Here is a 72,089-nt window from a genome sequence, read left to right on the forward strand (position 1 = left end):
AGGATCTCTAATACATGTATCTGCATCATAAAATGATGCAGGCCAAATGGCGTCAGTACATGAAATGTACGAGTATATAAAATAGCAGGAAAGAAATGCGATCAACAGACTAAACATCAATCAACGCATCTCAAGGGACTCAACTCCACGATCAACTCAACTTAATAAGGAAAGAAAGTTTATAATAAACAATGTTTTTAAAGAGAATTGGACTTAGTAATATGCAACTCAACTAATCAAACCATTCGTTTTAGACCTTTGGGAGTTTCTCTTATCCGACAACCACCACCTATGAGTTGGTAATGTACAGCAATTCGACGTTGTTTCCATGTCCGTACGATACTTTTCTAAGGTAATGGATGAATCAATAATCTTGGATCCACAATCAATCAAATCAAGTCCTTTTTTGGGACAAAAGGGAAACATTTGATTTTACTGTTCAATCTTCTCCTATGTTGGCTATATACTGGCTAAGTAATTTATTGAGTTCGAGTTATTGCTTACTCTCACTTAGTTCTGTACTCGATACTCCTCCTAAGACTCAATGCGCTCATAAGGTTCAAATCTAATCAAAATATGCAAATCATCTCACCTAGTCACATTGGACTCGAATCAAATCAATCCTATCTCAATCATCAATCCCATCATTTAAGGTTCGTGGGAATGAAGGCATGAACATGTATCTTAATTACTTAACTCATCATCATCATCAAGGCATAATCAAATATACATATGCAAGGACTCATTAGGATCATAAATATATCAAGAAACGCAAATCATATAAACATTCGGACTCACATCAAAGACCAATTCGACTCAAAGAAGATGTAGAGAATGTGGATGAACATATTCCAACATCTGAATAGCCTTACATACTTGGAACTCGAAGAACAATCGAAACTTGAAAGATGGAAGTGAACGCTTGAACCTTAGTCTTTTTCTCCTTTCGAATCCTTGCTCTAAAATAATTCTAAGTATTAATGAGAGTATAGGCATTCAGGGTACTGATAAGGGACTTAAAATAGTCCCACAATGTCAGTGTTTTAGTATGGGAAAGGACTGAAAGAATACCCCTCATTAAAACTAACTTTTGACCATCTATAGTTCCTTCTACGACACAGAAACTTCTAGATTAGAACAAATTGATAGGACCCCTTTTCCTATCCAGACTAGGGCCTAGCTGTGACACCAAAATAGAGAACTCGAAGGATCCCAACCAAGCCTCTTAGCATACATTGTGTCATAAGGTCTAGTAAACAACAATAGGATGTAATGTGATGGGTATGTCTCAAAATAAAATCTAAAGATAAAGGTGAAGCTTAGGCCCGATTAAATGGACTTACATATTTTCTTTATCTAAATATGCCTCTACTATACTAACATAGGTGGGGGTAGAGAATAAACCACTAGGTCACCCAAACACGAAAATAAATGTTCTCAAAATAACAACATAGTCTAGAGGTAGCAAGAAAATTTAAGCTCCATAGGTAGTCCCTGAAGCATGAGGACTTACAAAATCAAGTGAACAAGTCTTCTATCTAGCCACGAGAGTGTGAAAGGTGATCGCCAAGACCTATATTATAATACAATGTAGGCAAAAAAAGAAGTATGCATTAGTACTTTGAATGTACTAGGTATGTGAGATATGCATGAACAATAAGTATAGGACGTAATCAATATGAATCATGGGATGCAAGACCAATATCTTAAAAGTATGGATAAAGTCATGAAAGAACATTTAAACTCATTTATCAATGAATCAAAATATCATCATCAATATAAGAACTTTGTACCTTCACGTAAACCTTTTTGTGAGAGATACCGTTATAGTAAGAAATACCTTAAACATTGTGAGAGAGACATTTTACCTTTGTAAGAACAACCATTAACCAACATAAACCATGTGAGCTATAACATGAAGTCCCGATGTTTACCCATACACCGGAGGAACGGGGGAGACTACTTGCCAAGGTAGACTCCTCTGTGTCTAAGTGAATCCACTAAGCTATATGAATGATCGAGCCTCAACTATGGGTGACCCTTAGGGAATCGAGCCTCTACTATGGGTGATCCTTTATTCTATAGTGGTATGTAGTTATGGGATAATAGGATCTTACTAAGCTCTCTTTCCTTAACTATGAGAGAGAGTGCCTATTCCAAGGTCCACTCAGTGCTATGTAAACTCTCAAGGAATAGTTTAACCTATAAAATAATAAGTCAACATCATGTGGGAGGGCCATATCTACTACCCGTCCACTATTTATAAAAGCATTGTCATAGAATAGCTCCTCAATGTTGGCTCAAATAGCCTCATAAAGAATACTCAATCTTATCATGAAACTTGCTTGATTATCTTGTAAAATCATGATCATGGCTTGTAATGAAAAATTAGGGTAAGAGCATGGGTTCACATATAGTTGACTTGAAATCATGTAATTAAATGGAAATCATGCTTAATAATATTGGACAATATCAATTAAATCATAGTCGAGAGGACCCATTAAGAAATTTATGAACCCTTCAATAAACTGGCCGAAGGACCCTACAGATCAAACCCTACGAATAGTAATAATCCGTATGAGTCGTCAAAACCATATGCACCAACCAGTAGCTACTAAAATTGTACTTGGCTCCTATGAGTTGGTTCTATGACTTATAACATTTCTTATGGGTCGTAGGAATGACTCATAGACCATTCTATCACTTGGTGAAAATTCCAAAATTCAAGACCTTTTCCTCGAGTCCATTCTAAAAGTCGTCATATCCTCTACGACTCGTCTTGTTGAATAAAAAAAATATTGAGGCTTGTAGATTTCCAAAATCTGAGATTGACCCAACGACTCCTTCTAAGGTTCGTAGAACTCCTTACGAGTCATAAGTCAAATCGTAGAACCTCTTCAACACTTAGCCAAAAGAATCCATCCCTCAGTGCCACTCCTACGATTCGTGGGACTTTCTATGAGTCGTAGTTCGACTCGTTGGACAGGCACAGTAAAATAAATTTGCAAATTTTTCCCTATTTCAAATTTTCGACTTTTGGGTCTTACAACCCCTTTTTTTACGTTCCCATATTTCCCCCGTGTGGTGACATGTGGGAGAATAAAGAAAAGAGAGGGATAGGTTTAATACATTTATTAATCCATTTAACACAATCGGATTTTAGACCAGACAAAAAATAATAGAATGACGTAAAAATTTTCTACACTGCCCGAATATATATATATATATATATATATATATCAGATCATTTTATCATTTTGTATGGTATGCGTAATTATCAAAGAAAATGCTTTTGTAATAATAATTTTTTATAAATACATTTATTTTTGTGATTTGATACTTTGATTTTGATAACTCAATTCTTAGGACTCAGCTCTAAAGCACGATCTGAATGATAAAAAATGGTGACCATTCCTTAATATCCTATAGAATTTTGATTATAAGTGTGGTGCATAATACATTCATAAGCAAAATTCTACTAGAAATGACTTTCAGACTCCCTAGGATACAATGTTGCTCTGATACCGAGTTTGTCATACCCAAAACTCAAAGGGCGCAACTGAAACCAGATGCCAAAGTTTGTCCTGAGCCAACCCTACCAAGCCATTTGCCGATGATGCATAGCAGCCACACATAATCAAGAAAATAAACAAGTATATCTCAGCTTTAAAAATAAGCTCTCAGCTGGCAAGACCTTGTTAACAGCTTTACAACAAAACCAGCTACTACCTATAAGTTATATAAATCAATAAACAAGTAGCATGTAAGTATTTTTTGGACCGTCGAGGCCACCATGATCTCTATACAAGAATTTAAAATATGTAAACACAATATGAGCTAAACCACCAACACGAGTTGTGATGCAGTGGTGGGACTGCTTCACCCTTAGCCAGATATCTCGGGTTCTAGCACTAGGTATGGAAAACATTATGTTGGGAGCGCACCCCCGAATGATCCCTTTAGCGCGAGATCTGAATTTAGTCGGGGCTCCAAGATTTCCAAACATCGAGTAGAAAACCAAAAAAATATGAGCTAAGCCAACATGCTGTTGAACTATCAACGACAACAACAAGGCCCAATTGGTCAACATCATGCTATACAACCCAACAGACTAACTAGACTTCAAGCCTCTATGAGTATAATACTTGGCATGACAAGGACCTAGCCCACTCAAAAACTATAAATAGTAAAACAGGCAAACCTCTGAGACTTTGGCGACCCCTGGAATAAAAAGAGATAATCGATCCGCTGAAGACTCGACTGTGTTACTCAATAGATCTGTCCGATCATTGCTTGGACCTGCAGGCATGAATGCACCACTTGGGATATCAGTACGAAATAATGTACCGAGTATGTAAGACATCAAAAAAAAATAAAACTGAAGCTAATGCCATAAATATTGTAAGTAATCTCATAGGAGGATCTGAGATGTTCTGATCATACTTATTCTCTCCTAAATCTGTAAATAATGAGGCTGCTAATATAATTATTATAAATACTCAAGTTTAAAATCATATGTTATCTAGAATACACTTACCTGTTCTCAACTTAGTCTTACAAACCATAACGAACTAAGTAGGTTGCATGCTTCAATCAAGCTAATTAATGTCATCAAATAATAAAGTACTCGGAAAGGAAGATCAATAACTGTCATAATACAACCTAATTATTCCTAATATAGATCATACAATAATATTCAAACAATTACCTAAACGGCCCCCATAAGCACAACAAGTACAAACATCAAACAAGACTACCTAACCGGGCCCATATGAGGCCAGAAGGTGTCAATTTAGTCTATATACCATTGTCGGTAGTTCCCTTACCCCGTAAATAGTCACATAGCCTCTTAGGAAACAATATAGCCCTATAAGTAGGACAAAACCCTCTTAGGCAACAATGTAATCCTATAGGAAGAACACAATCCTTTAGGCAACAACATAACCCCATGAGTAGAACATAGTTCTTTTAGGGAACAATATTGCCATGTAGGCAACAAATAGATATCTTAGCATCAACATAGACTTTAGGTAATACATAGACCTCTTAGGCATCAACATATATCTTTCTTAGACAATTGAGTGGCCCATACGTGAACAAGCCTTAATATAACCCCGTAACCATAATGGCCCATTGGCTTTATATTAGCCACAAAGGCAATTTGAATAACCCATAGGATTCGACTCATATCAATATCCCCTTAGGTAATCTATACATAACCGTGTAGGCAAATATCACATTTCTATAGCTAACCACAATAGCCCTGAGGGAAACAACAAACAATCAAATAGAATGAAGGCAAGTAATGTGGCTATAAGTAACTTATACAAGCATTCATTATGCCTTACTTAAATATGGGGCTGCTAATAATACAATATAGATCCTAATGAAGAATGTCTATATAAACTACGAGAAATAACACAATCAAATAGGGTTACGAGCAATTTGGCTACGATGACTAGCCATATCTTTCCTTTGATTTGTGGTATCTTGACTAGAAAATGCCTCCATATTTTTACTTTTGGGCTTCTGTAGCTGTGTCTAATCCTTCTGGGCTCCTATAATTGTATCTGAGCCTTTTAGGCATCTATAACTACAACTCAACCATACAAGGTTCTAGTGAGGGTCAGTAATGTCGCCTTAGGCAAAAAAAAGTCTATAAGTGAGTAGACTTCAATATGATCTTTCTAGATATTTTATAGTTGTTATAAGCAAAGTATAGCCCCACAGAAAAGGTAAACTTGTCAATAGCCATTCTAGGAAACAAATAAATGGACATCTATATGTATATGTTCCAAAGGCTTAGTCCCAAATACTAAAAGCTAATGAAATAGCCATTGTAGGCATCAAACAATCTTCTAATATATCAACAAATAATGTGTCTTTTTAAGAACTCTACACAACAATTTATATGTCGTATCAAAGTATAAGATCTATAGAAAATATATGATACACCAGCATCTCACCATTATAACTCAAAAGGAAGCCACCACGATATTTACCTAAAGGTAAAAGTAAGATTCTAATTCTTTATCTCTATAGTCGTACATCAAGATATACCAAAAGCCCATAGGAGAGCTATGTAGTTTATAGGCGTTGCAATTACATAATTTCTATGCTAAGCTAATTGTTATGCTGTCAATATCAACATGAAATTCTATGCAGCTGATTATATAGCCCGTAAGGCATCAACAAGGCAATAAGATATCAATAATCAACTAAGAAATGACAATTTATAGGGGATAATTCTTTTGACACTTTTAACATGAGGCAACAACTAAACAGACTAATACAGACAAGGAAACTCACCTGTATACACATATGTAACTCCATCAGCCAAATTAATCGACAACTAATATAGTTATGGGTACTATAGTGATAAAGAACAAGTCGTATTACTATACGACGAAGAAACTTGCCAAAAGACATTTAGCATTAACATTCCTTTCTATTGATTTCAATCAACTTATACAACCTCCTCTCATACATCCTTACTAATTACAACAAGCTAAACTTTTATACCTTCTTACTTCAAGTTGCCCAAATAACTCAACTCATCATAGTTAATTCTTAAGGATAATTGCTAACTATTTAGCTTCTACCATCTTTAGCACTTACATAGACATTATCATACATCTAACCCTCAATATTTCCTAAATCAAAATTCTTCTCACTACAAGGTCTCAGAGGTCTAACAATCGCGATCTCTATCACATGATTTTGATAACTTAATTCTTAGGACTCAGCTCTAAAGAACGATTTGGATGATAAAAAAATATTGACCATTCAATAATTCCCTATAGCCTCTTGATTATAAATGTGATGCACAATACACCCATAAGGAAGATTCTACTAGACCCAACTTGAAGACTCTCTAGGATATGACGTTGATCTGATATCAAGTTTATCACGTCCAAAACTCGAAAGACGCAACTGGAACCTGATGCAAAAACTTTGGTATGAGCCGACCCTACTGAACTATTTGCAAATGGTGCATAGAAGCCACACATAATCAAGAAAATAATCAAGTATATCTCAACTTTAAAAATAAGCTCTCGATCGGCAAAGTCCCTATCAACAACTCTATAGTAAAACCAGCTACTCCATATCAGTTATGTAAACCAATAAACAAGTAGCATGTAAGTCTTGTTTGAGTCTTCAAAGCCATCATGATCTCTGTACAAAAATTTAAAACCGGTAAACACAATATGAGCTAAACCAATAAGCTATTGAACTAGAAACGACAACAATCTAATCTTTGGGAAGCTATAAAACATTTTAGGAAGTCGTTCCACTTCTTTTCCTCCTTTAGTGAGGTTTGTCGCTTATGGTACGGATTGGGTGCAATTGATATCTCCGAATTATAATTGGTATCTCAACAATTTCTGAGTGGAAGTGGGAAATAATAGGTATATACTTCGGGTCTAGGTGGATTACAACCTACGGTAGTTAGCCTGGATTTATGTCAAGGAAATAGTAAGGTTGCACGGGGTGCCCCTTTTTATCATTCTAGATGGATGGCCCATTTGAGGTTCTTGATAATGTGGGTCTAGTTACTTATATATCAGCTTTACCGCCTAGCTTATTTTATGTCCATATAATTTTCTATGTATCTATGTTGAAGAGGTACCATGGGGATGGAATTACATTATCAAGTGGGACTCGATACTATTGAATAAAGATCTTTAGTACGAGAGTAGCTGATTGCAATTTTTTTTATCAAAATGTCTAGAAGTCGAGGACTAAGAAAATAAGGTTAGTGAGGGTTCAATAGAAGCATATTCCAATTGAATAAGTCACTTGGGAAAATCGGGAAGCCCATGCGGGACAAGTACCTTCAGTTGGTTGAGGATTCATGTACTACCATCTTTTTGAATTAGCCCATCTTTTTTCTTATTTTATTGATCAAGGATGATCTATGGATAAATTAGTATCTATTGTAACAACTCATTCAGTCATTATGGGTAAGCCAATGGTAAAAGGAATTGGGATAGAAAAGTTCTTTGGTAGTAAGTTAAAATTTTAGGCTAGGCTAAGTTCAGAAAAATTCTTGGTAGGCTGAAGTCTAGGAAAATACAAATAAAGATTGGGGTTAGTTTTAGATTTTCTAGTAGCTAAAATATTAAGTAGTCCGTAGGACTTTTTGGAATTGAAATGGGGTGAGTAGAACTTTTGATATCGAACTTGGCGTAAATGGGTTATTTAAGAATGTCAAGGTTCGAGGGTGTGTTGTAAAATATAGACTTCTGAGTTCCTATCACATGCAAGACATTGCAGCTGGTGGCAAGATGCTATAGCAGGGTATGTCGGGTTTTAGTATAGAAAAATCCTCAAAATTAATCATTATTTGGATATCTCATTTTGGGGAACTGCAAAGGCAACCTAGGGTATTTTTCATTGGTTTTCCATCATTCGTTTTGATAAAGGTAAGTTAATTACTCTACTTACTTGTAATTCGATTCATAAGCCTTGGAAATCTATGGTGGTAATCTTAGGGGAGGGTTTCAACTTGAGTTAATGGTGGAAAACCCTAGTTTGGGTGGTTGATCATGAAACTGTCTTGGTTTTAGGATTAAGATATGTTCTCGGTACATTTAGGCCATTTTTCATTGATAATGTTGTCTTATTATTATTTTAGATCGAGAATAAGCTAAAGCTTTGCCAGGGAATCAAAGTTTGTGATCAGACTTCTGTAATAGCCGCTTGGCACCCATATAGGTTAGGTTTAATTAAGTAGTTTGGAATTATTTCCAATTGCATGATATTTTGTAGATTGATGAGTGATTTTATGCCTAGGCCTTCGGATATGGAGTTTGGATGGTTAAAGGTTGTTGTTTATTTATGTTAAGGTGGGAAAAGATAATGACTAGAAGGTGGTTATCTAGCTCTTGATTGTTAACCTTGAGTTATCTTGTTGAGGTGGTTTGGTGATAATCTTAAGGTTAAGTGTTAGGAAATTGCTAGATTATAACCATTTCTAGCACTTGTGGTAATCAAAGGGGAACAAAATGAATAGGAAGAATATTAATTCATTGGATTAGGGAGGTTGTTCTTGGGAGCGAATGTGTACTCATAAGAGAGTCCAAAATTAGGCTACTGAATATATATATATACACACACACACACACATACATACATATATATATATATATATATATATATATATATATATATATATATATATATATATTTGTGTGTGTGTGTTGACTATACCATGTGAAATACTCGTGTAATTATGTTCAAGAAATAAAGGGTAAAAGTGAAAGGATTTTACGTTGTCAATTGCATGCAATGAATGTGCTTACTTTGGTATACAAGTGTGATTGATATTCATTATTATTTTGACTGTGATATGTGTTTGAGTGTTGGATTGGGTACCATGCTGATACATACTAATGGTTGGATTGAGTACCACACTGGTATATACTAATGGTTAGATGGAGTACCACGTCGGTATATACTAACAGTTGGAGTGGGTACCATGCTGGTACATACTAATGGTTGGATCGGATACCATGCCATTACATAATAATGGTTGGATCGAGTACCATGTCAGTATACACTAATGGTTGGATCGGATACCACACCGGTATATACTAAGGTTGGATTAGATACCACACCGATATACTAACTAATGGTTGGCTCGGGTACCACACCGGTACACTAACATTTGTGTGTAGGTTCCAAGAGTGAACTGAGTTTATTTTTTTATGTTGTGATTGTTATGTGTTGGTCCATGAATGGTCGATATTTGTGTTTATATATTGGGATAGTTCTTATGTAGATCAGAATTTCATGTTAATCATTGTAGATGTTGTCTTAAGGACCCTTGGTGGTTCGGGTTACTTGAAGGTATGATGAATAAGTTATGACTTGTTGTAGTGTTGTGGATTATGTGATTTGTGAATGTTAAGCCCAGGTTATATTTTTTAATGTGGTTATAATTTTTTGTTATCTATTTTACTGAGTCGTGGTTATCATATTTCATATAACTAAAGTGTTGTTAAGTGAGGATGTTGACTGGGAGGTTTTCTTATTCACTAGCTTGCACTGTATTATTAGTCTAAGTAGTATGGGACATATCTAATAAGGGGGATTTGAGTCGAGGTGTTTTAGAAAGAGTCTTGAAGGTAGTTTACTAAATTTTTCAAGGGCCAAGGTGTTGGCATGATAACTTGAGGGAGTGTATAGACCGGTTAACAGAGTTAGTTGTGGACTTGTATTTAGGAATGAAATCTATAGAAAAATTCTGTTGTTGGTAAAGTTAGTTGTTTGGGAAATCTCTACGTGATAGAAGTGTTAGGTTATGATAGGATATGAGGGTGGAATGTCATAAATAATAGAGTTGGCAGCGAAAGAAAATAAGAAGCTTGAATCAAGGTCTACTTGTTATGGGTAGTGTATCCGGTATAGTAGGGGCATGGTGACCAGGTTTTGAGTGCATAATTATCATATTGCATGTCTTTTTTGACCATTTACATGATATTATGTGGTTGATTCAAATTTCTGATGATGCCCACCAGTATTGTTGTTTGTACTGATACTACTCTTGCTATGCCATTTGGCATAGTCCGGTTGCAGGGTCAATGATGTTTCTTAGGTGAATACGCCAATGATCTCCAACATCTTTTACTTCTCTGTGCCTATGGTGAAAATTGTGTCTGCTTTATTTTTATTTATTTGAAAGCTGTGTCTACTTTATTTATATTTATTTCTTACTCTTAGAAGCTTTTGCACCTGTTTAAACTAGTTCCTAGGGAGGGTTGTTTTGGTATTTAAAGAGGATTTTATTGTATTTTTGAAGATTGAAATAAAAGTTAAAGCTAAAAATCTTTGTTTATTGTTGATAAAGTTTAATCATGGTATTTTTACTTATTTCGCATTACCCGTTTTAAATTGGGTCTCATATCTAGATATTAGAGTAGGTGCCCACATGGCCCGATGGGTTCGATCATGACAAATTCGAGTCAAGATCTTAGACTCTATTATGAATTTTATAAGCTTATATGGATGTTTGAGTTAAGTGAAGTCACTAGTAGATTTTAAGCATGAAAGAAAAAAATTTGGCTAAGCTCCTATTGTGATATACTATATGCATTCAGAGTGCATATCATGACATTTTATATGCATCTACTCCCAAGCTATAATCGGAAGCGAATGGGGCCTATTTTCTGACATATATACATATAGTACAGATAGCCACAAGACTAGAGAGATGATACCAGTTAGATATTAGACATGCCACCATTGCTAGCAGTTGGTCGGATGAGCATTCATGCATATGCGTATGCAAGTATATGTATATGTATTCATGTACAATTTCATACTAGCAATTTATATAGAGTGGAGTGTTTGAATTCAATTTTTTGCTCGGTGTGTGTCACGACCCAAGCTAGATCCTAGGTGTGATACGACAAGTAGAATACCGATGCACCCCAAGAAAGCCTCTTAGCATATCATTCGTGAGCATACATAATATAATTAAGATCAATACGACTAAATCATAAGTGCAGAAACAAGGTCTAAACATAAATGTCTTGATAAATGAGAATCAAACTCAAATCCAAAGGGAATGACAACATAAACTCCATGAATATCCAACATGCCTCTACTACTATGGATGAGGCTTAGGAAAAGTTCCTAGCTCACCACAAGAGAATAAATGTCATAAGAAATATAAAGAAAAAATAAATGTCACTTGCTAGAAATATGATGACTCACCAACAATAGAAAGTAAGCTCATTCTATAGCCACGAGTAGAGTTTGCGTGATGATTGTCCGACCCTACATTATGATACAATGTAGGCAAAAAGTATGCGTTAGTACATAGAATGCACTAAGTATGTGAGAAATATGCATGAACAATGATAATCAAACATAGTCAATATGAACATGTGATGCATGCCTAATATCTCAAAAACATGCGTAAAAGAACTTGAAAGCATCTGAAAATCATAATCTTGTGGTCAATGCATCATAAAATGTCATCATAAGTTTATAAACATAACATATACATATGTGGGATATTAAACTTAGCCTACATTTAAGATCATGTGAGCTATAATATGGAATCCGATGTAATTCTCACACCGAAAAGAGAGAGTCTAGTTGCCAAGGTAGACTCTGTATCATAAACATAACATAACATGAGCTATATGTGGCTTCACTAGCTAAGCTATAAAGGCATCCTATGGTGGCACGTAGTTTTGGAACAAATGGTTGCTTTTACGGTTCCCTCATGGATCCCCACCATGAAGTTCACATGGTGCTAATTTAATCCCAACGGAATACATATAACATAATCATTAGGAAACGTAAATCAACCAATCCAATATCATGAAAACATAGCATAATAATAGTTCCTTGAAGACCATAATCATAACTTGAACTTGTGGATACTTACCTTTCTAAGCATCCGAATCATCATAATTTGCATATTGTGAGAAAACCTTTCACAATTCATAATTTTATACTTGAAAACATACTTGAATCATAATACATAACTTTCATAAATTATACATAAATCCTTGATCATAAATTCATATCTTGAAACATGAAATTCATGGCATAATGCATGGGTCACTGAAAAATATATTGAAAACATGAAATTCAATTGAAATCACGCATGAATGAGCCATTGTAATTGAAATAAATCATAATTAAGTTGACCCATAAGTAATTGATCAAAATCCTAGAATTTGTAGAATTAAAACTGATAGAAAAGAGAGGAAAACTTTGGGTCTCCATGGATGAAAAAAATCAATGGATGAATTCCCACATACTTTTATAAATATTGTTACGACCTGATTCCTCGAGCCATGATGACACCTACTATAACCCATTAGTAGGTAAGCCAACCCGTAATCTAAAAAAAACTAGTAATGAGTATATGGTCTTAAACTAAATAATAGAAAGAAAGAAATACAAAAATAATACAAGGCAAGCCAAAAATATATACATAAGCAAAATAAATTCCTCCCAAAACCTGGAAGTCACTAGTACAAAGCCATTAACAGAGTACAGGTCCCAAAAGTGGATCAAAAATGTATGCAACCACAATGAACTATCTCAAATACAAAAGTCAAGTCACAAAATAATAGAAGGAGACGATAATGATCCAGAACGTTGTGTGCTCACCCTCGCCTCTAAATCCTGGCTACTACTGGCTCGAATGACATTGGTGATAACTGATGCTCGGTCCTGCATCATGAAAATAGATGCAAAGAGTAGTATAAGGCACAAATAGAAAGGTACTCGTAGGAATCATAGGCCGACTGAGTAACAACTATAACCCAAGAACTAAAACCAACTGAGCCCCATAAGAGGAACAATTAAGATACCTCTGGCTCAAAATATAAGGCCTTGTGATCAGTGTAAATCTCGTATCGTACTCCATACACGCAGTGCCTCCAAATCTTAAGTGAAAATACTATCACCGCCAACTCTATGTCATGAGTGGGGCAGTTGTGCTCATGCAGCTTAAGCTACCTCGACACATAAGAAATAACCCAGCCCTGCTGCATTAGTACACAACCCAAACCAATGCTGGATGCATCACAATAAATGGTGAATCCCACCCCCTAAACTAGAAGGGTTAATATAGTAGCGATGGTAAGTAACTCCTTCAGCCTCAGAAATTTCCTCTCACACTCTTTCTCTCACACAAACAGAACATCCTGGAGAGCCAACCAAATCAAAGGTGCCGATATAGTAGAGAACCCCTTAACAAAGAGCCTGTTGTACCATGTTAATACGATGAAACTATAAATCTCAGTCATAAAGGTGGGTCTGGACCAATCACAAATAGCCTCAATCTTTGCCAGATCTACCATAATGCAATTCTTGGACACCACGTGCCCCAATAATACTACGGACTCAAGCTAAAACTCGTACTTTGAGAACTTGGCATAAAGACACTGATCTCTCAAAGTTTGGAGCACTACTCTCAATTTTTTCTCATGCTTATCTCAGTTCCATGAGTATACCACAATGTCATCGATGAAGAAATGACAAGTGAGTCCAAGTACGACCTAAATATTTGAGTTATTAAGTCCGTGAATGCGGCAGGGGTATTAGTCAACCCAAAAGACATAACTAAGAACTCATAGTAGCCGTAACAAGTCCTAAATGCGGTCTTAGGGATATTCACTACCCTAATCTTCAACTGGTGGTAGCTGGATTTCAAGTCAATTTTAAAAATACCACGGCACCTTGAAGCTGGCCAAATAGGTAATCAATCTTAGGCATGGGGTAACGATTCTTCACCGTCACCTTGTTCAACTGCCTGTAATTAATATATATTTGCATAGTATCATTTTTCTTTCTAATGAATAGGACTGGGGAGCCAAATAAATATCTTATCCAAGAGATCCTAAAGCTTAAAAATGAGCTTCTTGAGCTCTGCGAGGGCATACGGTATGGTGGGATGTAAATTGGATGAGTAACCGGCTCTACATCAATGGTAAAGTCAATGTCATGATCAGGAGGAAGGCCAGGTAGATCGCAGGAAACACATATGCAAACTCTCATACTATAGGTACTGAATCATTCATAGGGCCGTCCCTACTCACATCTCTAACCCTGCCCCCTACCCTACCTCCTCAGGGACCTCTTCGTGCACCCTGATGACCACCCTTTCTCAAAGTTGTAGGTTGGCCACCTCGACTGGAAGAACCCATCTATGAACCACCTCAACCCTGACTCAAACTGGCACTAAAGCCACCCTATTGGTGTTGGTCATCTTCTGAAGTATGAAGGGAGGCTTAGAAGGGGAGGCTGAACTTGCCCGACGGAAATATCTGGCTAGATCTATCATAGGACACCCTATGTCTAAAGCGGTGCCCATCCTGGCTATCATCCTACCTAGCTCTCTTGCCGCTTCCCCCTAGGGCCTCGCGACAGAGCTGCTTAAGCAAGAGGGCATGGTTTACCACATCCAAATATGAGCATCCCACTAAGACTAGAGACTGAGTCTCAATCCGTAACTGGAGCTTCAGTCCTCTGATGAAGCACCAAACTCTCTCCTTATCTTTAGGTAAGATCATGGCGGCATGCCTAGAGAGCTCGTGGAAATGGTCCTCATACTCCAATATTGTCATGGAGCCCTACTTTAATCATGAAAACTAATCTTGTAGTTAATCTCAAACCCTCTTGGGAATAAATCAGGCCAAGAAAGCCTCTAAAAAGTAAGTCTACAACATCGGTGGAGACCCAACTGGTCTGGTCTCTAAATATGAACACCACCTCTATTGGGCAGGACCGTCTAGCTGGTAAGCAGTGAAGTCAGATCCTCTCGACTCTATTAGACCCAAAGTCTGCAGCCGCTCACGATAAGTATAATTTGAAACTCATAGGCATCCTCACCCACAACCTTAGAAAATCTCAGTGGTGATAGTCTTAGGAACACACCGAGTATCTTCTGTTCCTAAAATGGCATAACACCCTCAAAATTGGCAGACTAAATTGCTGGTTGCTGTTGAACAAGTGGTGCCTCTAGCACAGGCTGGTCCTATGGAACTGGAGCTGGTGCCTACTGCATGCACTCTATAGCAACAAAAATCTAGGTAAGCATTGCTTGTATGTCTGGATCTACGACTGGCCCAGGCGGTGAATAGGCTGGTCCTAGGCCCACCGGCTCCTGATGTACTGGAGCTATTGGCGGCTCCACCTCCAGCTCTGATGTCTTCTTTCTGTCCTGCGCTGGAGTTGTAGCCCTGGCATGACCTCGAGGTCGGCCTCTACCTCTAGCACGCGTGCAAATTTTTCTGTAAAAGAGTAGAACAAGTGAGATTTCTAAAATCCAATAAGACATATCATGTACGAAAGCGATGCAAAAGAGACATATTCTTAAAGACATCCTGTGGCCTCGCAAAGTAAGTTACAGATGTCTCCACACCTATTCGTCGAACTCTACTAGATGTTAGCTCTATACAAGTGAGACCGGTGAACCTGGGGCTCTGATACCATCTTGTTACGACCTAATTTCTCAGCTCTTGATAGCGCCTACTATAACCCACCAGTAGGCAAGTCGACCCATACCTCAAAACTGTAAGGAATGGGATGTAAGGTTAGAAGACCAGCCACACAACTAAATAGAATAATGAAATAATAAGAACATAACTAAAGGCGGAACCTAAACAAAATATATACAAAATAAAAGAACCCTCCCAGAACCTGGAAGTCAGATGTGCAGAGCAGCTACAAAAATAGTATAAGTCTCAAAAGTGAACCACAGAAATAGGGCTGTCTCAAAAAGCAAAAGATAGGCAAACTATATGTACAGAGGGAGATAGTAAATCCAGAATGCTATGTGCTCACACTCGCCTCCGACCAGGACAACTGCTATCTCGAATCAACGCTGATAGCTTGTACTCGGGCCTGCATCACAAAAATAGATGTAGTGGATATAGTATGAGTACTAAAACTATAGGAACCAGTAGGCATCATATGTCGACTAAGCAAGATATGAAAACGTAAACTAAAATGCAAGAAAGTAATCACAACCAAAGATATGAAAAGAAAGTAAATATAGGTATGTACACGAGCATACTCAATACACAAAGAGAAAGAACTAGCTAAATCTGCTGGGCTCCCATAAAACAGATGGGTACACTCGTGCATAAGTCTAAGGTAACAACCTAAACGGACTCCTATAAGCCCAACATGATCAAGGATAGTTAAGGTAAAATGAACAGATTCGATAAAGTTTAAAAAGTGCCACCAATTTCCCGAACTTGAACCGAACCATCCCGAAAGCCTGAAACCTTAACCCAAAACCCGAGAGTAGATAAGGACTTAAACCAAAGATTCATTAGAGGATCAGGGACCCAAACTGAGATTTGAAAGAAACTAAGGACTTGAACCAAGGTGAGATGATAATTGTGGATTTGAATCATATGTAAAAAAGACCACAAACTTTGTTACACCCCGTACTTTGGTACCTTGGAATGCTTCTTAAGTTTCTGGGCTCTTAAGTTTCTTAGAAGTAGTCATGTGAGTTGGGTAATCTATAACGCTATCAAATAATCCTAAGGAAAGAAGAAGGAGATACTCCATAAGAGAGAAAATTGGAAATAGAGTTATAAGAATCCGGAAGAAGTTGGAAGTTAAGTAGTGAGTTGTAGGACTCGACTTACTTGTGAAAGCTATTACTTGGGACATTTTACATACTAAGATACTCGAGTACACGTCAAGCTTAAATAGCAAGGAATACATAGGATCTTGAAGTTAGACGAGATTACGAGCTCACGAAAGAGAAATAAGGAAATGACACGCCTAATCGAAGCAAGTAGGTAATGCACCTAATTGGAAAAGTAGGTGATGCACCTACTTAGGGTCAAGTAGGTGACACACCTACTTGAGGTGGATCCCACTGCCATGTGGCATCATATGAGAGGTTGCATGGCGTGAGATGGCACCCTAGGGGGCTTCCACGTGTCACCCCTAGGTGGCTGCCATATGTCACCTCCAAAAGTGGGATATATATGCTGAAATTATGACTAAGGAAATCATTTTTCAGCATCTACACTTAAGGAAAATTGGAGAAATCTTGAGGGAGAGAAGAGAGAGTCATGGCAGCCACAATAACAAGGTAGGCCCTCCATTTTTGATCCATAAATTAATTATTTAAGGTATACTATGGTTATATAGCGGTGTTTAATACCGTAAAATTTCATTTTGGGGCAGCAAGGAAGACATACGAACAGTCCGCTAATTTTCAGCATGTTAAGAGAGCTTTCGAGACAAACTTTAGCAAGGTATGGCTTGGTTCTCTCCTCCTACATTTTGGTAAGGTTTTTTACATGATATGAAGGTGTTAATAATTTAAATTTATAGTTTTTATCAGCACAAAATGTATAGCAAACAGCCACACATTTCAGCCGCAATTAAGGAACTTTCGAGGCGAATTTTGGTAAGCTTTGGCCGATTTCGGGTAAGGTAAGACCTTTAACTTCAATTTGGGGTTTATGGTGTTGTTATGAAGTGTGTTACATGTTGTTTAAGTGGCTGGAAATAATAAAATCCCATAAATATGCTTGACTTTCGAAACAAACTATATTGGAATCAGTATAGTTAAATTGTAGTCGAAGCAAGGTGTTGTGCTTGTGGTGTGCTGCTTCAGGTGTGTGGTGGTGTGTTGAAGGGCCTAAAATTATCCTAAATGAGGTGTGGAGGATGCTGTTTTCATCCACACGACCCCTCATTTCATACAATTAAAGGTTTTGTGAAATAAAGACTAGAAACCCTATTTTGATATCGTAATTTTCAGCAAGTTGTTTGGAGCTTATGTTGTGTAATGTTTCCATATTTTAGTTGTATATGATATACAGGTTGTTGTTTTTGGTTGGATGTAGTGATTAGGGATCTATTTGGAAATTTGGATAGGGCATGTTATAGGGGAGGTGCAGCCCGATTTCCATTAACTCCTTAACTAACTAAGGAACTAGTCGAGAAGGCGAGCAAGGAGATGAGTTCTATGAATACTCGTATATAACTTAAGATGCTGGAAAGTCGAGGGTTGTTGATTCTCGTATTACTTTCATGTTAAATAGGTTCAAGAGATGACAAGGCAAACGTGTTAAGAGTAATCCGTAAGAGGTATGTAAAGCTAACGTTTCCTTCTTTTGGCATAAGTATATAAGGCTTAGACTTTCTTTTGGCATGTCCTCGGCATAAGTGTATTAAGCTTATTCTATCTCTTGGAATGTTTTGGGCACAAATATGTAAATCTAATCTCCCTTATTGACATGGTTTTTATGAAGCAAGTATATGACTTTTATACGATTCCAAGAAAGATCCTATTCGTAGAGCCACTAGGATGGCCAACTTCTTAATTTTCCAAAAGATATTTGTTATGCCTTAATATGTGTATATGATTCCCAAAAGTGCTATTTTTATATAACCCATAGTAACTTTCAAAAGGTACTTAATATGATTCGTCTTGATTTTTAATGATAGCTTATTTTAATTATTCCATTGAGCCCCATAATATATCTGGAAATATGGAAACGATTTGAGAAAGACTATTTTGACATAGACCATCGTGATATCTGAAAGACATGCACTATGATTATCTCGCAATTTCTCTTATATGACTTGGCAACGGAGTTACGCTATCGAGTCTCTGGAAATGTTTTGTATTTTATATTGCATATAGTTTCTCACTACTCGACTCGTGGATGTCTCATTGCTTACTTCACCGAGCCCGAGTCAGGTTTTGTTATCATGCGTATTTCTTTGCATTGTTCACCGTGCCCTGACATGAGGGGGCAGATACGACCTGTACATGGGATTTATGGAGTTTTGATGTGATATAATATGATATGATATGATATGATATGACCATCTGATATGATATGATCTATTACGGAGATATTCTCTACTCTAGAGTTATGATATGCTGTGGCGCCAGTGACGGGGCGGCGACCACGATTTGTTCACTGAGTCCCATAATGGGGCCGGATATGGCATATATTTTTTCTGCATACCTTATCTGTGGTTATGATAAGCATTTTGATATTTCTAGATACTTTGCTCATTTTTGCACATTCTGCTTTGGTAATGAATTTACTTATTATAGTCCATGCTTTATATACTCAGTACATATATCGTACTGACCCCCTATTCTCTAGGGGGCTGCATTTAATGCCTGTAGGTATAGATGTTCATTTTGGGGGGTATCCACCAACGTAAGATGTACACTCAACTATGTTGGAAGTGCTCCATTGTTTTAGAGCCTAACTTGTAATGTTGGTCATTTGATGTATATATTTGTTTTTTAGGGGTACGACGGGGGCCCTGTCTCGCCATATGATACAGTTCTTACTTTTAGAGGCCTATAGACATGTGTATGTGGGTTATTTGTGAGTATGTCATGTTATACATGTTATTGTGTTATGGCATCCTTATCGGCTTGCATGCCCTTTCAGGATATGGTACGAATGAAAGAGGCCATACATACACGAAAAAGTTTTAATTCATTGCGATATTTGTGAGTAGTATCACTTTATTTATAGTTTGATTTGACTACATCTGATAGGTATGTAAATGGGTGCCCAACTCGGGCACCAGTCGCGGCCTACGGGGTTGGGTCGTTACAAAAGTGGTATTAGAGAAGTTCGTCCTTGTAGTGTCTATAGACCGTGTCTAGTAGAGTTTTGTTTATTGGTTTGTTGTGTACCACATCTATAAACAGGAGGCTACAAGACATTTAGGATGTTACATTTCTTTCATATCTAAGATCGTGCAATAGAGCCGAGTCATAGGGAATGAAATTCCTTATACTAACTTGTGATTTCAGTAGAAGGACAACATCGATAGAAAAAAGTAACTGACGATATTAGAGGTTATAAGGTACGCAGGTAAGCAAAGGCACGAATGAGATATGTCAGGTGAGGTACGGAAGTACGATTGACATGTAAAGTTAAAAATGAAAAGGAAAAGCAGACAGGGCAGGGTAATAGGTGCAATTTGAGTTGGACACAGGAGGTAAGTCCATTATTTTCATATGGTTATTGATATTGAAAGCCCTGTATGGCTGTGATATGAATAAATATATATTGGTCCGGTGAGGCATTGTTGGTATTTCCTGCGTGCAGGTGTTGAGATAGGGAGAAATACAAAGGAAACTCTCCCCAAATTTTCCTAGAAATAAAAGGAGAATGAGATATAAGATTGTAATATATCTTGAAAGGTTGATACTGGTAGGGTAAAACGAAGTTGGAAAACACTTGTGATCCTAAGAAGATGATTTAGAGATGACACCTAGATCTAGATAGAATGACATATTAAGGCACCGATTGAGTTGATACATCGGGATAAACGGTGATGAGCTAATTACTGATTGGGATGAATGGAATGTGGCTTTAAATGCACTGCTACAATAAGGATATTACTCGAGTACCAGTATTTAAGACTGGAGTTAGTACTGTATATTGAGGATTCTAAGCACCTCATGATTGTATTAAGGTTTCATATAGGGGTAACCTAAAGTATAGGTGATGTAAAGTAAGATATGGAAATAGCGCAGTGTACTAAATAGGTTGGAAAGGACTCATATGTATTTGGAAAGTTAGAAATAAACAAACAATGACATGGGTACACCCTAAAGGGGGAAGTGGATAAGAGAAGTTCAAGCATAAGAGAAAATCAACTGACGCTATCATATGTAAATGGGAACGCTTAAACTTCAAACGAGATCCCATAAGGAATGGATGCGATCATACCAACACTAACGCACCGGATCCCATCAGAACTCTGAAGTTAAGCGTGCTTGGGCAAGATTAGTACTAGGATGGGTGACCCCCGGGAAGCGAAAGAGGAAAGGAAACACAAGTATCCGTACCTATTCCCTATGTCTATAAGTAATCCTAACCTTTGGAACTTTGATATTGATTTCTCGATGAAAGTATATGTTATGGCAACGGGATAGAGGAAATCTCCATATAGTCGGTATAAGATTCGGAGGAAGGTTTTGGTTCACATTTGAGGAAGAATGTTCTAAAGGGGGGAAGGATGTTACACCCTATACTTTGGTACCTTGGAACGCTTCTTAAGCTTCTTAAGTTTCTGGGAAGGCTCTTAGATTTCTTAGAAGTCGTCATGTGAGTCGGGTAATCTATAATGCTATCAAATAATCCTAAGGAAAGGAGAAGGAGATACTCCATAAGAGAGAAGATTGGAAATAGGGTTATAAGAATCCGGAAGAAGTTGGAGGTTAAGTAGTGAGTCATAGGACTTGACTTACTTGTGAAAGCTATTACTTGGGACATTTTACATACTAAGCTACTTGAGTACACATTGAGCTTAAGTAGCAAGGAATACATAGGCTTTTGAAGTGTGATGATATTACGAGCTCACGAAAGAGAAATAAGGAAACGACGCACCTGCTCGAAGCAAGTAGGTGATGCACCTACTTGGACAAGAAGGTTATGCACCTACTTAGGGTCAAGTAGGTGACACACCTACTTGAGGTGGACCCCACTGCCATGTGGCAGCATATGGGAGGCTTCATGGAGTGAGGTGGCACCCTAGGGGGCTGCCATATGTCACCCCTAGGGGGATTCCACATGTCACCTCCAAAAGAGGGATATATATGCTGAAATTATGACTAAGGAAATCATTTTTCAGCATCTACACTTAAGGAAAATTGGAGAAAACTTGAGGGAGAGAAGAGAGAGGCACGACAGCCACAAGAACAAAGTAGGCCCTCCATTTTATATCCGTGAATTAATTATTTAAGATATCCTAATGTTATATAGCAGTGTTTAATACCGTAAAATTTCATTTTGGGGCAGCAAGGAAGAGATACGAACAGTCCGCTAATTTTGAGCATGTTAAGAGAACTTCCAAGATAAGTTTTAGCAAGGTATGGATTGGTTCTATCCTCCCACATTTTGTTAAGGGTTTGGAAATGATATGAAGGTTTTAATAATGTAAAGTTATAGTTTGTATCAGCACAAAATGGATAGAAAACAGCCACAACATTTCAGCTGCAATTAAGGAACTTCCGAGGCGAGTTTTGGCAAGCTTTGGCCAATTTTGGGTAAGGTAAGACCTTTACCTTAAATTTGGGGTTTATGGTGTTGTTATTAAGTGTTTTACATGTTGTGTAAGTGTCTAGAAATATGAAAATCCCATAAATAGGCTTGAAGTTCGAAACAAACTAAATTGGAATCGCTATAGTTAAATTGTAGTCGAAGCAAGGTGTTGTACTTGTGGTGTACTGCTGCAGGTGTATGGTGGTGTGTTGAAGGGCCTAAAAGTATTCTAAAATATATGTGGGGGATGCTGGTTTCATCCACACGACCCCTCATTTCGTACAATTAAAAGTTTTGCAAAATAAAGACTAGAAACTCTATTTTGGTATCGTAATTTTCGGCAAGTTGTTTGGAGCTTATGTTGTGTAATGTTGCCATGTTTTAGTTGTATATGAGCTGCAGGTTATTTTTTTTGGTTGTCTATAATGATTAGGGATCTAGTTGGGAATTCGGATAGGGCATGTTATAGGGGAGGTGCTGCGGGATTTCCGTTAACTCCTTAACTAACTAAGGAACTAGTCGAGAAGGCGAGCGAGGAGATGAGTTCTATGAATACTCGTATGTAACTTAAGATGATGGAAGGTCGAGGGTTTTTGATTCTTGTATTACTTTCATGTTAAATAGTTTCAAGAGATGACGAGGCGAACTTGTTAAGAGTAATCCGTAAGAGGTATGTGAAGCTAATGTTTCCTTCTTTTGGCATAAGTATGTAAGGCTTAGACTTTATTTTGGCATGTCCTCGGCATAAGTGTATTAACCTTATTCTATCTCTTGGCATATTTTGGGCACAAATATGTAAAGCTAATCTTCCTTATTGACATGGTTTTTATGAAGCAAGTATATGACTTTTATACGATTCCAAGGAAGATCCTATTCGTAGAGCCACTAGGATGGACAACTTCTTGATTTTCCAAAATATATTTGTTATGCCTTGATATGTGTATATGATTCCCAAAAGTGCTATTTTGATATAACCCATAGTAACTTTCAAAAGGTACTTAATATGATTCTTGTCTTGATTTTGAACGATAGCTTATTTTAATTATTCCATTGAGCCCCATAATATATCTCGAAATATGGAAACGATTTCAGAAAGACTATTTTGACATAGACCATCGTGACATCAAAAAGACATGCACTATGATTATCGCTCAATTTCTCTTATATGACTTGGCATCGGAGTTACGCTATCGAGTCTCTGGAAATATTTTGTATTTTATATTGCATATAGTTTCTCACTACTCCACTTGTGGATGACTCAATGCTTCCTTCACCGAGCCAGGGTCAGGTTTTGTTATCGTGCATACTTCTCTGCATTGCTCATCATGCCCCAACATGAGGGGGCAGGTACGACCTGCACATGGGATTTATGGAGTTATGATGTGATATGATATGATATGATCTGCTATGACCATATGATATGATATGATCTATTACGGAGATATTCCCTTCTGGAGTTATGATGTACTGTGGCACCGGTAATGGGGCGGCGACCACGATTTGTTCACTGAGTCCCATAATGGGGCCGGATATGGCATATATTTTTCTGCATACCTTATCTGTGGTTATGATAAGCATTTTGATATTTCTGGATACTTTGCTCATTTTTGCACATTCTACTCTGGTAATGACTTTACTTATTACAGTCCATGCTTTACATACTCAGTATATGTATCGTACTGACCTTCTGTTCTCCGGGAGGCTGCGTTTCATGCCCGCAGGTATAGATGTTCATTTTGGGGGGTATCCACCGGCGTAGGATGTCCACTCAGCTATGTTAGAAGTGCTCCACTATTCCGGAGCCTAACTTGTAACGCTGGTCATTTGATGTATATATTTGTTTATTCAGGGGTATGGCGGGGGCCTTTTCCCACCATATGATACAATTCTTACTCTTAGGGGCTTGTAGACATGTGTATGTGGGTTATTTGTGAGTATGTCATATTATACACGTATTGTGTTATGGCAGCCTTGTCGTCTTACGTGCCCTTTTAGGATATGGTACGAATGAAAGAGGCCATACGTACACGAAAAAGTTTTAATTCATTGGGATATTTGTGAGTAGTATCACTTTATTTATAGTTCGATTTGACTATAACTGATAGGTATGTATATGGGTTCCTAACTTGGGCACCAGTCGCGGCCTATGAGGTTGGGTTGTGACAGAGTTGAACCGGGTAATTGTAGCTAATGAGTCAAACCAAAGAAAATAGGAGCGATAGACTTGAATCAAGGCTATATAAAGGCGATGGGATCAAACTACGGCTAAGTGAGGAGCGACGAACTTGAAATGAGGCTATATAATGGCGGTGGGCTCGAACCACGACTAAGTGAGGAGAGATGAACTCGAATTGAGAATATATAATAGAAGTAGGCTCGAACCACGACTAAGTGTGGAGCGATGGACTTGAACGGAGGCAATAATACCAAAACAATGGCTTAAACCCCACCCGATAGAGTGAATTGGGGACTTGGATCACGAACAGTGGTGAGTAATTCAGAGTTAGGTTCAGCGGCCAACTGAGCATCTCGGGGAGTACCTCCATACTGAGCGCCATTTATGAATCACTCCAGCCTAAACCACATCCAACTAGAATCATTGAAAAGACCTCCAGAACAAAGAACCAAGCTATATGGGACCGATAGAAGAATAGGACATTATGGAGGCAAGGTTCCAAAGCAGTGTTACTGCCTAGCTGAAGTTCAGACTATCAGATCCAATTTTGCTATATCAGCCTAAGCTATCCGAAACGATGTCAGAGAAGTTCTAAGGCCCGATGGAAAAAACATTATGCAAGTCTAAGGCAACACTAGTCTAATCCTAGACTAAGGCCAAACATGCTTCCAAATTTATAAACCAACGGCACAACAAATACCATAGGGTAGGGATAACCAACAATAATATGAGTCATGCTTTAACAGTTCGATAATTTCACCAAAATAATGCCTAGGATGTGAATTCTAGGAATTTAGCATGCTCGACACCCAAACACCTCCAAGCTCATACAATCAGTATATAAGTGCCTAAACATGGTATGTCTAAAAGGAGGAAAATCATAGCATACTTATAAAACGACCATACACAATCCAACGCCTGAAATCAGAGCTTTTCCCTTTAGAATGACTTACGAATGCTGCCATGCTACCAACAATAGAATCATAATATTAATATAATCGTTATGACCCTAAAATCATCGAATTTGAACAAGGGCCAATTTTGGAATTAAAAATCGAGAATTGTGGGACCCACTCCATAACTCACAAAATTGACTCCAAAAATGGGCTCCAATTCCTACCCTCAGTTCATGTTCCAAAAAGGAACATAATTCCCACTGGAATCCCCTCAAACAATCACGCAGAATAGCCTTTTGAAACGTCCAAATTGTCGAAGAATTCATAGTTCAAAGTTCTAAGAATAATACTGGAATATGGACTTAAACGGGCCTCAGGTTTTGCAAAAGAGAACACCCGCTGGTCGCTTAAGCGACACCTTAAAGCAACGGGTATCACTTTAGCAACACCAGATTGCTTCAGTGACCAGTCACTTTACCAACAGGTCTATCACTTTAACGACACCTGCCCAAGAGGGCTGGTCACTTTACCGACCAAGAGTCTCTTTAGCAACTGCAGCAGACCCTGCTGGTGCAAAAGTGAACTTAGCATGCCAAATTTTCTAACAAGGTGCTCGGGATTCATTCGGAACCTCGTGCGTGCAAATGAGATATGCTACCCTATCTAATTCGACATTCCAGAATCAATGGAGCATTTTAAATTCTCATATAAGGTTATTTTAACAAAAAATGGGTCCTGCACCCAAGTTTTGTTTTGAGCCAAATTCCACAATAGGCCTCAGGAATGGTCCGAAGCCTTGGGAAATGAATAAAGGGTCTTCCTAGACCAAACTCAACATTCTAGAGCTAAGCACACTGTCAGAATATTTTTCAAGTGCGTTTTCTAGGAATATTGACCAAAGTCAATCATGGGCCATGTTTCAAAGGAAAAGGCGCCAAATGGCCTCAAACTCGTAACGATTGCCTAAATACTCTGGACGACCATGTTACTAGTCTAATTTGTCCATTTTGGAGCTGATGAAATCGTTAGAATTCCATTCTAAGGTCGCTTTCTTGAATTTTTGACTGAAGTTAACTTTTCAAGTTATAAATGCTCTAATACAAGGAAATGGGCCAAAGGCCCAAATGAATGACCATGCGACTAAACAATAAGTGCCAGTAAGTCATAAATGACTTGGGGTTGCTATAGGAACACTCTAAATGATGAAATGAATGCTTTATTTCTAAAATAAACTGTAGGGTACTTATAACATCCACTACTAAAAGAACTTTTGTTCGGGTAAGTAAGAGTTAAGAAGTACCTAAAGGCTCAAATAAGCTGGGGAACTGTGCTCGCATCTCATGATCGGTCTTCCATGTAGCCTCCTTGACTAGACGATACCTCCAATAGACCTTAACCACAAGAATGACTTTGGATCAAAAGTGCCTGACATCTTTGGCCAAAATAGCAACTAGCTCCTCAGTATAGCTCAAATGATTATCTTAGTCAACTGCGTCACATGAGACTCATCTGGAACATACCGATGCAGTATCGAAACATGAAAGATCGGATGAATAGCTAAAAAGGCCATAGGCAAAGCTAACTCATATGAAACCTCACCAACTATCCTTAATATCTCAGAAGGCTAATATATATGGGGCTAAGCTTTCTCCACATCCCAAATCTCATCTCGCCCTTTATGGGAAATACACAGAGGAACAGCTTATCACCGACAACAAATCTCAATGGTCACCGCCTACTATCCACATAACTCTGGTGTCTACTCTGAGCTGTCCTGAGCCTATCCTAAATCACCCTCACATGATCTAAGGCCTCCAACATCAAGTCTATAGCGCGAGGCCTAGGTTCTGTATACTCAAACCAACCAACCAAAGAGTGACAATGTCTATCATATAAGGCCTTAAATGGGGCTATCTAAATACTGGAGTTATAGCTATTATTGTACACGAGCTCCGTCAAGGGAAAAATTGATACCACTAACCCCCAAAATCCATAATACAAGCCCGCATCATATCCTTGAGAACCTGAATAGTGTGCTCTGACTGACCATCACTCTATAGGTGGAAAGTTATGCTAAGGTCGACACGGGTACCCAACTACTCCTGAAAAATCCTTGAAAAGCTAAATGTGAACTGTGAGCTTCGGTATGAGATGATAGAAATAGGCACACCATGAAGGCGAACCACCTACCAAATGTAGATAGGGGACAACCTCTTAGCATTGTAGGAAGTATGAATGGAGAGAAAGTGTCCTGACTTGGTCAATCGATCAACGATGACCCAAATGCTATCAAGACCATGAGATATGCGAGGCAACCCCATAATGAAGTCCATGGTGATCCGCTCCCACTTTCACTCAAGAATGGGTAATCGTTAAAGCTTGCCACCAAGTCTCAAATGCTTGGCCTTAACCTGATGACAACTCTAACAATGCGACACATGATCTACAATATCTCCCCTCATGCTGCTTTATCAATACCGTTGCCTCATGTAATGATACATCTTAGTGATGTACGTATGGATATAATATGTGGAATCATGGGCCTCACTAAGGAACAAATGAATCAAACCCCCAACTCGAAACACAGAGACGACCCCCAAACCTCAGTACCCCATATGAATCTAAAGAAGCCACGATAGTGTCATCTCCTAAAACCCAATCTCAAAGTTCAACTAAATCCTCATCCTCAAATTGACGATTGCAAATCTAATCCAATAGAGATGACTAAGCTTCTACATAAGTTACACACACTAGGAATCAGAGATGTCAAGTCAAATTATACGATTAGCTAAGGACTAGATGACCAAAGCTAATGGTTGCTCCATAGTAGAAAGGAAGGCTAGACTACCCATACTCACCATATTCCAACTCAAGGCATCTGCTACTACATTCTCCTTGAACGGATGGTAGGGAATAGAGAGGTCATAGTCCTTTAGGAAATCAATCCAGCAGCGCTGCTGCGAATCAAGATCCCACTAGCTCAAAATCTACTAAAGGCTTCTATGATCAGTGTAAATCTCGAATCATACTCCATACAGGAAGTGCCTCAAAATCTTAAGGGATAAACATACCGCCACCAAATCTAAGTCATGAACGGGGTTGTTGCGCTAATGCAACTTAAGCTGCCTCAATGAATAAGTAATAACTCGGCCCTTCTACATCAGTACACAACCCAAACCAATGCCGAATGTATCACAATAAATGGTGAATCCCTCAACCTCAACCAGAAGGATCAACATAGTAGAGGTGGTAAGCAACTCCTTGAACCTCAGAAAGATCCTCTCACACTCCTCTTCTTGCACAAATGGAACATCCTGGTGAGTCAACCAAGTCAGAGGTGCCACTATAGTAGAGATCCCCTTAACAAAGTGCCTATAATACCCAACCAATCTGACGAAACTATGAATCTTAGTCACAGAGGTGGGTGTAACTCAATCATGAATAGCCTCAATATTCGATGAATCCACAATAATGCCATTCTTGGACACCACATGCCCTAAGAATACTACAGACTCAAGCCAAAACTTGCACTTTAGGAACTTGGCATAAAGTCGTTGATATTTCAAAGTCTGGAGCACTACTCTTAAATATTGCTCATGCTCATCTCGACTTCGTGAGGATACCAGAATGCCATCAATGATAAATATGACAAATAAGTCTAAGTAAGACCTGAATACCAAAGTCATCAAGTCCATGAATGTCGCAGGGGCATTAGTCAGCCCAAAAGACATCAGTAGGAACTCATAGTGGCTGTAACGAGTCCTAAATGCGGTCATAGGGATTTCCACTACCTTAATCTTCAACTGGTGGTAGATGGATCTCAATTCAATCTTAAAAAATACCACGCCACCCTAAAGATGGTCGAATAGTTCATCAATCCTGGGCATGGGGTAATGGTTCTTCATGGTCACCTTGTTCAACTATCTGTAATCAATACACATTTGTATAGTATCGTCCTTCTTTTTAACGAATAGGATTGGGTAGTTGAATGAATCCCTTATCCAAGAGATCCTGAAGCTTAAAACTGAGCTCCTTGATCTCTATGAGGGACATATGGTACAGTGGGATATAAATTGGACTTGTACCCAGCTTTATATTAATGGCAAAGTCAATATCGCGATTAGGAGGAAGTCTAGGTAGATCGGTAGGAAACACATCTGCTAACTCTCGGACTATAGGTACTGAATCAACCATAGGGCCCTCCCTACTCACTTTTATAACACAAGCCTCTGCTAGCCATTAACTTTCGAGCTCGATCTAAATATATCACCCCAATTGGCATGACTACAAGAGCCCTGCCACACTATCAATAGAATACCAGGCATGACTAAGGTAACGGTCTTGGCATAGTAATCTAAGACTGCTCGGTGATAGGATAACCAATCCATGCCTATAATCAAATCAAAATCCACCATATCAAGAAAAATGATATCAACCCTAGTATCTCACCCCTGAATAGTCACAACGCAGGATCTAAAGACATGATCCACTAGTAAGGAATCACCTACTAGGTCGAAATGCGAAATGGCTCAAATAAGGGCTCCAAACTCATACTCAGTCAAGGGGCATAATATACAGATAGATAAAAATAGGTGGAGCCTGGATCAAATAAAGCGGATATGGGCTAATGACATATTAAAACCATAATGTGTTCATATCATTCGAGGCCTCAAATTCTTCTATAGCTAGAACCGCATAAAGCGGGTTTGGGCTCTTGTACCCTATACATCAACCCTGCCTCCTACCCTATATTCTTTGGTACCTCTCCGTGCACCATGATGAACACCCTTGTAGTCTTGGCCTTGGTGTCTGCCTCTAACTAGAGGTGCTGCTGCTAGTGGAGGTCTAGTTGCTTGTAGAATTGGTAAGGCTGGCCTATAGTGAGTGCACTTGTAGGACCAATGCTCTAGATCTCCGCACCCATAGCACCCCTGTGACTGTCAGCTCCAAGATGGAGGTCGGCCACCTCTGCCCTAACTTAGACAGGCACTAGAGCCACCTTTTCGGTGCTGGTCACCCTCTGAAGTATGGAGAGAGGCTTGGAAGGGGCAGCTAGACAAGCCTGGCTGAAATCTCTAGCAAGATCTATCGTAGAACTCCCTGGGTCTAAAGCAGCGCCCATCCTGGCTATCGTACTGCCTAGCTCTCTTGCAGTTGCCCTCTAGGGCCTTGCAACGGAGCTGCTCAAGCATGCGGTCATGGTATACCATATCCAAAAATGAGTAGCCTACTAAAACTAGAGACTGAGTCTCAAACAGTAATTGGATCCTCATTCCTTTAATGAAACACCAAACTCTCTCCTCCTCTTTTAGTAAGATCATGGAGGTATGCTTGGAGAGCTTATGAAAATAGGCCTCATACTCCGATACTATTTTGGACGTATGCTATAATCATTAAAACTGATCTCGGAGCTGATTTTTGACACTTCTGAGAATAAATCGGGCTAAGAAGGCCTCTAAATACTCAATCTAGGACACTGGTGTAGACCTGACTGGTTTGGTCTCTAAATATGAACACCACCACTATTGGGCAAGACCGTCTAGCTGGTAAGCAGTGAAGTCAGATCCTCTCGACTCCACTAGACCCAAAGTCTGCAGCTGCTCATGGCAAGTAAGTTGAAACTCGTGGGCATCCTAACCCACAACACTAGAAAATATTAGCAATGATAGTCTTAGGAACATCCTGAGCATTTTCTACTCCTAAAGTGGCATGACACCCTCCAAATTGTCAAGCTAACCGATAGGTACCAACGGCTGTTGAATAACTGGTGCCTCTGGCATAGGCTGGTCCTGTGACACTAGAGCTGGTGCCTGCTGCATGCCCCCTATAACAACCAAAATCTAGGCGAGCATCGCCTATAAGTCTAGATCTACGACTGGCTCAGGCGGGGGCGGGCTGGTCCCAGGCCGACTGGCTCCTACTAGAGCTACTAGCAGCTCCACCTCCAGCTCCAGAGTCTGTTTCTTGTCCTGGGCTGAAGCTATAGCCCTGGAACAACCTCGAGGTCGGCCACTACCTCTAGCATGCGTGTGAGCCATCCTATAAAAGATTGGAACAAGTGAGATTCCTAGAAATTGATAAGAAAAACATTGCACGACAGCAATGCAAAAGAGACACATTCATGAAGACATCCTGTGTCCTCGAAAAGTAAGTCACGAATGTCTCCACACCTATCTATAGAATTCTACTAGACGTTAACTCTGTATAAGTGAGACTGGTGAACCTGGAGCTCTGATTCTAACTTTTCAAGACCTAATTTCTCAGGTCATGATGGCACCTACTATGACCCACTAGTAGGCAAGTTGACCTATATCTAGGAATTGTGAGTGATAGGATATCAGGGTAGAAGACCAACCACACAATTAAATACAATAATGAAATAACAAAAAATATAACTGAAGGAGGAAACTTCATCAAATATATACAAAATAAAATATCCCTCCTAGAACCTAAATGTCACATGTATAGAGATGCTACAGAAATAGTACAAGTCCCAAAAGTGGACCATAGAAAAATAACAGTCTCAAAAGCAAAAGACTGGCAAAATATATCTATAAAAGGAGATAGGTAAATCCAGAATACTATGTGTTCACCCTAGCCTCCGATCAAGACAGTTGTTGTCTCAAATTAATGCCGATAGCTAGTACTTTGGCATGCATCACAAAAAGAGATGTAGTGTATGTAGTATGAGTACCAAAACTACAGGTACCCAGTAGGCACCATAGGCCAACTGAGAAAGATAAGCAAAAGTAAACTAAAATATGAGATAGTAATCACAACCAAAGATAGGACAAAATGTAAATATAGGTATGTATACAAGCGTACTCAATACACAAAGAGCAAGAACTAGCTAAATTCATCGGGCTCTTATAAACTAGATGAGTACGCTCATGCATAAGTCTAAGGTAGCAACCTGAACAGACTCCCATAAGCCCGACATAATCAAGGATAGCTGAGGTAAAATAAATAGATCCGATAAATTTCATAAAGTGCTACTAATTTCTCGAACATGAACCAAACCATCCCGAAAGCCTAAAACCTTAACCCAAAGCTGAAAGTAGATAAGGATTTGAATCAAAGATTCATCATAGGATTAGGGACCCAAACTGAGATTTGAAAGCAACCAAGGACTTGAACCAAGGTGAGATGATAATCATGGATTTGAACAATGAACTTGAACTGGGTAATTGTAGCTAAGGAGTCGAACCAAAGAAAGTAAGGAGCGACAGACTTGAACCGAGGCTATCTAAAGGCAGTGGGCTCAAACCATGGCTAAGTGAGGAGCGACAGACTTGAACTAAGGCTATATAATGGCAGTGGGCTTGAACCACAGCTAAGTAAGGAGCGACAAACTGGAACTGAGGCTATATAGTATAGGTGGGTTCAAACCATGGCTAAGTAAGGAGCGACATACTTGAACCGATGCAATAATACCAAGGACAGGGTCTTGTACCCCGCTAGGTAGAGTGAATTGGGGACTTAGACCATGAACAGTGGTGAGTCAGTCAGAGTTAGGATCAATAGCTAACCGAGCATCATGGGGAGTACTCCCTATACCGATCGCCATTAATGAATCACTCCATCTTGAGCCACATATAACCAGAATCATCGAAAAGACCTCCAGAACCAAGAACCAACCTATATGGGATTGATAGAATAATAGGACATTATGGAGGCAAGGTTCCCAATCTATATTATTGCCTAGCTGAAGTTTAGACTATCAGACTCAAGTTTGCTATATCATTCTAAGTTGTGTGAAACAACGTCAGAGAAGTTCTAAGGCCCAACAATACCAAAATCGGGTAAATCTAAGGCAATATTTGTCTAAGCCTAGACTAAGGAAAAACATGCTTCCAAATATATAAACCAACAGCACAACACATACCACAGGGTAGGGATAAGCAACAATAAAAGGCGTCATGCTTTAATAGTCTGATAATTTCCAGAAAATAATACCTAGGATATAAATTCTAGGAATTTAGCATGCTCGATGCCCAAACCCCTCCAAGCTTATACAATTCAGTATACAAGTGCCTAAACATGCTCATTCTAAAGGAAGGAAAACCGTAGCCTATCTGTAGGCTGACCACGCACGCTCTAACTAACATAACTGGAGTTTTCCCCTTTCGAACAACCTCTCTAATGCTACCACGCTATCAAAAATAGAATTATAACATTAATACAGTCGTTATGACACTAAAATCATCAAATTCAATGAGGGGCCAATTTTAGAGTAAAAAATTGAGAATTATAGGACTCACTTTTTAACTCACGAAATTGACTCCGAAAATGGGCTTCAATTACTACCCCAACTCATGTTCCAAAAAGGAACACAATTTCCAAACAAAACCAGCTATAATCTAAGGATGCATCAACATTGGTATTTAGCTTCATGAACACTAAACTCGCAGGGAGAAAAGGGAGATTTACCTCAAGGGAAGCCTCAAATCATAATTTCGATCACACCACTGGAATCCCCTAAAAATATAACGCAGAATAGCCTTTTGAAACATCAAAATTGCCCATGAATTAAAGGGAAATTTATAATTCAATGTTCTAAGAATAATGCTGGAATTTGGACTTAAATAGGCCTCAAGTGTCACACAAGCAAAAACCCGCTGGTCGCTTAAGAGACACCTCAAAGAGGCGGGCATCGCTTTAGCAACGCCCGCCCATGAGGGATGAGCGACCTCCTAGATGCTTTAGCGGCACTCACTTTAGCGACTAGGAGTCGCTTTAGTGATGGCATCGGACCAAGCTAGTGCAAAAGTGAACTTAGTATGCTAAATTCTCCGATGGAGTGCTCGGGATTCGTTTGGAATCTCATGCATACAAATGAAATATGCTACCCCACCAAATTTGACATTCCAGACTCAATGGTGTATTTGAATTTTCCATACGAGGTTATTTTAATAAAAAAGTTAGTCCTGCACCCAAGTGTCAGTTTGAGCCAAATTTTACAACAGACCTCGAAAATAGTCTAGAAAGCTTGGAAAGCAAATGAAGGGTCATCCTAGACCAAACTCGACATTATAGAGCTAAACACGCTGTTAAAATTTTTAACCGAGCAAATTTTATAGAATTATTGACCAAAGTCAACCATGAGCCAAGTTTCGAAGGCAAAAGCGCCAAATGGCCTCAAACTCGTACAAATTGCCTCGATACTAGGGACGACTATGCTACTAGCCTTATTTTGTCATTTTAGAGCTGATAGAACCATTAAAATTCCATTATGAGATTGTTTTCCTAAAGTTATGACCAAAGTCAACTTTTTAAGTTATAAAGGCTCCAAAACAAAAAAATGGGCCTAAAACCCAAACGAATGACCAAGCGATCGAACAGTTAGTGACAGCAAGTCATAAATGACTTGGGGTCTCTTTAGGAATATTCTAAAAAATGAAATGAATGCTTTATTTCTATAATGACCTGGAGGGTCATTACAGTGCTGCATTTCATTGTGTAGGTTTAGACAGAGGTCCTAATCAACCTTTGTAGTAGGGTTGTTGTCTTAGTTGAGGACTGGTAAGCTCTAAGAAGATCTCCATTATTCTTGGAGCCATTGGTTATATGTATGTTTACATAGTTGAGTTTTTCTGTACAGTTATTAGGTGTTATTGCGGCTTATCTCGACCAATCAATATATAGTATTCGTAGAGACTTCTGGACATGATATATTTGATCTGTGTAGCTTTCTATTTGCAACTTTTTTAGCTTGGTAGTTCATTAATAGTTAAGTTGGCCTTATCGACCTTTTTATTATATTATTCGTGTTGTCAACCCTTTTATTATGTTGTGACCTTATCGGTTCACTTATATCATTTTATCAGTTTATTGTGATGGCCTTTTTAGCCCTCATGATTCCTTTCCTTTATGTTTCAATGACTGGATCAGTCGAATAAGGTATGGAATTCCAGTTGCACCTCCTCTAATTTGGAGCATGATAAACTTGGTGTTAGAGTAGATTATGTCCAAAGGAGTCCATGAGTCATGTTTAGTAGAGTGTTGCTTTTGGGTGTATTGTGCACCACACCTATAATCATGACGCTATCTGACGTTTAGAAATAGTTATTATTCTTTCATTACTTAGATTATGCGATAAAGCTAAGCCATAGGATGTAACTGCTAATTCACAGTTTGTCAAAATGTCATATAAATTCTATCTATTAAAGGCAACTCTATATTAGGCCAAATATTAGTTTTCCGAAGGAGGTAGTTTCTACCTTATAACCCCTAGTCACATAGATAACTTTTATAAAATGTGTCTTCGAATACCCTAATTAGACAGAGACTTATGTGAGTTCTTCTATATGTAGTTAGTTCAGGAGTAAGTATCTTCAATTGTTTTATTAGGATGTATATGTGGGAATTTATCTCATTATGTTTTATGGTAAGGTCAAAGGAGATTATCGTGTGATTAAAGGTTACATTAAAAGTTTATCGAGGGATCAGACGTAAGTTAAATACTCAGAGTAGAAAAAGATATAGTATGATTTAATTGTATGATATGTGTCTCTGTGTGCGTGAAATGAAGTTCTCAATTAGTGTACGACTCTTCTAAGGGCTAAAGGAGCTATTGCTTTAGTTATCTAGTAAATTATGTTAATATAAGTTCATATGTGAATCTACTATAGTTTACTTGTTTAGAGGATTGTGTGGGTTATGTGCCTTACCAGTTAACTATTACTTGTTTCTTGGTTCATAAGCTACTAGTTATATGCTATTTTTCTTCTCAATTCTGGAGATCGTTATAATTTTTGTATTGTAAGTAATTTGTCCATGAGAAATTTACTAACATCAAATCAATTTCATACATATCACTAATTCCAATTAAGAAATGCCCATATTTTATATATCGACCTACATGTTATAGATTATAAACCATGGCCAAAATGACTCCATTGAATATTTTGTAGTTGGTCATGGCATTTAATGCGTAAAAGAGTATGTCATCAAAATTTTATATATGAATATATTACAGTACATTTTCTTGTAAGATTATATGTGCTACGTGTTTCATGAAGTAAGGCTATATATGGTATTATTTATGTAGATTCACTAGATTACATGCTAAGTGCCCTTTTGGGGGAATAATTCACACATTATTTGTATCACCGATCCTTTCTCTGCAGTTACATATTATGTGGATAGTTAAGTATACACTACTTATTTCATAAAGAATCTGTTAGCACATATGCACTCTCCTAAACATGAATTTTGTTGCATAATTATTCTTCATAAAAGCTTAAATAAATAGTTGTCATAATTATTTACCACGATCCAATTTCTCAGGTCATGATGATGTCTACTATGACCCACCATAGGCCAGCCGATCCATATTTCAGAATTATGAGTAATGGGATGTCAGGGTAGAAGACCAATAATATAAATCAAAACATTAAAGAAATCACAGAAACACAAATGAACGGTGGAAGAAAACCAAAACCAAATATAAATAAAAGGTCCCTCCCACAACCTGGAAGACTACATGTAGAGATCTACTCCTAAATGAGTACAAGACCCAAAAGTGGACCACAGAAACCACACTATCTCAAAAAGAAAAAGATAGATAATATATATATATATATATATATATATATATATAGAGAGAGAGAGAGAGAGAGAGAGAGAGAGAGAGAGAGAGACAAAGAGATGGGTAAATCCAGAATGGTGTGTGCTCACCCTCGCCTCTGATCAAGACTGCAGCTGGCTCGAGATTAAATTTGATAGCTAGTACTCGGACCAGCATTACGAAAATAGATGCAAAGTGTAGTATGAGTACCAAAACAATAGGTACCTATTAGGAATCATAGGCCGACTGAGCAAGGAGAGCAAAAGTAAACTGAAATATAAGAAACTAAACACAACTAAAGACAGGAATGGGAAATTGAAATAGGTATGTACACGAGTGTTCTCACACACAAAGAGAAAGAGAGAAACTAGCTAAATCTGTTGGGCTCCCACAAACCTAAAGGGTATGCTCTTCAACAAGTCTAAAAGTAATAACCCGAATGGATCCACATAGGCCGGACATGAGCAAAGATAGTTGAAGCAATATGAAGAAATCTAATGTAGTCCTGACAGCATCACAATATTATGTGGACTTGAACCGAACCATTCTGAGAACCTGAAGCTCAAACTTGAAGCAGGAAAGAGTTAAGGACATGAACCAAAGAATTATAAGAGAATTAGGGACTTGAACCAAGATTTGAAAGTAACCAAGGACTTGAACCCAAGTTTGGATATTCATGGAGTTGAACCATGTGCAAAAGAAACCAAGGACTTGAACCAAGTAACAGTAGTTATGGACTTGAACCAAGGCTAATAGGTAGTTATGGACTTGAACCTAGGCTAATAGTGGCGGTGCACTTGAACAACGGCTAAGTAAGGCTAGGGACTTGAATCGAGGAAATAATACCAAAGCAAAGACTTGAATTGCACCCAGTGGACTTGAATTGGGACTTGAACCACGAATAGTGGTGAATCGGTCACAATTAGGGTCAAAGTCCAATCGATCATCATGGGGAGTACCCCCAATCTGAGTAAAATTAATAAATCACTCCAGCCCAAACCATATCCAACCAGCATCAACGAATAGACTTTAAAAACCAAGAATCATATGATATAGATCCAAAGAAATCAGGGAATTATGGATATAAGGTTCCAAAGCTGTGTTACCACCTAGCTAAGGCCCATACTATCAGACTCAAGTCTTCTATATTACTCTACAAGGAGCCGAAGTGACGTCGGAGACGTTCTAAGGCCTAACGACACCAAAACCACACAAATCTATGGCAATCACTAGCCTAAGCCTAGACTAAGGCCAAACATGCTTCCAAAGACATAAACCAAAGGCATAACCACACCACAAGGTATACATAATCAACAATAACATGAGACATGCGTTAATCGTCCGAATTTCTCAAAACAAATAGAACCTAAACATGAATTCTAGGAATTTAGCATGATTGACACCCAAACATCCCCAAACTTATATAAATTAGTGTTCAGATGCCTAAACATGCTCAGTTTAAAGAAGAGAAAGCCGTAGCCTACCTACAGGCCAATCGTGTGTGATCCAACTCAATAAACTAGAGCTTTTCCATTCTAAACAACCTTAGAGAGCTGCTACGCTATCAAAAATAGAATCACAGTATTAACATGGTCATTTTAATGCCAATAGTACTAAATCTGGAGACGGGCTAATTTTGGAGTTAAAAATGGTAATGTAGGACCCACACCATAAATTACAGAATTGACCCCGTGAATGTGTCTGAAATGCTACCTTGAGCTTATGTTCCAACAAGAAACACAATTTAGTGCTCACAACAACTCAAACCCAAACATGCAACCAAGTTCTCATCTTAAGCACAAGAACAACTAAGATAGCAGGAAAATATGTTAATTTTCCTCCAACGAATCCTTTACACGTAATTTTAATCACACCACCCCATTTCTCGCAAAACCTCCCACAAAATAGCCCTTTGAATCACCTAGATCGCCTTAGAATTAAGAGAGAAATTATTGTTCAAACTTATGATCTTAAACTAAATTTTATAACTAAAAATAATTCTCAGGTGTCACAAAAGCGACCCTGAAGATTGCTTAAGAGAACCCTACCAAGATATGGACATCGCTTTTGGGACACCTTGGTCGCTTAAGCGACCAGTCGCTTAAGCGACCACCGCCCCAAGTGGCCTGGTCGCTTTAGCGACAGTCATTTTAGAAACTAAGGACATCAAAAGTGACAGCTCCAAACACAGCTGGTGCAAAATTGACTTTGGTATGTCCAAGTCTTCGATGGGGAACTCGGGATTTATTCGGAACCCTATGCGTTCAAATGAGATATGCTACCCCAGACTCAATGATGCATTTGAAATTCCCATACGAGGTCAATTTAATGATAATTGGGTCCTATACCCAAGTGTCATTTTTAGCCAAATTCCACAATGGGTGTCTAGATTAGATCGGAAGCCTCAAAAAGTGAATGAAGGGTCGTTCTAGACAAACTCGACATTTTAGAATAAACCGCACTGACGTAATTTTTATCCAAGCATGTTTTCCAAAATTATTGACCAAAGTAAACCATAGGCCAAATTTCAAAGGCTAAAGCGCCAAATGGCCCCAAATTCGTACCGATTTCCTTAATACTCATACCGACCATGCTATTAGCCTAATTTGGCAGCATCTTGATCACCTAATTTCGAAAAACCAATACTCTTCCAACCCAAAAAAACTACATTAAGACGATCCTTGAGAAAAACCCCACAATCTAGCCTCAAAATTACTCAAAATAGACTTCATATGATCAAGTTACAACCTGCAAAAAATCCAAAAAACATAACTCTGAAAATATCACGCCCCAGGAGGGTACCCTAGACGTGGCTGACACTCGAAAGCCATTTCTGTCCTTCAAGTGAACCACCTGGTCCAATCACACTTTTATTTATTCATATTTTATCAGCGGAAGACTCAATCATAAAGATACTATTCATAATTTAGGGTCAAAGGCCAAACAAATACCCAATCAATAACTAAGTAGAATAAAACTAGTCAAAACGAACAATTCAACACTTTCACACTCTAGTCTATAAAGACTCTATCAATAATCCAGGAGGTGCCAATGACAAGCCCATGGCTACCAACAATCAAAATCAAGGAAACAAAACAAAGCTATAAAGATAATCCCGGTATCCTCAGAAAACTAGAAGGACTCACCAACTAGCTGGAAGTGAATAGATCTTCAACGGTGCATCGGTTGATGATCTCTAGTACCTTTCTCTGCATCATGAAATGATGCAGGCTAAATGGCGTCAGTACATGGAATGTACGAGTATGTAAAATGGCCGAATGAAATAAACATCAAGGAAGAATCAAATCAACTCGAAATCTCAACTCAAGAGAAAGAAGTACTCAATGGTCCAAAATGGACTGAAAAGAAATGGTCCAAAATGTGACCAAATCATGTATATATAATTAGGAAAAATGTCAAATTTGCCCTTTCTTAAAAATCAAGAAAAATGGGCTAAAATCCTCCTGGCGCTAAAGTGGCGCGCCGCGCCACCGCAGCGCCAAGTCAAATATAGGCTTAAAACCCTACACATCTGATAGTGGCGCATCGCGCCAAGGAACAAACTACTGAGGCTTGTTCTTGGCACTATAGTAGCGCATCGCGCCCTTCCAGCGCCAAGCCTATATTTTCTGGGTTCTGGAAAATAGGCTTAAAAACCCTGCACATCTAATAGTGGCGTATCGCACCAAGGAACAAACTACCGAGGCTTGTTCCTGGCGCTATAGTGGCACGTCACGCCACTGCGGCACCAAGCCCAGGTTTTCCTCAGTTATGGTCCAGGCCTAAAATTCCTGCAGCACTAGTCCGTCATAAGATAGTCATAACTTTTGACTTCGAACTCCAAAAAATACAATCTTGGTGGTGTTGGAAAGAAGACTCAAAGACGTTTAATTTAATAGTCATGGGCCACCCAGTTTGTTATATCCAAAAAGATAAGGTCGTTGGAAGTCGACCCTTATACAAACTCATTCAGAAACTTAGCCAAGAGGAGTTCTTTGGACTTGGCTTGGTTCTAGGGGTACTTCATGACCCTAAATCACATCCAACACTCTCCAATTTCTTAGGAATTGGTCCTAACTCATGCATGCACTTTACAATCATCTAGTATGATCCTATATGTATACGGAGAACAGTCTGAATCTTAGTGAAAATATTTAGGGGTGTTATATTATCTCCCCCTTGGGATCATTCATCCTCGAATGATGAGTAAACCAAGGATAGACTTGAGGTACAAATCACAATAAGAATTCAGTTATTCAACCAATCAAATTCTCAAATAAATTACTACCCGAACTCAAAATGTACATACGGATTTAACTTAAGAAAATGAACATTACCTTCAACATTCTCATCGATGGGCACGAATAGATGCAGATATTTAGCTTTCATATCTTCCTCCACTTCCCATGTGGCTTTCTGAACAAATTGATTTCTCCACAAGACTTTAACCGTGGCAATCTCCTTATTCCTCAATTTGCGAACCTGGCGATCAAGGATTTGGACCGGAACCTCTTCATATGATAAGCTATCCTTAACCCCAATACTATCAATGGGGACTACGAATGAGGGATCGCCCAAGCACTTCTTCAACATCAAAATGTGAAATATCGGATGAATAGCGGCTAGCTCCGAGGGTAACTCCAATTCATAAGCGACACTCCCAATCCTTCTCACAACCTGGTAAGGATCAATGTATCGAGGACTAAGCTTTCCCTTCCTTCCAAACCTCATGACGCCTTTCATGGGTGATACTTTCAAGTACACCCAATCATCTACTTCAAACTCTAAGTCTCTCTTCCTCACATCAGTGTAAGATTTTTGATGGCTTTGGGCTTTCTTTATCCTATCTTGAATAACTCTCACCTTCTCCATAGCTTGGTGAAAAAAATCAGACCCAATCAACTCAACTTCACCAACCTCAAACCACCCAATTAGTGATCTACACCTCCTCCCATACAAAGCTTCATAGGGAGCCATTTGAATACTTGCATAATAACTATTATTGTATGCAAACTCTATAAGAGGTAAGTGATCATCCCAATTTCTTTTGAAGTCAAGTATGCATGCCCTCAATATATCCTCCAATGTCTGGATGGTGCGCTCCGCTTGGCCATCTGTCTGGGGATGAAAGGCTGTACTAAGATTCACCTTTGAACCCAGTTCCTTCTGAAAGGATCTCTAAAATTGGGAAGTGAATTAAGCTCCTCTGTCTGAGATAATAGACAAGGGAACCCCATGTAATCTGACAATCTCCTGAATATATAATTTTGCATAATCTTTCGCGTTGTCAATAGTCTTAACTGCCAAGAAGTGAGCTGATTTTGTCATCCTGTCCACAATTATCCAAATCGAATCATGTTGTTTTCGAGACCTCTACAAACCTATAATAAAGTCCATATTGATCATCTCCCACTTCATTCCGAAATTTCTATGTTTTGGGTTAACCCACATGGCCTTTGATGATCAACTTTAACCTATTGGCAATTCAGGCACTTAGAAACAAATTCTGCGATATCTCCCTTCATTCTACTCTACTAATAAACTTTCCTCAAGTCATAATACATCTTTATAGAGCCAGGATGAATAGAGTATCTAGAACTATGCACTTCGGCCATAATCCTTCCTCGAACGTCATCAATATCTGGGACACATAATCTATTTTGGTACCTCAACACACCATCTCCCCCTTTGGTAAAAACCATCACCTTTTGTTTGTGAACAACTTCCTTCAATTAGAGAAGGACGGGATCTTGGTCTTGCTTCTCTTTTACCTCTGCCATGAGTGAGGATGTAGACCCATTCTTGACATTAACTTTGCCTTCATTATTCTCTTCAAGCCGAACTCCCAATCGAGCTAGTCTATGCACCTCTTTAGCCAATTCTTTCCTCCCCTCCTCTATATGGGCAGTGCTACCCATAGACAACCTGCTAAGAGCATCAACAACTACATTACCTTTACCTAGATGGTAGAGGATGCTCATATCATAGTCCTTGAGCAACTCAAGCCATCTCCTTTGCCTCAGGTTGAGTTCTTTCTGACTAAAGACGTATTGCAAACTCTTATGACCGGTAAACACATCAATATGCACTCCATACAAGTAGTGGCACCAAATTTTAAGAGCAAATACCACAGCTGCCAGCTCAAGGTCATGAGTTGGGTAATTTCTATCATGAATCTTAAGTTGTCTTGAGGCATAGGCTATCACTTTTCCTCTCTACATCAACATACAGCCCAAACCAACTCTAGACGCATCACAATAGATCACAAAATCCTCTGTTCCATCGGGCAAAGTTAGAACAGGAGTAGTGGTCAGTTTAGTCTTCAATTTCTAGAAACTCTCCTCGCAAGCATCGGACCATTGAAACTTAGCCTTCTTTTGGGTCAGCTTGGTCAATGGTGATGATATGGATAAGAATCCCTCTTTAAAACTTCGATAATAGCTAACTAAACCCAAAAAGCTTCTTATATCTGTTGGGGATATAGGTCTGGGCTAATTTTTTACTAACTCAATCTTCTGAGCATTAACCTGAATACCATCTCCATATATAATGTGGCCGAGAAAAGCCACTGATGCAAGACAAAATTCACATTTAGAGAACTTTGCATACAATACCTGGTCTTTCAAAGTTTACACGACGACTCTAAGATGATAGGCGTGCTCCTCCTCATTCTTGGAGTAAACCAAAATATCATCAATGAATACAATCACAAACATATCGAGATATGGCTTAAATACTCAATTTATGAGATCCATAAAAGCTGTAGGGGCATTAGTCAACCCAAAGGACATAACCAAGAACTCAAAATGGCCATAACGGGTCCGAAAAGCTATCTTTGGGATGTGACACTCCCTCACCTTCAACTGATAGTAGCCCGATCTTAGGTCTATCTTCGAGAAACAAGTAGCACCCTGAAGTTGATCAAATAAGTCATTTATTCTGGTAAGAGGGTATTTGTTGTTTATGGTGACCTTGTTTAGTTGCCTATAATCAATACACATTCTAAGGGACCCATCTTTCTTTCGCACAAATAGGATGGGAGCACCCCATGGTGAGACACTCGGCCTAATGAATCCCTTATCTAACAAGTCCTTCAACTGTTCTTTCAATTCTTTCAACTTAGCAGGAGCCATTCTAGATGGAGGGATAGAAATAGGTTGGGTATCAGGAAGTACATCGATCCCAAATTTGATCTCCCTATCAGGAGGGACTCCGGGCAGATCTTCAGGAAAGACTTCAGGAAACTTGCTGACAATCGGAACCGACTCAAGGGATGGAGACTCAATACTGTCATCTTTCACTCGGACGATGTGATAAATATACCTTTTTGAGATTAGCTTTCTAGACCTAAGGTAGGAAATAAACTTACCCTTAGGCACGACAGGACTGCTCTTCCACTCTATGACCGCCTCATTCGGAAATTTGAACTTGACAATCTGAGTCCTACAATAAATAGAAGCATAATAGACATAAAGCCAGTCCATGCCAAGGATCACATCAAAATAAACCATGTCCAACTCAACTAAGTCAGCCAATGTATCCTTGTGATGGATTGACACAGTGTAATCTCTATAGACTCTCTTAGCTAAGACAGAATCACCGATGGGAGTGCTACACTGAAAGGATCAAGAAGACATTCAGGAATTTAATTAAATTTATGAGCCACGTAAGGAGTCACAAAAGATAGTGTGGCACTCAGATCCATCAAAATATAACAGTCAAGAGAAGAGACTCGAATCATACCCATCACGATGTTTGGGGAGTTCTCCTGATCTTGGAGACTACCCATGGCATATAGATGGTTTGTACCTCCGCTCGTACCTGAAGTAGTGCCCCTCTAATTACCCCTAGCTAGTGGTGTGGTGGTAGAATACTGGGCCCTATTGCCCCATGTTGGACACTCCCTCTGAAAATGGCCCATCTGGCCATATTTATAACAACCCTTATCCCCCTCTCTGCACTCTCCCAAGTGGAGCTTACCGCACTTGCTGCATGGTGGCTTCCCTTACGAACCTCGACCCATGCTAGCCCGGGATTGAGAACCCTGAGATCTAAAATTCTGGTGAATCTATCCCTACCGATCATACTTGTTATGCGGTATAGGTGCACTTGTGGTAGACGAGGCATAGTTGGAAGACCTCTTTTGGAAGAAGGACCGGTTGCCCTTATTCTACCTCTGTTCATTCTCATGCCTCGCTAATTTTTCCTTCTTGCTCAGATGCTCCTCCCTTTCTTTCCTCTTCTCATCCTCCACCTGTTGAGCATACACTATTAACCTGGAAATATCCATGGCGGAGATTAACAATGCCTTTTTGCACTCCTTCTTCACATGTCTTCCCAATCTGGAGACAAATTTTCTCATCTTCGACCTTATATTTGGGATCATCTCTGGAGCATATCTGGACAGCTGGATGAACTTTAGACTATAATTTTTAATTGTCACACCCTCTTATTTCAAATTCACAAACTCTTCCACCTTCGCTTCCCTCAATTCCCTGGGAAAGAAGTGATCAAGAAAGGCTCCTTCAAATTCATCCCAAATAGCGGGCTCAACATCTTCACCTCTACTTTATTCCCATTGGTTATACCAGATATTTGCCACATCTTTGAGCTGATAAGACACCAACTCAACCCCCTCGATCTCCATAGCATGCATAGTTTTCAGGATCTTCCATATCTCATCAATGAAATTCTAGGGGTCTTCATCAACCTTAGAACCCGTGAATACCGGCAGATTTATTCTTAGAAAATCTCTAATCCTCATGGTAGCAGACGGCTCTTGAGAACAAGAGCTAAGAGTTGGCGAACTCTAGTTACCATTGCTGGCAACCACTAATTGAGTGAGAATAGCAATTACTCCTAGAAAATCTGCCTCCAAAGTTGGTGCAGGCGGAGTAGTAGGCACTTAAGATGCCTCTACATACCTTGCAGGTCGGCCCCTAGCCCTCGATGGGCGTACTTCTGACTGTGGAATCTCTGTGTTATCAGTAATTCTCTGGCTAGCAGTACGTTTAGGAGGCATTATCTGTAACGTATAAACACACGAATTAGAAAGGAAGTCTTATAGAGTTTAACTCTATCACACGAGTTCAGAGTACGAAAGAAGTGAAACAATTCTTAATATCTTATAGCCTCCTGATTATAAGTGTGGTGCACAACACACCCATAAGCAAGACTCTACTAGACACGGCTTCAAAGACTTTCTAGGACTCTTGAACTCTTTTCTCTGATACCATGTTTTTCACGCCCTAGGAGGGTACCCTAGATGTGGATGGCACTCGTAAGCCATTTCTGGCCTTCAAGCGAACCACCTGGTCCAGTCATACTTTCATTCATTCACATTCTATCAGTGGAAGACTCAATCATAAGGATACTATTTATAATTTAGGGCCAAAGGCCAAACAAATACCCAATCAATAACTAACTAGAATAAAACTAGTCAAAATGAAAAATTCAACACTTCCACACTCTAGTCTATGAAGCCTCTATCAATAATCCAGGAGGTGCCAATGACAAGCCCAAGGCTACCAACAATCAAAATAAAGGAAATAAAACAAAGCTATAAAGATAATCCCGGTATCCTCCGGAAACTAGGAGGACTCACCAACTAGCTGGAAGTGAATAAATCTTTAACGGTGCATCGGTTGATAATCTCTAGTACCTGTCTCTGCATCATGAAATGATGCAGACCAAATGGCATCAGTACATGGAATGTACGAGTATGTAAAATGGCCGAATGAAACAAACATCAAGGAAGAATCAAATTAACTCAAAATCTCAACTCAGGAGAAAAAGCAACTCAATCAAGTATCCAAAGTCTAAACAAGGATATGGTTTAGACAGGACCAATCACATACAATTCAATCCAATCCGACTCAGAGTACTATCAAGACCTATATGGGATTTTCTCTTATCCAACAACCATCACTTATGAGCCAGTGATAGTACAACAAGTCGATATTGTTGCCACGTCCATTCATACCTTGACAGGGTATGAACGAATCAACCAATCATGGATCCATATCCAACCAAGTCCTATCATGTCAGGAAAATAATTTGGGAAGCATCCAACTTTAACGGTTCAATCCCCTCCTATGTTTTGCGATGTAGTTATTGGATTCGAGTTATTACTTATTCTTACCCAATTCGGTGCTCGATACTCCTCCCAAGACTCAATACTCATAAAACTCCATCCAATCAACTCAATCCAATCATATCGACAAGTCTCATTTGGATCCTTGTTAAATCATCAATTCTATCACAATCAAACCTCTTCCAATCATACTATCAAGACTCCAAGGTTCTAAATAGACAATTTAAGATAATAAACATATTTAAGAAATTCAACAAAGTATGTTTAACAACTCATATCCATCAACTCATACTAACATAAAAGATTTAGAAATTTCTTGACTCAACGACATCAACATAACAATAATCAAATTAATAGATGAAAAGGCTCATTTGGACATAAGCCTATCAAGAAACTCCATTCTTATGAATATTTAATCTCAAAGAAGGTGTAGGGCACATGGGTGGACTCAACCCATGCTTTGAGAATCCTTATATACCTTGGTGAAGACTTTGAAGGAACCTTGATGTTGGGTCTTTAATGGAAAGCTTGAATCTTAGAAATTCTTGAAGGCAATCCTTGTTGGAGATGGATTAAGGAAGAAGAGAGGATGAGGATTAGGGATTTTTGGGAGAGGCAATGGACTGAAAATAAATGGTCTAAAACGTGACCAAATTAGTGTATATATAATTAGGGAAAATGTCAAATTTGCCCTTCCTCAAAAATCTAGAAAAATGGGCTAAAATCCTCCTGGCGCTAAAGTAGCGCGCCACGCCACTGCAACGCTAAGTCAAATATAGGCTTAAAACCCTACACATCTGATAGTGGTGCGTCGCTCCAAGGACCAAACTACTGAGGCTTGTTTTTGGCGCCATAGTGGCGCATCGCGCCCTTGCAGCGCCAAGCCTAAATTTTTTGGGTTCCGGAAAATGGGCTTTAAAACCCTGTACATCTAATAGTGGTGCATCCCTCTAAGGACCATACTACTGAGGCTTGTTCCTGGCACTATAGTGGCGCATCGCGCCACTGTGGCGCCAAGCGCAGGTTTTCCTCAGTTATGGATAGTCATAACTTTTGACTCTGAAGTTCAAAAAATGCAATCTTGGTGGCGTTGGAAAGAAGACTCAAAGACCTTTAATTTAATATGTCATGGTCCACTCAGTTTATTATATCCAAAAAGATAAGGTCATTGGAAGTCGACCCTTATACAAACTCATTCGGAAACTTAGCCAAGATGAGTTCTTTGGACTTGGCTTGGTTCTAGGGGTCCCTCATGACCCTAAATCACATCCAACACTCTCCAATTTCTTAGGAATTGGTCCAAACTCATGCATGAACTTTACAATCGTCTAGTATGATCCTATACGTACACGAAGAACATTCCGAATCTTAGTGAAATTTTTTTGGGGTGTTACAGAAAATCCCTATAGTAGTGGCTAAAAATGAATTCTTACCTCCAATGAAGATTCCCCATGCATTTATGAGCTCACCACTAGCTTTCTTATAAAATTCTCTTGAAATTAACCATTTGAATCGCTTAATTTGAGTCTAAGATGAAGGAGAAAACTAAGTTTAAAATTTAAGGAATCTGATGAAAATCGTCTTGGTCTTACATTAAAAGGTCAAGTCAATGGCCTTCACAAACGCGACTATAGTGCTCTGCGAACGTGGAGGCCAAGAAACTTGGACATCTCGAACGCAACCATAGGCTCGCGATCGCGGAGGCCAATGATCAAGCCTCCGCAGACTCGGCCAAGTGTCCGCGAATGCGGAGACCAAATTCCTTAACCCTCGCAAATGTGGCATGGGGCCCACAATCACGGAGAGCAAATGGTGCTACACTAGATATAGGAAAAATCTGAGTTTTTTACAAAGTTCAAATACTCTATTGGGGTATTCGAAATTCGATCGAAACCCCATGCACATAAATGAGATATGCTACCCCACTAAATTCAATATTTTGGACTCAATGACGCAGTATGAGGTCGTTACGACTAAAAGTGGGTCACACACCCAAAGGCCATTTGAGCCAAATTCCACAATGTCCCTAGGGATTAGATCAGAGCATCGAGAAGTAAATGCAGGGTCGTTCTAGACTAAACTCGATATTTTGGAATTAACTGTGCTATCAAAATTTTAATTCGAGCACATTTTCCAAGAATGTTGACCAAAGTCAACTATAGGGAAAATTTCAAAGGTAAAAACGCCAAATGGTCCTAAACTCGCACCGATTGCCTCGGTACTCATGCCGACCATACTACTAGCCTAATGTAGCCATTCTAAAGCTGATGGAATTATCAAAATTTCATTCTGAAGTCATTTTCCTAAAGTTATGACCGAAGTCGACTTTTGAAGTTATAACAACTCCAAAATAGGGAAATGGGCCTAAAACCCAAATGAATGACCAGGCAAACGAACTTCAGTTCTAGCAAGTCATAAATGACTTGAAGTCGCTACAGGAATGCTCTAAACGACCAAATGAATGCTTAAATTGAAAAATGACCTGCAGGGTCATTATAACATCCACTACTAAAAGAACTTTTGTTCGCGAAAGTAAGAGTCAAGAAGTACTTGAAGACTCAAATAGGTTGGGGAATTATGACTACATCTCATGCCCGGTCTCCCAGGTAGCCTCCTCTACTGGACGATGCCTCCAACAGACCTTAACCAAAGGAATGGCCTTGGAACTCAACTGTCTGACATCTCTGGCCAAAATAGAAACTAGTTACTCAATATAGCTCAAACGATCATCCAAGTCAACCGCGTCATACCAGATCACGTAGGACTCTTCTAAAACATACCACCACAGTATCGAAACATGAAAAACTGGATGAATAGCTGAAAAGGCCGAAGGCAAAGCTAACTTATATACAACCTCGCCAACTACCCTTAATATATTAAAAAAGGACCAATATACTTGGGGTTAAGCGTGTCCCATCTCCCAAATCTCATCACTCCCTTGATGGGTGATATACGGAGGAATACTCTATCATTGATGGCAAATCTCAATGGCCGACGCTGATGATACGCATAAATCTAGTGTTTACTCTGAGCTGTCCTGAGCCTATCCTGGATCACTCTCACATGATATAACATCTCGTGCATCAAGTCTATACCGTGCGGCCTAAGATTTGTAGACTCAAACCAACCAACTGGAGAGTGACAATGCCTACCATATAAGGCCTCGAACGGGGCCATCTGAATACTAGCAGCTTCTCTTGTTTACAAATTCCACCAAGGGTAAAAACCAATCTGACTAACCCCCGAAATACATCACACAAGCCCACAATATATCTTTGAGAACCTGAATCGTGTGCTTTGACTGACTATCAGTCTGCGGATAAAAAGCTATACTAAGGTCGACATGGGTACCTAACTCCTCCTAAAAGGTCCTCCAAATGCTAGATGTGAACTGTGGGTCCCAGTTTGAGATGATCGACATAGGCACACCATGAAGGCAAACTACCTCCTGAATGTAAATTTGGCTAACCTCTCAGCACTATAGGAAGTATGAATGGGAAGGAAGTGTGCTAACTTGGTCAATCGATTCATGATGACCCAAATGCTATCAAGACCACGGGAAATATGAGGCAACCCCACAATAAAATCCATGGTGATCTTCTCCCATTTCTACTAAGGAATAGGTAATCTCTGAAGCTCACCACCAAGCGTCACGTGCTCGGCCTTAACCTATTGACAACTCAAACTACATGACACATACTCTGTAATGTATTTCCTCATACCGCTCCACCGGTAGTGCTGCCTTAAGTCATGATATATCTTAGCTGTGCCCAAATGGATAGAATATCTGGAGTCGTAGGCCTTGCTAAGGATCATATAAATCAAACCCCGAATTCTTGGAATATAAAGTCGACCACCGAACCTCAAAACCCCATCTGAATCTAAGGTAGCCAGACCAGCGTCACCTCCCAAAACCCGATCTCGAAGTGCAACTAGATGCTCATTCTCAAACTAATAGCTGCAAATTTGGTCCAATAGAGATGACTGAGCTCCCACATAAGCTAACATATACCGAGATCCTAATGTCGAGCAAGTTGGTAACTTTAGTCAAGGCAAAAGCTATAGTTTGCCATGCTCATCGAAGATCGGTGAACCCGATGCTACTGTTAAAAGGGAGATTGGTTGTGGATAGCGATGCTAAAGTTAGCCCTGTCAACCAAGTTTTCCTGACAATCAGAATCAAGCCTTCGCACAGTCGTTGATTCCGCATTTGTCTGTGTTGGTTGATTCAAAATTGGAATCAGTGGGTACTATTTTCAGAGGGATTGTGTCAAAACACGTTTGGTTGGCGTACAGTGCCATCGTGTGATGCTGTTTGGGTTTTGTCACAAGATTGGACAAACGGATAGCGTTTGCTCAAATGTCTTAGATTATGATCAACCATCAGCCCTCCAGAAGCTTTGCAAATAGTACGTCGATAATTTGGGTGAAACAAGAGTATCGTCTTGACCTTGACTTGCAAGTAGAGGTGCAGGAGACCTCATGAAGGCTTGCAGTCGCAACATGTGTTCATGCCAACGTCGATCCTAAGTTGTTGACCATAAAAGTCTATGCTTGCTGTGGAAGCTAAAAAGAATGTGCCGATAAGTCGGGTAGTCAAGAGAATGGGACTACGTCTGCCAGGTCGAGCAGCCATGTTTCGAGAGTGGTATATGCCATAGACTATAAGCTTTCGGCTCGATCGTCGTTGGAGATCTTGCCATAGGTGCGTTGGAAGCACCGCTTGAGTGTCTTTCCGAGATGGATTGACTCGAGCCGCCTGAGGGCGTTTAGATATGTCCTCCCTGTACCGTTGGACAGTGTCGGTTACCTAGCCACCTATTGGGTTGCAAAGAGTGGAAGGAGAGGCCCAACCTAAGAACCATGCAAGAGAAGTAGGGTGGATCCTACCGCATGGGCAAGCTCAGCTTGCAGTTGACAGTGCTACACCAGGCAAGCACCTAGCTAGCACTTGTCTGCACACCAGTGTCAGGAGCAAAGTGGTAACTTATGATAAATGGTAGCCACACTTTGGGTGTGTGAGGGGGCACGTATGCAATGTCCAAAGTACTATGGCAAGGAAAGTCATCAGAGTGGGATTAGCCGAAGCGTCAGAATTGGATGAGTATCCAAGTTCACGTATAATCTTTCCAAAAAGGAGAAAGTCGAACCGGAGACCGATCATTCGGAGCGCCAAGAGTTGCCCTCGCCATAGGTCCCTCCGATAATGGAGAACTGCCTGAGTTACCCTCGCCCTAGGCAATTTGTGCCGCATGCACACCACCGGGTATCGAATAGCTACCAAAGGAAGTTTCTATTCTGGAACAAGAGTCTTGTTCAGAGATGTATGCGAACGCCGACACTTTGAGATATGAAGTACTTGCCAGAAGTACATCCCAAGTAGTGCAAAGTGCCTACGGGTGCAGAGCACACAGAATGCCAAAGGTGCTATGTTGCAGAAGGTGCCAGAGGACGGAATATATGTCGATTGGGTCAAGTGTTTGTGTAAGGACCATAAGTGGAATATGGTTGGCAAGGATGCCACATCAAGAGATGCCTATCTTTTCCCGGCTAAATTAAGCCAAAGAGCTATGAAAGCTATGTCCAAATGGAATTGGATGTTTTCTAGACCAAAGTTGGTCGGCATGGTGGGACATGTGAGTTGTCCTTAAAGGAACTCAAATTCTAGATCGGGCTAGAGATGTTAAGGACTCTCTTGAAGAAGCCTTTGAGGCTCTAGTTTTGTTGACGATGCTAGACAGTCCGCACCAAGGATGTGCCCTTATTCTAAGCCGGGCTAAAGATATTAAGGACCCGCCCTGAGAGGCCTCCAATGCTTTAGTTTGATGACGGTACCAGACGGTTGCATGTTGATGGCAACGAAGCTCCAGATTTCTGGATAGTTGAAGGCCGTGAGGGTCATGGTGTGGTTGACTTGAGTGTCACCACAAAGTTAGTCACCAGAGGGTGCAGGCGTGGAGACGTCGTCCAAGTGAATACTGGGAGGTGCAGTGCAGATGCATATTGGATAAAACTTGGAGGAGGAAGTGCATGGGGAATTACTCCAATATTAAGAGGAGCTCGCAAGGGTTCCAGCGCGCCAAAGGATTTGGGAGCCATGATGTAAAACCCTAAGGGTACAGACTTCGGGTATTCATTGGTAACTGTGGGTCATCGAGGACGATGACTGGTTTGGGTGCGTGAGCGTGTGCCGCCCCAAGTGCTTGGGCGTGCATATTGGCATGTCAGTGTGCGCCAAGCAGGCCACACTGCCTAGCAGCCGTGCAGGCGGAACGGGCTGACAAAGGGAGCTGAAAGGCATACGAGGCAAAGTGGCATGAAAAGAGGAAACGACTAGATGAGATGTTGCATGGCATGCCCTAATAGTGCCTAAGATAATTGACAAGGGCTTGGGATGCGCCCAAGGGTCTAGCCATGCCGGCAAAGGCTGCGTGCGGCGAGGATGTCGCTACCGTGCGTTCTTGAGTTAAAAGTGAAATCTTCGGATTCCGGGATAGGGGTACCTTCCTAGCATGTCCTTATATATGCTTACCAAGTTTGGTGTCAGTTGGAGTCCATTTGGATGAATGGCATTTCTGTAATTATCTGATGAGTCCGAAGGCTATATCTCGTTCTAGGAGTTTGGGAATGAGATGAAACTTCATGGAGGTGTGAAGGAAGTCAAGAGGAGTAACTACAAATAAACGGCACCTCATTTGGAGGTCGGCAAAGCATTCTATGGCTCATTATGATTCTCTGGCAGAGACATGCCTACTGCTGAGCCATAGGCTTTTTGTTTTTAAGCATATATAAGGGGGGTAGACATGGAGACAGCCTGCCAGCCTCCCCCGGGCGTCTTGCGCAAAGTGTGCTGCCTTGAAGGAGGACTTCAAGGGCCTGCCTAGACATGTCAAAGGAATGTCCTAGGTACCCATATGAGTTTGGGAGCTCTATGGGCGGCGCGTGGCTCGGTGGCCAGCATTGGGCATCCCGACACGTTGAGGGGCTTGCTGTGACAAATAAAAGGCCCTCCGGTCTAACCCTTTGGTGGGACAAGACCTCTTAACTAATTGAGCAATCGAGGGACTTACTCAAGGACCTCGTGAGCTAACTTGTGAGCTTGGCAAGGGTTCGACCAAGCGAGTAAGGGTCCGTTGGCCAGAACGTGCAGTCGTGGGGCGACGCTGCACTGTGGGACTTGATGACATGATGCGTGGGCTACGTTGGGCTATGCCCCAGACAAGAAAAGTCATTTTATAGAATGCGCACATGGCCAAGGCCAAGGATTGAAGGTTGCCTTACTCTAGCAAAGCGACAGTCAAGTGTATGGGCACGAGGCGACTGAAAAGCTTGAGGATTGGACTGTGCACGTGGCAGCGATGCTCATGTCCCGGCAAGGGACGGACGTACCCTTAGCCAAACCCCGGGGCACATATGGACATGATCCAACCTATAAGGATGCGCTACTATAGTCAAGTGTATACCGCAGCATGGCTGGACATCACACAGGCGTCACCATGAGGTGAGCCAAGAGGCGAACCTCCCCACAGGTACAAGGATCGTACTGAGGAACCTGGGCAAAATGGAACGGCTAGCCCTAAGCTATGGGGAGCTTGGGGCGCCACACGGACAAAATGTGTGCCACTGACGCAGTTGAAAATGGGTCCGTGACAACTTGCTCCAAAGCTAAGGGTCGCTCCACAATAGAAAGGAAAGGCAGACTACCCATACTCACCGCCTTCCGACTTAAGGCATCCGCTACTATATTCACCTTGCTCGGATAGTAGATAATAGAGAGGTCGTAGTCCTTCAAGAGCTTAATCCAATGGTGCTGCCTAGAATTAAGATCCCTCTAGCTCATAATATACTAAAGGCTCCTGTGATCAGTGTAAATCTCACATCAAACTCCATAGAGGTAGTGCCTCCAAATCTTAAGCGCAAAAAATACTATCGCCAATTCTAAATCATGAGTGGGGTAGTTGCGCTAGTATAATTTAAGCTTCCTTGATGTCCCTACTACATTAATACATAACCTAAACCAATGTCGGATGCTTCATACTAAATGGTGAATCCCTCTCCCTCAAATGAAAGAGTCAATATAGAAGTGGTTGTAAGAAACTCCTTGAGCTTCGAAAAGCTCCTCTCACACTCCTCCAACTACACAAATAGGACATCCTGGCGAATCAACCGAGTCAAAGGCACCGCTATAGTAGAAAACCCCTCCATAAAATGCCTGTAGTACCTCACCAATTTGATGAAGCTAGAAATCTCAATCATAGATGTGCGCTCAGCCCAACCACGAATAGTCTCAATCTTCATCGGATCCACCATAATGCTATCCTTGCACACCACGTGCCCCAAGAATGCTATGAACTCAAGCCAAAACTCACATTTTGAGAACTCTGCATAAAAAAGCTAACCTCTCAAAGTCTGGAGCACTACTCTTAAATGCTGCTCATGCTCTCCTCGGCTCCTTGAGTATACCAGAATGTCATCTATGAAGACTATGAAAAATGAGTCCAACTATGGCCTAAACACCCGGGTCATCAAATCCATGAATGCAGCAGGGGCATTAGTCAACCCAAAGAACATCACTAGGAACTCATAGTGGTTGTAACAAGTCCTAAATACGGTCGTAGGGATGTCCGCTATCCTAGTCCTCAACTGGTGGTAGACGGATCTCAAATCAATCTTAGAAAACACCATGGCAACCTGAAGCTGGTCGAATAGGTCATTAATCCTAGGCATGGGGTAACGGTTCTTCACCATCACCTTGTTCAACTTCTTGTAGTCGATGTACATATGCATAGTACCTTCCTTCTTCTTAACAAAAAGGACTGGGGGCCCCCAAGGTGATACACTAGGCCGGATGAATCCCTTATCCAAGAGATCCTGAAGTTGAACACGGAGCTCTTTGAGATCTACGAGGTCCATACGATATGGTATGATGGAAATAGGATGAGTACCTGGCTCTACATTAATAGAAAAGATGATATATTGGTCAGGAGGGAGGCTAGTCAGATTGGTAAGAAACACATCTGCAAACTCTCGGATGGTAGGCACAGAAGCAACTCTAAGGCCCTCCCTATTCAAATCTCTAACACAAGCCAAATATGCCAAACACCCGTTAGCCACTAACCTCCAGGCTCGAACAAAAGAGATCACCCCAACCGATGTGCGACTATAAAAGCCCATCTACACTACCAGCGGAATACCAAGCATAGCTAAGGTAACAGTCTTGACATAATAATCTAAGAATGCACGGTGAGGGGATAGCCAGTCCATGCCCAAAATCAAACCAAAATCCACCATATCAAGTAAAATGAGATCCACTTTAGTGTCACACCCCTGAATAGTCACCACACAGGATCTAAAGACCTGATCCACTACTAAAGAATCACTAACTGAGGTCAAAACATGCTACGACTCAACTAATGGCTTCGAGCTCATACTCAGTATGGGGAAAAAAGATATAGATATATAAGAATATGTAGAGCCTGGATCAAATAAAGTAGACGCGGGCTGATTGCATAATAAAACCATACCTGTGATCACATCATCCGAGGCCTCAGTATCTGCTCTAGTTGGAGCTGCATAGAAATGGGCCTAGGCTCCTCTACCCTATGCATCGATTCTACCTCCTCACTTTCCTCCCAGGGGGCTACCTTGTGCACCTTGATGACCACCCCTATGGGTCTACCTGCTTGTGGAGCTGGTAAGGCTATCCTATGCTGAGGGCACTCATGGGACCAGTGGTCTAACTCCCCATACTCATAGCACCCCTAAGCATGTCGGATGAAAGCTGGAGTTCAGCCACCTCGGCTCAAAGAAATCACCTGCGAACCACTTCAGCCCTGACTCAGATCGGTACTAGGACCAATCTGGCAGTGCTGATCACCCTCTGATGTCTAAGGAGAGGCCTAGAAGAGACGACTGGACTGAACCGACTGAAATATATGGTGAGATATATCATAGGACTCTCGGGGTTTAAAATGATGCTCATTATTGCTATCTTCCTACCTAGCCTTTTTGCCGCTGCCCCCATGGTACTCGAGATAGAGTTGGTCGAGTGTGCGGGCATGGTCTTCTACCTCCAGAAATGAGCAACCCACTAAGACTATAGACTGAGTGTCGGTCCATAGCTGAAGCCTCAATCTCCTGAAGAAGTACCGAACTCTCTCCTCCTCTATAGGTAATATCATGGCGGCATGCCTGGAGAGCTCGTGGAATCGGGCTTCATACTCTTACACTGTCATGGAGCCCTGCTCCAACCATGAGAACTGATCCCAGAGCTAATCTCTGATGCTCTTAGGTATAAACTGGGCCAAGAAAGCCTATGAATACTCAGCCCATGTGACCGGTGGAGACCCAGCTGGCCTGGTCTCTAGGTAGGTATGCCACCACTTCCTAGTGAGACAATCTAACTAGTAAGAAGTGAAGTTATCTCCCCTCGACTCCAACCAAACCTAAGGTATGTAGTCGCTCATGTCAAGTAAGCAAAAAATTGTGGGCATTCTCACCCACGACCCTAAAAAATATCGGTGGTGGTAGTTGAAGGAACACCCTGAGCATCTTCTGCTCCCGTAGTAGTATAACACCCTCTAAATTATCAGGCTGAGCACCTGGTGCCGGTTGCTGCTGAACAATTGGCATCGCTGGAGTAGGCTGGTCCTGCGGTACTAGAGTGGCTGAAGTTGGGCCTGCCAAATGTCCCAATCACAGTTAATATCTAGGAGAGCATTGCCTATAGGTCTGGAGCTACTGCTGACTTGGGTAGTGGCTAGGCTGGTTCTGAGACCACCGGCTGATGATGTAATAAAGGTATTGGTGGCTCCACCTCCGGCTCCACAGTCTTCTCTTAGTCCCGGGATAGTGCGGCATCCCTGGTATGACCCCGTGGTCGGCCTCTGCCTCTGGCGCATATGCAGGTGGGTCATCTGGTAAAAGAGTAGAATAAGTGAGATTTCTAGAAACCAACAAGACACACACTGCACGACAAAGATACAAAATAGACACATTCCTAAAGACATTCTATATCCTTCCAAAGAAAAGTCACGGACTTCTTAGTGCCGATCCACAAGACTCTACTAGATGTTAGCTCTGTACAAGTGATACCGGTGAACCTAGGGCTCTGATACCAACTTGTCATGACCTAATTTATCTAGTCATGATGACGACTACTATAACCCACTAATAGGCAAGCCGACCCATATCCCGAAAGTGTAAGTAATGGGATGTCAGGGTAGAAGACCAAAAAATCTATCTAAAATAGTAATGACATAACAAGAGCATTCATGAACGGCGGAAGCATCTAAATATATATACAAATCATAATGAATCCCTCCCAGAACCTAGAAGTCACCTGTACAAAGGTACTAGCAAAAAGTGTACAAGTCCCAAAAGTGGACCACGGAAACAAAGTTGTCTCAAAAAGAAAAAAACAAACAAAATGTATATAGAAAAGGAGACGGATAAATCCAGGACGCAATGTGTTCACTTTACTTCTGAACACGATTGCAGCTAGCTCGAACTCAACGTCGGTAGCTAGTACTCGGACCTACATCACAAAAATATATGCAGAGTATAGTATGAGTACCAAAATAGTAGGTACCCAGTAGGCATCATAGGCCGACTAAGCAAGATAAGCAAAAGTAAACTGAAATGCGAGTAAAAAAAGATCACAACCAAAGACAAGACAAAAAGTAAATATGGGTTTGTACGCGAGCATACAAGCAAACAAACAGAAGGAATCTAACTAACTCCGCTGGGCTCCCATAAACCCGATGGGTACACTCGTACACAAATAAAGAGTAAGCACCTGCACGAACTCCCATAAGTATGGCAGATACACGAATAGCTGAAGGAAACTGAATAGAGCCAAAGGATTATAGTAATATCACCATTTCTCGAAATTGAACCGAACCATTTCCCACTCTAACACCTCAACCAACAACTGCAAGTAGGCGAAGACTTAACCGAATATTCAACAGGGAAATCAAGAATTCAACCACGTGCAAGCTGGACCATGGAGTAAAACTTGGTAGCTATAGCTAATTAGTTGACATGAGTAGGATGGACTATAGACTAGGACTGGGTAACTATAGCCAAAGGTCGAGCACGGTAAACTATACCACGGACTGGAATCGGGTAACTGTAGCTAGAAGCCTGAACATAGGGAAGCTAGACCACGGACTGGAATCGGGTAACTGTAGCCAAGCCTGAACACTAGTAAGATGGACCAAGGACTAGAATAGGGTATCTGTAGCTAAGGAACCGATCACAAGTAAGCTAGACCACGAACTCTGATTAGGTAACTGTAGCTAAGAAACCGAACCGAACTAGGATTAGCATCCAACTGTGCTTTACGGGGAGTGCCTCCAAATTGAGTGCCATCAATATGTACGAGGCATTATGGAGGTAAAATTATAAGCTGAATTATTGCCTAGCTAATGCTTAGGCTATGAGACTCAAGTCTGCTATATCATTCTACAGGGAGCTAACCATCTAAAATGATGTCGGAGAAGCTCTAAGGCTCAACGACACCCAAAATCACACAAGTCTAAGGCAACACTAGTCTAAGATTAGACTAAGTCCAAACATGCTTCCAAACATATAACGACAGACACAATATTCACCATAAGGCATGGATGATCAACAATAACAGGAGTCATGCTTACATAGTCCAACAATTACCTAAAAATAGAACCTATGGAATGGAATCTAGGAATTTAAAACGCTCGAGATCCAAACCCCTCCAAACTCATACAAATCAATGTGCAATTGCCTAAACATGCTTAGTATTACGAGGGGGAAATTGTATCCTACCTAAAAGCCGACCATGCGCACTCCAATTAACAAAATTAAAGCTTTTCCCTTCCCAGTGGTCTCATAATGTTGCCATGCCATCAATAATAGAATCACAACATTAATACGATCTTTATGACACTAAAATCATCGAATTTAGAGATGGACCAATTTTGGGGTCTAAAATAGAAAAAGTGGGACCCACATCCGGAAGTATGAAATTGACCCAAAAAATAGGTCCTACATAACATTCCAAGCCCACAAATCAGAATCATAACATAATTTAAGGTGGAAAAGGACGCAAAATGGGCATGCAACTAAAACTCACAAAATTTGACTAAAATACCAAAAATGGCAGCATCTTCATCACCTAATTCTGAAAATATGAGACCTTTTCAACCCGAAAAAGCTACACTACAACGATCCTTGTGAAAAACCTCACAATTGAGCCTCAAAAATAATTCAAAACAGACTTCATATGATCAAGTTACAACCTTCACAAATTCCACAAAACACAACTCCAAAAATCCCTATAACAGTGACTAAAAATGAATTATTACCTCCAACAAAGATTCCCCATGCATTTTTGAGCTCACCGTTAGATTCCTTACAAATTTCTCTTGAAATTAGACCTTTGAATCGCTTAATTTGAGTCTAAGATGGAGGATAAAACTAAGTTTAAAGTTTGAGGAATGTGCTGAAAATCATCTTGGTCTTACATTAAAAGACCAAGTCAATGGCCTTGGCAAACGCGACTACAGTGCTCTGCGAACGCGGCCATAGACCAGCGATCACGGAGGCCAATGACTCAAAACTCCGCGAACGCAGCCAATGACTCAAGCCTCTGCATATGGGACCAAGTCTCCACAAAAGTAGAGACCGAATTCCTGGACCTCCACGATATCAGCAAACCCTGAGTTTTTCACCAAGTTCAAATACTCCGATGGGGTACTCGGAATTCGATCAGAACCTCGTGCGCGCAAACAAAATATGCTATCCTACAAAATTCGATATCCTAGACTCAATGACGTAATTAAAATTTTTATATGAGGTTGTTATGACTGAAATTGGGTCCCACACCTATAAGCCATTTTGAGGCAAATTCCACAATGGGCCTCGGGATTAGATCGAAGCCTCGGGAAGCAAATGAAGGGTCGTTCTAAACCAAACTCGACATTTCAAAACTAACCCTACTATCAAATTTTTTATCTAAGCACATTTTCCAAGAATGTTGACTAAAGTCAACTGTAGAACAAATTTCAAAGGCAAAAGCGCGGACTATGCTTGGTACTCGTGCCGACTATGCTACTAGCCTAATTTTTCCATTTTGAAGCTAATAAACTCTCAAAATTCTGTTCTGAAGTCATTTTTCTAAAGTTATGATCAAAGTCAAATTTTTAAGTTATAATAGCTCCAAAATAGGAAAACGGACCTAAAACCCAAATAAATGACCAGCCAACCGAACTGTCAGTGCCAGAAAGTCATAAATGCCTTGGGGTAGCTACAGAAAAGCTCTAAATGATGGAATGAATACTTAAATTCAAAAATCACCTAGAGGGTCATTACAATGAGATGGTCTTACGACCCGTATATATATTGATGGACCTTAAACTCCATTCATAGGATGGGTCCTGAGATTTGGAAATTTGGCTAAGTGTTGGGGTAGTTGACGACTTGAAACTACAACCCATACCACTTTAGATGACCAGTAAAACCTGTTTGTAAGTCCCAAGTACAATTTTTAATAGCCCAAATTTTTGGTACACTACTTCGATGATCTATTCCGACAATCCATCGATGGACCTACGACATGTAGGTTCCAGTCATGGGTCTACTTTGATTGTTTGTAAGAAAGGGTATTTTGGGAATTTCCTATCTTTCTAAACCTTTGCTATGTTGTTTTGGGGTGTTCTACAAATCCTATAATACCTAAATCCTTCAAATTATCATTATTTCCTCTCATTCACTCAAAACTGCCTAAAGAACTCAAGTCTTCTTCTCCAAGGATCCTCCCATGGTGAATTAGGGTTACTCAAGCTTCAAGTCTCCTCTTCCAAATTTCAAAGGTAGAATCCATAAAGGTATGTGGGAATTCATCCACGGATCCTTTCCATCCATGGAGTTCCAAGGTTTCCTCAATTCTCTTTTTTATGAATTTTCTCCTAAATTTTAGTTTTGATCAATTTGCATTGGATTAACTCAAATATGATTTTATTGAATCAGAATGATCTATTCATGCATGATTTCAATCCAATACATGTTTTCAATGAATTTTACAAGGACCCATGCATTATCCTATGAATTTCAAGTATGAAATATGGATTTATGATCATGAAGCCTATGAATTCTCATGTATGATTTATGGAAGCTTTGTATCATGATTCAAGTATCTTTTCAAGTATAAAATCATGAATTGTGACAGGGTTTCTAACAATATGTAAGATGTCATGATTTGGATGCTTAGAAAGGTAAGTATCCACAAATTCAACTTATGATCATAATTTTCAAAGAGTTATTCTTATGATGTATTTTTATGATGTTGGATTGGTTGTTTTACCTTTCCTAATAGCTATGTTTTATGTATTCCATTGGGATTAACTTAGTATTGAGAGACTTTGGGTGGGGATGCATGAGGAAACCCTAGTAGAAACCCTTAGTTTTACAACTATGTGCCACCGTAGATACCTTTACAACCTAGCTAGTGGATCCACATATAGCTCATATTACGTTTATGAGAAGTAATCTACCTTGACAAGTAGCTTCTCTCTTCTCGGTGTGGGAGTTACATTAGATTTTATGTTATAGCTCATATATTCTTAAATATTGGTTAAGGTTAATATCCCACATATGTATATTTTATATCCTAAAGTTTTAATGTTTTTTTATGATGCATTGAACCTATGACTATGTTTTCAAATGCTTTCAAGTTTGAAAACTATGATCATAAGTTGCTATTTCAGTTCTGAAAATTCCTACAAACTCCTTGATTCCTTACATATTATAATACAATCCACACTTATACATTAACCCCAATCCATTCTCAAATTTTTCTAGACCCCACCTTATTCAGATTTTGTCTAAAACTAGCCTAGCCTGAAAATTTTAAGTTGTAGCAACTCTCTTAGGAGAATGCCACTTCTTAAAACAAAACTTATATAATACTTGTAAAATTTATAAGGAGCTTAATGTAATACATATTAATCATAATGTAGTAGTGAAATTAGGTCCATTCAAAAGTCTTAAAGGTATAAAATTTTGCCTTTTTTAAAATTCATTTAATCTCAAATATAACCAAATAAAAATTTCCATTTATTGTGGAATACTTTTCAAAATAATTTAAGAAAATACCTTACGGGATTTTCATGTATCATTCCATACCACTACAACTCACGTTATAAACTATTATCAACCTTACGAGTAACAATGTTAACTATTCATGCGTCATACACACATCTCCAAATCAAATAGTTAATTTAGTACATTACAAGACTTGAGTTTACACTCCAAAACAACAAACCATGTCACCAAATTTAAGTTACAAACCATAATATCATGACCAAACTAGCCTTCGAAATTTCATAGACATGTACAACTCATGGATCATAGACATGTCCCAAGACTACTACAACATATAGATGCCTATATGCAAATGTGATCTTCTTTAACACTCCCAAAACTTTATCTCCAACAGCCAGCTTCAAGTATCCTTTCAAACATTTCCTACGCTAGAAACAACTATCACTAAGCATAAATCTTAATGGTGTAAAAACTACAAGTTTTTAAGCCTTCTGATTCTCCAATTGCCTTTCTCAAGTCGTGGGAATCAATATTGAACATAATAAATAAAATAAGTAAACAAATATATCAAGAGTATCAAGTTCGATCTTTAAAGGTTTAAGTGTCAAGAACTCATAAAATTATCTTTACAAGAGATTAAATATTAAGTTTCACCCAATATGTACGTCATGTCATCACACGAAACATAATCAAGTATCTAGAAGGACCGGAGCCCTGTATCATGAAGGGTAAATACACAATAATCAAGAGAACCAAGAACCATATTAAAAATAATTTCTAGTTCGTAGTTGAAATGGACAACTTTCATACTTTAGACGAACCAAAAATCCAGAGTCAAGATGACAAAAGATTCGAATCAAGAGGCATGCAAATAGTGATAAAGTTACATCCACAAGAAGGACAAAGTCCACAAAAATACCAAGTGATTGAGCAATCCATACAAGGGGCCAAGTTAAACAAGTGTCTTGCAAGTCTCAAAAGATACCAACACGATAATACAAAGTGAAAGAAGTAGCCAACTTATCCAGGTAGACTTTCAAATATACCAAAAGGTAACAAGAGTAGAAGTACATCTTTATACACAAACCTTAGCCCCTTTTAGTAAGTCAAAGTTCAGCCACAACTTCAAGAGTCCAAATTGTATACCAAACAATGTATAAAGTTCCTCAACTTGTACACGATTATGTAAAACCTTGAAAATATAATTAAATACCTTCTTTAATTTTCAACAACTCCATCATGATGACATAAAACAAGATTATAATCAAAAGTAAGCCTAGCCGATGTAACCCACACTATGCTACAAGAACAGTAAATCTGGCAAGGTTCGGTAACTCATATTGTATGTAATACCTCGGATGTTTACTGTTGTCTTTTATTTTGTGTCAAGGATTTGCGAGCCTAGATTTAAAAAAATTATTGTTGACACCACTTGTGTTTGGGAACATGGATTATAAATTAAAATTTGTTAAAAAGATATTTTTAGTTTTTTTCTAAAATGCCTCAATTATTTATGAGAAATTCTTTAATTATGATATATTTGCATGTGTATTTATTTTATATAATTTTTATAATTTATTAATATTTTAACAGAGATAGTAAGTTTATTTATGTATTAAAAAAATTATTATTCTAAGAGATAGGGTTTATTCAAAATAATTTTCTATTAATTGTGATATATTCAAAAAGTTATATTTATTTCACCACGAATCTATGCAATACCCAATGTATGCGTAATGGGATATGGAACTAGGAAATAAACATACTTCAAAACATTATAATGGTTATAACGATATGATAAAGTTAGGAAATAAAATCAGCTGACATCCCAATGCCCTTCATAGAGGGTCTTTCTAGCAAAAGAATAGTAGGAACGACTCATTCGACAATTTATACTTCTTAGGATTCGTGCGATATGAAGAAGAGAAATTTTTTCCTTAACATACCTTAGCGCTTACTTTCCATAGCTACCATGAACTCCGACTACCCGTTTCTCTTTGCCAAAATTTATCCTGATGTATTTAAGGGGATTGTTAAACTATTGCTTCTCGTCAGAAACTTTTACAAAAATGTTGTTTGAAAATGATTTTAACATTCAATCTTGTACTCTATTCTTCTGGTTGTACACTTGTCAAGTAACCTTGATTTTAAAAGAATCATACTATCACCAACTTGGTATCATGTATAATAAATCAAGTTAAGCATGCACGTCTTCTTTTAAGTTCCTAAATGATTAATTTTCTAAGTTGAAGTCGAGTCCAGAGCTTCAAGTCTATTATAAATTTGATAGGTTTAAATGGTCATAGAAAAGTTAAATTAAGTCACGAGGAGATCCTTAAGCACCTTAAGATTTTTATGAACATCCTCAAATTTAAGTTACCTTTCTAAAGTTAAGTGTTCAAGTTTATTCTAAAATCATATGAGATTTTACAAGACATATTCTATAATGAACGTGAATGTCATTTTCAACAAAATTATTATTTTACCTCTCCCGTCAATTGCCCAGAGTCAGTTTAGATTAGATTTGAAAGTTGGTTTTGGAAATCTTGTTAAAAGTTGAGATCTTGCTAGAGAAATGAGTTTTAAAGGCTTAAGTTGTCCAATTTTGAGTTTTGGTGTTTTGAGTCTCGAAAAAGAATTCCGTCGATTCCATCAGTTCTGGAATAATTATTCTAGGAGAGTTGTCAAAATGTTTTATTTGGAGTTGAAACGTGGAATTTAGATCTGAAGTTGGAAATTGAGTTAAAGTTTGATCCAAGTATGACTTTGGTCCACATTTGGGGTTCGGGTACTCGAATTGGATTTCTTATGGTTCCAATAGTTTGGGAGCTGATTCCAACGTTAGAAAGGGCTTTAGTTTCATTTTAGAAAGTCACGAGCTTGTTTTGGTATTTTGGAGGCCTAAGTTAGTTTAGTTGCAATTTTTCGACTTTCAGGTCAAGAAGACCTCCACTTCGTATTCCGTCGGTTCCATCGAGTCTGAAATATCATTTTCAACCTAGTACCATATTTGGTTTGTATTCGGGAAGTTTAAGATGAGTTTTGGGTGAGTGTTTAAGCTTCTTGGGTGTTTTGACGTTGTTTCAGCAAATTGTGACAACTAAAAAATTTATTATTTGTTTTAAAGATCAAAAAATTATATCGAAACTTCCGAAATTCTAAGAATGAGTTATAGGACTTATCTTCAAAGTTTGGTGTATTTTCTCTAAGCCGATATTGGACTTTTATCGCAAAATAAGAAATAATTGTTTATCGAGAAGAAATGATATTTGACTGGGCAAATAAGTTCAAAATTAAGTTTTGATTGAATGAGCAGATTTGTATTATTATTTAAGACATTTAGGAAAAATAATTGGGTTATTTCACAATCGTATGAAGAAGTTACGACCTTTTTAGTAAATAATTAGCTGCTGATCTAGTGTGAAAACACAACTGTTGCTGATATTTAAAATTTTAGATTGCGTTCAATTGGTATTTTGAGCATATTGAGAGTTCTAGAGCTCGGAATGAAGTTATTCTTGCGTCATTCTTCTCGAATTAATATGGGGGTTAATATCTAATCCTCAAGTCGATATTTTCTCATGATTTTTTCATCTGATTTTCTTTCCTTATCCATAAATTTCATGAGGAAAATTGGGGTTTTATCGATATGGACTATATTTTTGATAAAAAAGGCATATTTAGGATCCTTGTGTTATGGATAACCTGATTTTGGCATAAATTTGTTGATTCATAAATTATTTTCATCATATTAATCATGTATAATTTAAATTTTCTCGATAAAGTTAAAGATTGCTAAATTGAGGATTTCAAGGTCGATTTTAACTTAATTTTTAATAAAATTTCATTTTTAAACTTTTCTAAACATGGGTAATATATTTTTCAAAAAATATTTCAGATTTGAGTTTGGGTTTCGAATCCGGATATTGGAGATTTTCTTCAGAACATGAATTTTAGTAAAATTGGTGTTTGAGGGCTGATTTTAACTCCAAATTCAAATTGGTTTTCAACATTATCTTCTAAATACTTCAAGGATCGTTTCCATGTAAAACTTTCTGGATTTTTTTATTTACGAAATTGGGTGTTTCAGGTCAGATTCTGTCCGATTTTTAAAAATATTGATTTGGGTATCGTTAGATTCGTATTCTTATTGAGATTATATATTTAAATAGATTATCTTGATTTGTATCGCCAACGTAAGGGCAAGGCTGGCGTTTTGGACTAGTGGGATCGGATTTGAGGCAAGTGAATTTCTAAACCTATTCTAAAGCTTGTAGGATCATGTATTCATGTCTTATGTGTTGATGATTGATAGAAAGTGATGTTAAGAACTATTGATATTCAAATGAAATTGATAATAAAGAGTGGGGTAATAAATGGAAAAATTGAGATAAGATCACATGTGGTGTTCAATGTGATAGAACATTGGGCTTGTTGTGAATATTTGGATATATTTATATATTGTTGACATGATATTGATTAATTGGGTGATTGTGTATTATATGGCATTATATGTGAATATCTATTCTATTTTCACTCATTACTTGTGCATACACTTATCTGTGATAGCTGAGGAAGTGATATGAGTGAGATACTAGATATTGGGATCTAGGCTTTTTCCGATCGAGGTAATTTGCCGAGGTTTTCTCCGACAGCCGAGGTTTTTTTCTGTTGATATTATGGCCGAGGTCTTTTTTGACGGCCGAGGTCTTTTCCGGCAGATGTTATAGTCGAGGTCTCTTCTAGCGGATGCATGATCTATGTGAGGCTCCCATGAGTTTCGATCTGAGGTGATCAGCGAATGTGTATCATTAGTGCATACATGTATCACGATATATGACATTGAATTGCATTTCATTGCATCATACATCTTTGGCCATTGTGGACTGTTTTAACCCTGATATTCCCTTGATCTTTATTATCGATTGTGCTGATTTACTTGCGAATTGAATTGTACCGTTGTTGAGGTATATGAACATTGTGCGGCTAGAACTGTTAAACTGAGCTAATTTCTATGCAGGTTGTAGTATGGGGGTTGGATGGTGTGGCAGGAGTGCATGTATTTTACTAGCTTTGCTTAGTCTTAGTTGTTTACTTGTTGGGTACCGCATTATTGGTACTCACTCCTTGATAACTATACTTGTCTAGGTTCTTAGCCCGAACAGTGGCCCAACTTTTCTTATTTTCATCCGAGGCTTTCTGAGGTGATTCGAGAGGTAGTTGTTGATGCTGACCATCTTTCCTATTCCTCTTTATTTATTACTTTGTTCTATTCGAGTGACAAAGATTGAGACATGTATTTATTTCGTATCTTGTAATTAGAAGGTTTGTAGATGTGACAACTAGTCCGTGGGGGATTTTGTAGTTGACTAAATTATCACTTTATCTATATTTATTTATCTAAATTGTCTTCCACTTTTATCTTCTGCATTTATTGAATTTAGGCTGACTTGTCTGGTAGGAAAGGACAAGTGCCATCACGCCTGATTTTTGAGTCGTGAAACTTTTATGTAATACGAAAGTGGTTACGTAATTATCAGCATAAGAGTACCAATAAATCAATATTAGCTAAGTTCTTGTTATGGCCCAATATGTTCATTCAAATTTCATATCATACATGACATGTTATGCATGGACTCCGAGCTATAGTTGGAGGTAAGGGGCTTATTTGCCCATATGACTATATATTGTACAGATGACTACAGGTTGGCAATTAATGCAGGTTAGCTACCGGAAGAGACCGCCATTGCTAGCATTTGGTTGGATATATCATGCATTTGCATTTATATATATGTATTCACGACATGCGATTGTACGAGCATACTATATATATTATTACTATTAGGTCATATATCAGTCGTGGAAGCTATCAGAGTTTCAGTTTCAGGTGGTATCTGTATTACCCTTTTTATTGCAGTTATTTATAATTTCACTTTCCGCCTTACATATCAGTACATTTTTATTCATACTGACATCCTATTGCCTAAGAACGTTGCATTGGTGCTGCAGGTTCAGACATAGGTCCTGATCGGTCTTTGCAGTAGGGGTGTGGTCTTAGCTGAGGATTGATAAGCTCCAATTTTCCTGGAGCTGCTGGTTGTCTATAGATTTGGCATACTTGAGTTTTATATATAATTTTTTGGTACCGTTTGGGACCTTTTTCCAACTAATTAAGTTGTACTATTCATAGAGACTTGTGGACCTGCTTGGTTGGGTCTTTTCAGCTTATTGTATATATGGTTTTAAATGCAGCCTTGTTGACTTACTAGGTCTTTATCAGTTCAGTTTGGCTTGTCGACCCATTCGTTATATTATTGATGTTGTTATGACCATGTTGGTCCTGTCATCTTATTTTAGCTATTTATTGTGGTGTCCTTGTCGTTTATCATAGTTGTCTTTCTTTTATGTTTCAGTGGCTAGCTCTGTCAAATAAGGTATCGGTGGTAGTTACGTCTCTCCTAATTTGGGCGTGACGAACTTTTTATAAGAGCATGTCGTGTTCCAGGGAGTTCACAAGTTGTGTCTAGTAGAGTCTTGTTTATGGGTGTATTGTGCAGCACACTTATAATTAGGAGGCTGCGAGGCATTTTGGGATAGTTACTATTCTTTCTTCACTTAGATCGGGCGATAGAATTAAGTCATAATAAGTTATTTCTAATTCACACTCTGCCTAAATATCATATAAATTCTGATATAAGTTATACAATCAGCATAGTAGAGGATATAGTATCACCTATTTGTCACGAGGAAGATAGTGATTATTTTTGAGATATAGTAGAATGTTACCTGAATCAGTTGAATATATATATGTGTGTGTGTGACTCTTCTAAGGGGCTAAGAAAATGATTTCATATTTATATAGGTATTTTTTTAGTGAATTAAGTTAATATAATCTCATATGTGCATATTCTATAATTTACTTGGTTATGAGATTATGTGATATGTGCCTTACATGTTAACTATTAATTGTTGCTCGGTTCATAATTTGTTAGTTATATGTTATTTTCCTTCTTTATTCTAAAGATAACTTATTTTAAGATATTTATATTGTAAGTAATTTGTCTATGAAAAATGCATTATATTAGATCAATTTCTTACATGTTGCTAGTTTTAAAAAAAGGTCAATATTTTATACTTCGACAAATATGTTAGATATATTATAGATTATAAATCATGACTAAGAGGATCCATTTGAATATTTTGTAGTTTGCCATGACTTTGATGCATATAAGAGTATGTCATCAAAAGTTTATATATGAATATGTTGCATTACATTTACTTGTAAATAATAATAATAATAATAATAATAATAATAATAATAATAATAATAATAATAATAATAAATAATAATTATAATAATAATAATAATTTATGCGTTTGTTTTAGGAATTAAAGGGTATAAATGGTATTATTTTCTTAGGTTCACTAGCTTACATGCTAAGTGCCATTTTGAAATTAATGATTGGCATACTATCTATGCCACCGACCCTTTGTCTGCAGGTACATATTATGTGCATCATTAAGTATATGCTATTTATTTTATACAAAATTTATTTACATGTAACATGTTATATGAAGTTTTGGAACATATGCACTCTCCTCAACATGTATTTTGCTATATAAATGTCTTTCATAGAATCTTAAATAAATGCTTGTCATAATTATTTTATTCACATTATTGATCATAAATCTTAACATATATCTTTTCCTTATGTATTTGAGTTATTAATTATGATTGATATTTGTAAGTATTTGAAAGAAAAAAAAATCTCTTTAGAGAATAAAAAAGGGTAGCCCGGTGTACTAAAGCTCCCGCTATGTGTAGGATTCGAGAAAGGGCCCGACCACAAGGGTCTATTGTACGAAGCCTTACCTTGCTTTTCTGCTAGAGGCTGTTTCCAAGGCTTAAACCCGTGACCTCCTGGTCACATGACAACAACTTTGTCAGTTACTCCAAGGCTCTCCTTCTCTTTAGAGAATGTCGAAGTAAAATAAAATAAAATATAATCCTCATGCCATATTTGTTTGGTGGTTCGAATTGATAAGTACATGTAGCTTTTAATATAATAAAAGAAAGTATGTGATGGGTTAACTTCTAAGTTGTTAAGTATTATTTGTCTCATATTACTATAATGACTAATTTATGATATACCTTCAGTTTTGAGTCCGTACTGAAAGGGAAATAGTAAGAGTTCACTATATATATAATGATTTTATAGGTTTCATATTATGTATTTGATGTATGTCTATTATTCCATGTTATAATGTGTATAGGGATAATGAAGCTTCCTAGACCTACCTAAGGTATCTTATAGCCTCTAACGATCATTTGATTTGGTTTCTAAGAACATATATCATAAATGTTATGTATGAACTATCTCAGAAGGAAATATTTGTCGTATTTTGAACTCCTTAAGGTCTTTGTCATAATATGATAGTATTATTTATGTAATTATGCTACTTGAAGAATCTTTCAGAGCTAATAAGATAAGCAGGAAGAATTGTTTAAACTAAGTATACGTATGAAGGAATAATTGTGATCTCAAGTATGAGGCCTAACTGCATATATTTTTGAGTGGTTTTATCTGCTGGCCTATCAAGATTTTTTTTTCTTGTTATCCACAGAAGCCTATTTGCCTCTTTGTAACAAATTTATTTGTAAGTTTATCAAAACTTAAGTGTTAACCCATAAGAGGCACACATATTTTTTAAATGAGACTTATATATGTACTACATG

This window comes from Solanum dulcamara, chromosome 10 (assembly GCF_947179165.1).
Source record: "Solanum dulcamara chromosome 10, daSolDulc1.2, whole genome shotgun sequence".
Taxonomy (NCBI): domain Eukaryota; kingdom Viridiplantae; phylum Streptophyta; class Magnoliopsida; order Solanales; family Solanaceae; genus Solanum; species Solanum dulcamara.